Source organism: Perca fluviatilis, chromosome 11, assembly GCF_010015445.1.
Source record: "Perca fluviatilis chromosome 11, GENO_Pfluv_1.0, whole genome shotgun sequence".
NCBI classification, from domain to species: domain Eukaryota; kingdom Metazoa; phylum Chordata; class Actinopteri; order Perciformes; family Percidae; genus Perca; species Perca fluviatilis.
Window position 1 is genome coordinate 16,657,208 of NC_053122.1, and position 72,089 is coordinate 16,729,296.

The 72,089-nt window shown below is 39.3% G+C and overlaps 2 protein-coding genes across 2 annotated transcripts in view; one reads left to right on the forward strand and one right to left on the reverse strand.

Moving 5' to 3' along the window:
• vapal (VAMP (vesicle-associated membrane protein)-associated protein A, like) overlaps positions 1-22,165 on the forward strand; it is a 28,206-nt gene extending 6,041 nt beyond the window's left edge. Inside the window, exons 2-6 of the mRNA XM_039815517.1 lie at positions 9,534-9,686; positions 14,157-14,260; positions 15,608-15,688; positions 18,847-19,026; positions 21,173-22,165. Coding sequence (XP_039671451.1) covers positions 9,534-9,686; positions 14,157-14,260; positions 15,608-15,688; positions 18,847-19,026; positions 21,173-21,334 — 680 coding nt within the window. The 3' untranslated portion in view covers positions 21,335-22,165. The remainder of the gene's footprint in view (positions 1-9,533; positions 9,687-14,156; positions 14,261-15,607; positions 15,689-18,846; positions 19,027-21,172) is intronic.
• Positions 22,166-28,272: 6,107 nt separating this feature from the next.
• On the reverse strand, positions 28,273-55,057 carry LOC120568912 (protein APCDD1-like). The gene is made up of 5 exons (XM_039816659.1): positions 54,645-55,057; positions 45,726-45,912; positions 43,322-43,847; positions 32,253-32,574; positions 28,273-30,713 (listed from the first exon to the last, which is right to left on the reverse strand). Exons 1-5 carry the CDS (start codon positions 54,682-54,684, stop codon positions 30,250-30,252), a joined length of 1,539 nt encoding a protein of 512 aa, XP_039672593.1. The 5' UTR covers positions 54,685-55,057; the 3' UTR covers positions 28,273-30,249.
• Positions 55,058-72,089: the final 17,032 nt, after the last annotated feature.

A 72,089-nucleotide genomic window follows, 5' to 3' on the forward strand; every position in this document is an offset into this window, starting at 1 on the left:
TACATACTTGTTGTTTTAGTTAATAGTTGTGTAAAGGTAAGTAACCCAAAGAACACACACACACACACACACACACACACACACACACACACACACACACACACACACACACACACACACATTCACTTGAAGCTTTTTCATTAAATTATTACCATCATTGTAGTAAGTGCAAGTTAAGTTCATTTAAACACAGCTTAAGATGACCAAGTGCTATAAAAGAACTTTAAAATGAACACACATATTTGTCAACAATAACTGATACGGGGCAAAGCACAGAATATATACATGATAACAGATTGAAAAATTAATGGGCCACAAAATGCGAGTGAATAAAAATGTGTCTTTAGTCTTGCAAACTATACCACCTCTGCTTTACTACTGTTATTAACGAGCTAACGCTAGCTTGTGAAGCTGGATAACGAGTAAACTGCACACCAGCACCAGAAGAGCTACTGGAGGGACGTTACGTTCCTCACTTCAAAACGGAACAGAAGTAGGATAGTGTAGTGACTTTACCCTGCTGTTGAACTCCCTTCCTCCTCATCAAGGACTCCAACATGTTTACGTTTTAGGTGCTGAATCGTCACCGTGGTGTGCACGTGCCATTCCATGTCGCTTTTCTTGCAGTTAACACGTTATCAATTTATTTAGTTTGAAATGCTCCCACACCTTGGATGACTTAGGTTGTACAGATTTCTCTGCCTCCGCCATGTGTGTCAGAACAACGTTACGGGTCTCTCCGGTCTCTCTCCATATTTCCTCTACCCCCGCTCTGCTCTTTTTTTCTTTTCTTTCGCACTGCGCTGCTCTGCTCTGCGCTCGACCCAATTTTTTATTTATTTCTGCGACTGAGTGGTGTAATAGTTGCGCGACACATCGAATCGATTATGAAATTCGTTGACAACTTTTTATATATATATATATATATATATATATATATAAATATATATATATATATATATATATATATATAAAAGTTGTCAACGAATTTCATAATCGATATATATATATATAAATATAAAATCGAATTTTATCGATTCGTTGTTGCAGCCCTAATTGCAATGATTTTATTCTTCTTCTTCCACACGTAAAATACACTTAGCACTGCAGTTACCAAATGTAATTGTTACCTGGTGAGTAGAATAATTGCGTTAATGTATTGCGTGATGTGGTCAACAGAAAGCGTTTGCTCCCAGGCTCATCCCCCTCTCTGTCAATACCCAAAAACTCAGGTGCACAGGTGAAGCAAACCAATAGATTATCACTTCTGCGAAAACGCCCACCACCCACAATATCAGTGCACAACACAATAAACACACAACATGAATGAGACCATAAACAACATCCAATATGTGGCTCCTACAGCAGGTATAGTTTGACTTAAAACGGTTGGATACTTAGTAGGGGTGGGATGGATACACTGATGCCAAGTATCAATTTTTTATTATATAAATTGCAGATGGGAATTTAACTTTTTGGTACTAGAATAATAAATCAATTGACAATCCCATTTTGCAGCAATACAATTTAAAGTGAGATGAATAGAGAAATTTCTTTTTTTTAGATAAAAAAAAAAAAAGTTAAAGTTTTCCTTTTGTGGGCATAATTTGAAGTTGGATAAAAGGTAATAAATTACAATATATCGCAATCACAATAATATCATATTGTGACATAAGCATTGTGATAATATTGTATCGTTGGGCATCTGGTGATTTCCACTCCTAATACTTGGTACTGGGTTATTTAGGTTGATGCTTTAAGGTGTACCAATACCCAGCCCTACTGCTAATCATTGATTGATAATCATTAATCAACCAACGATCCGTTCTATTCCATTGCACTGAGAACAGACGTGTAATCTAAGGCATGAGAAAGAAAATACCAATGGCTGGCTCTTAATATGAAATGTAAATCCAAATGCAAAACAGTTGCAAATATATTGGCATTTCTGCTTAGTAGGAAGATAACTAGCAAACTGACTTAAAGCCAGGCCTACACCAGGGCCGTATCTGCCCTAGTACAACTTTTGAATAGTCCGGATTTTTAACCTCTTATATGCAAGCTTGAGACTGAATACAATGTGTTATGCAAACTGTTTTTTTTTTAACCTTGACACGGACTAATTGTTTACCCCTGGTATGAACCATCGTGAACTTAAATGTTAGATTGATCAAATCTAACCCAAACCACTACATTGAAAGATAATTGATCACTCAGTTATGGAACATTTTCTGTTTTTTATGAGGCAGTGATCCTCCTCCAGGAAAATGAAATGGTTCCTGTTCTGTCTTTAAGAAGCAATATGAAGAGAAGGAAGATGACCACGGCTCCTTTGGTGCCACAGAGGCCAAGCTAAATTGGTCTGCATGTATCTGAGAGCTGGTCTGTTTTGGAGCCTCTGCTGGGATTCCTCCAGCAAGCTAGATGGGGCAGCCCTCCTTTCCTTGGCTGGTATTTTTAGAATAGGACTGGCACTGGCCTGGGGGACCCTAACTAAGCATACATGCAACGAGATGAGAGAGACGGTGCAATGCTGCTTGAGCAAAGGTGGGATCTCCCGAGTTTGGCAGTGGATGCAGGCTACTGTATGTGGGTGTATATCTGAGCACACAACTGCTTTCCAGTGTTTTTATCGGTTTCAGTCCTGGTTTTAGTAATGCTCACAGTACCACATAGTGTACACATATATCTGTCAATTCTTTTTTGCAGAAGCAATTACTCAGTTGTTTTTGGTCTGCATGTTTTTTTTTTTGTCTCTGTGACAGAAAAGCATTTGATAAATGCATAAGTCAGGGTTTTAACCTGCTTTAGTGTCTCGTTTAACCCGTCTAACCCTTTCACCAGCAGGTACATGATATCAGAAGGGCTTCAGGCTTGTGCACCGTCGGGAGGAATAGTTGACAAGCTGTACTTATAATGCCTGCCATGTAATTTTGATCTGCGCACATTTAATTACCTTTTTATTCCTCACTCATTCAAAACATCTGAAAGATCACTATTTCAACTTAAACACCGGGCTTGGACTCACATTACTGCTCAGAGTCAGTTAATAAGGGTTTGTTAACAATAACATGTTATGGCCATAGCAGGAAGCACCTCATCTGCCACTAGCTTATAAAAAGATTTACAGGAAAAACTAAGATTTTGGAAGCAGGGATTGTGCGTAGAAATATCAGATGTTGCAGACGAGGTTTTCAGGTTTGTAGGAATGCCTTTGTGACGCACCTGTGTTAAAAACAACGCCCCAGTTATCACCATAACTCTACATGTTAGCTTTAGCTAGGTGGAGCTACTGCAATCTGCTCATGCATCGCTTCTTATCTCTCTGAACACTGGGTGTGAGGGAAGGCTGAATGTAGCCTTTGTGAACTTCAGAGCTACGACCAAGCTGTAAAAAAGTATTGACTAGGAAGAATATTTGAATGCTTTTATTTCCTGGATGTTTTTATGAATGAAAACAATGCAAAGGAGTCCAAACTCCTCATCATATTGTGAATCAGTTGATCCTGAAGAAACCTATGTATTAAGACTATTTTATAATGAGTCCTGTAGGCCAGGGCACAAGAGACTAGAGCTGGGCGATATGGAGATTATAACATATAATAGTATAACCTCATATCTCTATCCAAAAAAAAATTAAAAAAATCATTAAGCCCAATCAATCTTTTCTGATTGTCCCTGACCTGATTTGCGCTGTTTGCCATCAAACACCTGACAATATGTAAATACCACTTCAGACAAGTTCTATGTAAGCCAAGTTTATATTAGAATTTGTGACATCAAAATAAACACTTGTTTGGCTAATGCCAAATGGTGTAGCAACTGAAATCGGTACACCTCACCTATAGCGCCCATGCTATGATGTCATCTAACAGTGCTTCATGGAACATATTTTTTTTCTGATCAAATTATTTTTACTTGGCATCCAGTTGTGTTTTTGACATGGTCTGGCATAGCTGGATGGTGCTGACTAAGGCTGTGACATAAAGTTGGGTCAATTTCCAGTTTTACTGGTCCGGTGTTACAAGGCATAAACTGGTTTGATTTTATGCTAACTGCTTGAACAACATTTGTCACTATGACGCCTTCTGGCAAATTGAAATGTAGCTTGCATTAGCAACATGTGCCAACAATGTTAAGTAGAGATGGTCCGATACCATTTTTTGCTTCCCAATTCCGATACCTGAAATTGCGTATCGGCCGATACAGAGTACCGATCCGATACCAGTGTGTCATATATTTTATTATGTTTTAACAACTGTATACTACTATCCCTGCATGGATGTGATATGATTTCTATCTTTGTCGGTCTGGCTCAGGTTAAACTCTTTGTGAAACATGAACAAACAAACAATAAATGCCACAGAACCTTCTTTTACTATCCAGTCTGACAGTCAGTTATAACAGAAAAAAGATCATAAATAAACTACTTTAACGTAGATTTTCTTTAGGGCTTTATTACGTGGTATCGGATCGGTGCATAAACTCCAGTACTTCCCGATACCAGCGTTTTAGGCAGTATCGGAGCCGATACCGATACTGGTATCTGTATCGGAACATCTCTAGCATTAAGGCACTGAATCCACCTTGTATTGCAAGCAGTGTTGGGCAGTAGCGTAACTTGTTGAAGTACTTCTCAATAGTATTGCTGTTTTCTGAATCAAATAGCTTTTTAGTAGCTTAGCTCTTTTTTTAGTAGTGCAGTAGCATCATCACAAGCTACATTTCCTCAACCATTTGTGAACCTCAAGTGCAGCCCTCCTCTCTTCCCCCGTCTTTGTTTACTGTCTCAACCCCACCTGTGAGCACTTTCAGTCGGTGGAGCTGTGTTGATAGCCCCCGTCAGTGTTTTAGTATGTGGGCTCGTCATGAAATCGGCCACATTTCTACTTTGTTGCCTTGGTCTCAGACAAAGAGTACTCTGGATTAATTACTGTACATCACTGGTTGAACATGTGTAATGTTAAACTTACAATATGTAACTTTCTGCCGCTAGGGGTCTCTCAACCAAAACAATGGACAATAAAACTGGACTTTGATGACGTTGGGAAGTTGCGTGGAATTATCATATTTCAATGGGAATTATGGGAGTTTTTAGTGTTAAACTCCTTCGCTGCCAGTTAGAATGCATCAGTTCACGGACGAGTTTACCCATTCAAGTTTATTCACGTTACGTTTAGTAACGTTTATTCATGTTATTGTAATAAAATAGCTGCAACATAATTACGTTTTTCTTGATTAGATTTTTATTTGTAGCTGACCAGTTAGCTAGTGAGCCAGCAAGCTAACAGTAGCCAGCAGCTAAAACACAAAATATTTCACATATCAATGTCACCTTATGGATGGTTTCAACACCGGGGCGGACGGGGTTTGTTGTAACGCTAGCTAGCTACTAAACGAGGCTGAGAGACAGGTGTGGGTGGGGATTGTCGGGGAAATCTCCGCGACAGCGAGCCAGGACGTTCGATGCCGGTTGTGCAGCAGCAGAACATCTCCCAGCTGCCCGGAATTATCTCCCCTTCACTTTTCAGTAATCTTAACTTTTCGTTTTGGTGCTTAACCCACCTTTTGTCTGGTTAATTTAGCTAACCGTAAAGACAGCTAAACGTGAAGGGGGGAGAAATTCGGCACATACACCGGTAGCGCTACGGAGATGTAGCTACCGCTATGGATGGCCGCTGTTGTGACTCGGTGCTGGGTCTGATATAGTCTGTTTCCCGACGTTTAATTAAACTGCCGTTAGCGTCGTAAGCACCAGGCACTGGAGATAAGTTCTGGCCGGGGGGTTGCTGTAATGAAAGTAGCTGACTGGGGGCTAACGGTAACTAGCTAGCTATATGTCCCGGGGCTGTTGTCAGCTGTCATCCCGACTGAGTCTCTTTGCGCCGGGGGAGTGAGGCAGACAGACCGGGGTGTGCTACTTTGGCTAAATTAGCATTAGATTAATCTATCTATACAGCTAACGTTACTAGTGAAGTTATTCGTGGGTTAGCCTAGCTCAGTCCTGTTAGCTGTGGTCGAAACAGTCATACTAAAAATTACTTTATTAGCGTGTTGAACGATGTTGTAACCTCATAATGTTGCCCACAAAGCATTAGCATCAACGTTAGCACATTGTAGTAATGTTAAGCTGGTATCGATATTGAACTTTCAAAATAGATAAGGTCTCTGTTATATTACTGTGATTAAAAAGTGGGATGTAATTAATCACAAAATGATGCTGTATGGCAAAAAAAAGCAGTATTACAGTTACAAGTATTTTTTTTTCTGTGACATTGTATGATTTACAATTACTCCTGAAGTATCATCTTGGTGCCAGTATTCTGACAGAAGTTAGAGTAACTACACAGTGAAAGGTTATATGACGCCACTGACGGGCGACTAAAGGAAACGTGCTGTGTCTGAAAATAAAATAACAGATTTCTCTGGGTTTGACATTTGGTGGAAACATTTGGGATAGTGTAAGAACACAACTAAAAATATAACATAGGTATGGTCGTTTTTAGACATTTTAAAGCAGAAATGTTACATATTGTACCTTTTTAAGTAACTGCGAATGATACAGAGATTAGCAACGGCCCCTGGCGCAGATGACAACCAACATTACGCTTGTTACTGTAAGTGCAATAAACATTTGAGTAAAAAGCCAATAGTTTATGAATACACCTGTTTAAACGGCATTAGCATGTAGAAAAGCGCTATTTCAATCTGCTCTGTCTGCAAGTAGTCTCTGATCCACCTCCGCTCTTTTACAAAACCCCAGTGCTACTCTGCAAATAGCGAATTTTTACAAACATGCTAAAATTAAAGCTCTCTGTATATACTCTCATTGTTTACTGTATCTTAGTCTGCCATGAATCTTGAAATTTGGCAAATTCTTGTAAATTTAGCTGCTGGCGGAAACAAACCAGCCACACACTCTACCAGCAGCACCTGTACGTGTCTAATTATTACGCATTTCAATCAGACGTGGTGTCGGGATTAAGGTAGGAGCCGAGGCAAACTCTGCTAGCCGTTAGGCTAATTTATGCACAGTAAGCAGGTAACATCTTGGTAGGTAGCATCACGCCACCGTATTGCGGTGATGCGGTTATCGTCCCAGCCCTAGTGCTGACCATGGTTAAGGACCTAATTTGAAGCAAGCTCTGTCACAAGATAGAGAGCTAACTATTGATCTCCTGATGTATGACCTGAGTAGGACAGGACCTTAATTTCCAATATGAACCAGAGTAGGGAGAGCTATATGAAATTATCTATCTGGGAAAACACTTAATTGATTCAGGTGGTTTGGCACGTTGCTTCTAGAAGCATATGAAGGGAGTGTGGGTAGTTTTGGAGATCCTGATTTTCATGAATGTCTCATGCTAAGCTTGGCATTTGTAGATGTTAATACTCCTCCATCAGGACTGCATAGTTGATTGATTATTTTAAGATGCACTTTAATATTATATCTCCTGAAACAAGGTGCTCTTAAACATGTTTTACAAATTATTTAAAAGTAGCTAAAAAGTCTTCAGTAATACTCCAACCAAGCAAATCATAGGCATTAGCATACTTTTTTTATACACTAAAAAGTATCAAGTCTTTGATATAGAAGCAACACTGGTAATATGTCAGTGTAGTTCTGCCTAGTGTTTTTCATCTATCCCCTGTTTTCAGAATATTCACGGTAAAATTATTCTGCAATCCAGCTTCCAGTCAAGGAAGGCCCTATTCAATTAGTCTCTAACTCATTTAGGCCCAATTGAGTTGCAGTCTCACGGTGTTTTTCCAACTAATCTTTTTGAAGTTATTTTTTAACCTTGGCACCAAAACACTGCAGGCCTTAACTGTCTTTCAGGGAGGGGCTGTAACTTTAAATATTGAATTTCCTCTATTTCTGCAGTTTTACTGTAAACCTGCAACATATTTACCTTCCATTGTCCGTCCGATATTCTAAATTTACTGGGAAATTGTCTCCATTGCAATTTAATGCAGCAGCAAATAGAAAAAAAGTTTTGCTATAAGGGTGAATAAAAGTCAACAGTAACGTTACCTAAGTGAAAACAACTTGTAGTTCCTTTTTACAGTTTGCTTTTTTTGCAATCGTTTCTCAAAAGCATCCTATCTTATGTCTTATAATTACATTCCAGGATATAATGTTGGTATCCCTTCTCTGTCCTTTCTCACAGAGTTTTTGGATCAGAATAAAATCAGTTTTAGCCTAATGTTACTAAACATTGTGCCAAAATATATAACCATAGCGTCACCTTATTTGCTAACATCAGCTAACGTTGCCTCCGAAAAATCCAGCAAATACACGGGACCCTAGGATACCGTTACCTTAAACAGGTCATGTAATGTCACTGTTGACAAAAAAAATGCTGAGGGAACATTACTACGTTTTCATTTTGAATTGGAGCGGTATGCATCCCCACTAACCTGGAAAAGTTTTAAACCGTAACGTTACAGCATGTCGGGTGAATACTCTCTCCTGCAGTGGGAAGTCAGAGGGACTGCAGCCTTCGCTAACTTGACCTTTTTGTCTCATCTGGGGTCAGATAAACAGTAAATTAATCAAATTCAGTGTTCATAACGCTATTTTCCAATATACCGGAGCTGTCATATTTCACAGGAGCCGCGTGAGTGCGGTTTCCATGTTGAGGCTTTCGGCGCCGTTTGTCACTCTGCCTGAGAAACTGCTGTACTTGCGCTGCTTATTTGTTTGCCATGACTTTGCAAGTGATGACGTCCTGTCACTGTTGCAGTTGCTCACCTCTCAAAGGGGAGAGAGCGCGGATGACTGTCCGCTTGAGGTCAGAGTGGACGGCTCTGCAGAGTCGTGTAATTATGACTTTTCATAAATGGCTGAAGGAGCGGCGTTGTGCCGCTGCTAAAATAATATAGCGGAAACCCTGTATTATCCTTGGATTGTAACACTACTTTTAATCAAGTTAAAATCTTTGTCAATCCATTGTGCTGTGAGGCTAGCATACTCCCACAAGCCAGTAGGTCATTGTGCGGTGCCACGACGTTGTAGATTTCGGAAAGACATACAGTACGTCAGCAAAGTTACGACGACTGGGCTGTGTATAGGCTTTGAAACGGCAGGTCATCTAATGTGATAAAATCTATCACCTTGTTAGTAATCCCTTTAGCTTTGTCACTGTCCGTAAGAAATGTTTTCCCTTTCTCTACTGCTGTTATCAAGGACTTGTCTTGCTGGTGGTGGTTTATGTCACAGATCTTTCTCCGACACGCTGCGGCTGACGTTTTCTTTTACTTTAAACAAGCCACACGTGTGCACATCACCTATTGACGTCATATGTTATGCTAGCGTCATGTCCATTCTGTGGCTTCTTCTCCGAATCAGCAGATGCAGTAGCAGCATATGCTAGCGGACTGTTGTCGGAGTCCGAATCTGGCGAATATCGGCCGATACTGATGCTCTGCCGATAAATCGGTGCATCCCCAATATTTTTGTCACTTTATTTTACAGTTCTTCAAAATACAAAAATTATAACTGCACTTGTTTGTCATTCTTTGTCCTTCAGGTCCTTTCACAGATGTAGTCACCACCAACCTCAAACTGAAGAACCCTTCTGACAAAAAAGTATGTTTCAAAGTGAAGACAACTGCGCCGCGCAGATACTGTGTACGGCCAAACAGTGGTGTCATCGAAGCCGGAGCAACTGTCATTATCTCTGGTAAGTTTTTAAGGAGTTTTTATTCTTTAACTGTATTCTTCCCTTTTTTAAGTTCAGTGACCAGACTTCTCTTTAGCCCCCACAAATTAGTTGTTAATTGAGACAGTGGGGAAACCTGAGAGGAAAACTAGGTCACATAGGACAATTTAGTCACAGATCAACAGGGTTATATGGTGAGGTGTTAAACCCCAATCAACTGGTTTAGAGCGAATAAACTAGACTACGCAAAGCGTAGTTTCGTCTCAATTTGAAATTACGCATGGTTGTAGATTGCAAACCGGCGTGCTAAATCAAAGAGTTTAGAAGCTAAGTTCTTTGGCTAAATGGACAGAGGTAGCATTGTACAAGTTGGCCACCTGTGCGGAATACAGAATACTCTTTTTCGAAAAAGGCAAAAACCACCTGAAGTGAGCGTAAAAACGTTTTTGCGAATTTGAGGACGTTTTTTAGAATTTTGCCGTTTCCATCAATTAAAAATGTGCATAGAAATACGTTGATGGAAACATGACTGACTGTATATCTCGTTCCCCCCTCACTAGAGCCAGTACAGACATGCAGGGTCCGAAATTAACACTTGCCAAATGCGGGTACATTTTCCACTTGGCGAGTAAATCTCAGAGGGCTATTTGCACATGGCGAGGAAATATTTGTACCAAAATAGTTCTGTTTTTCAGTCTTCACTTTGGTGAAGCTACAGCTACTTTCTTCTGTTCCTCTGCTGTCTGCATGTTGGAGCTTCGGGGGCCGGGCCGACACACACACACACACAACACACACACACACACACACACAAACACTGGCACACACACACACAAACACTGGCACACGCAAACACTGGCGCACACACCAGACGCCAGCCACCACGTCACTTCTGTTTACTGATCGCTAGTGTTTACCTAAGGTAAGTTAGCTAGTAAGTGGCGATTTTTGGCAGCCACCCCTCCAAAAGAAAGCACAATGAAATGAAATGTTAACTGATCATTAACCGTTGACTGGCAAGCAGGAAACAGAGTCTCAGTTCACCCGTCTGGGAGGTTCTGACACACTTTCTGCACTCCGTGTCTGCGGACAGCTGTAGGCTTGTACCGGTGTTGATGTTCTGTACATTGTCATGGACACACACAGCCACTTTCCTAAAACTGCTTGCAGTACTGACACAAGTCCACAGCGGCCTGTGGCGGTAATGTCTGAGCCCGCCTCCACCTGCAGGTTGTCATCTGTGTGTCTGTCTGGTAAACTCTCGGACAGCCGATTTAACTCGCCGGTCCTCATCAATATAGTTTCATGTGTTAGGTAGCTCTCTCTCAGAACGACGCACGTGCCGGGAGCCCTGAACACAGGGACGGACCTGCTGTACAGGGGTGCTCGGGTATAGGGGGAATGGACTTTGCACCTGGAGATCGTGGAACAGATTTGGCTGCGCTACAGCCGTGCCACAGTGGATCTGTTTGTGTCCAGATAAAACGCGCAATGCGTGATGTTTTTCTGCCTGCGCAGTCTGGGAGCTCCCCTCGGCATAGACGCATGACTGGCCGCGCAAGCTGCTTTACGCATTCCCTCCCCTGGCCTTAATTCCTCCGACTGTCCAGAGTGAGAGAACAATGTCACACACTGATTCTGATAGCGCCACACGGCCCGCTATGCATTGGCTGCCAGAGATTTATCAGCTGCTGCGTGTCCAGCCCTGGCAGCTCATGCTCCACAGGGACCTGCTGTCGCAGGGAGAGGGGATGGTGTTTCACCCACACCCAGAGCGCCTGGCGCTGTGGGCTTGTCCCGTGAGTGGCTCGACCTGACCACTGTGGGACTCCCACAGAGGGTTGTCGCCACTATCCAAAATGCTAGGTTGTCCTCCACTAGGTCTCTGTACAGCTGTAAGTGGAGGGTGTTTGAGGAATGGTGTCACAAAGGACACGTTCCTTATCAGTGTTCAGTGGGGTGATTTTTATCATTCTTGCAGGACCTGATAAAGAAAAAGCCTTTTCCATGGTTCAGGTGTACTTTCTGTCATGTGGGATTTGTAGGTAAAACAGCGAGCCAGCATTTGCAGGTGTGTCGTTTTATGAAAGGAGCGTGCAGGCTTCTCCCTGTCTCCAGATCACTGGTGGCCCCGTGGAATTTGTTGGTGGTTTTGGGAGGGGCTTAAGGGTCCTCCCTTTTGAACCACTGGAGGGAGCAGACTTGAAACCTCTGTCTTTAAAGACCGTGTTGTTAGGTCTGGCCTCGGCTAAACAGGTTGCGCTCTCTGTGCACCTTTCGTGCACTCAGTTTTCCCCGGGTGATGGGCGGATGATATTGAAGTCCAATCCAGCCTTTGTGCCTAAGGTGATTGGTTCGTGCTTGGTGAGCAGCGGGGGCGTCCAGTTCGTGCTGTACGCACTTACATGAATAAGACTGGGAGGGGGTTTCAGATGGAGTGATCAGCTGTTTGTTTCCTGGACTAATCCTCACAAGGGGAAACCTCACAAAGCAAAGCCTGTCCAGCTGGGTGGTGGAGGCTATTGCCTTTGCTTATATGGGTCAGGGGCTTCAGCCTCCCGCGCTTCTGCGTGCGCACTTGACTCGTGGCTTGGCCGCATCCTGGGCCCTACTCAGGGCTGTTTCTGTTCAGTACGTTTTTGCTGCAGTGAGCTGGTCCTCGCTTCTTACTTTTGTCTGCCTTAAAATGCTGGACGTCTCAGCCCCCATGCGTATGGTGTTGGATTCCTTACTGAAACAGGGTGACCCTCCTGCGGGTTGGTGGACACTAGATAAACTTGCCTGGCAATTCGGGAACTACCATATCCCATAGTGAGACATTAAAACAAATATTATGAAAAAGAACTTTGAATTTGAGTAATATGAGTGAGATGTCTCACCAGACAACCCTTCTTGCTGGGCTGGTGAGAAGAGGTTGCTTATTTTGAATGAAGCTGTGCCATCGGCACTCTATTTATGGTATGGAACACTACCTCTTGCGGACAGTTACACGTTCATCATCCAATCAGTAATGCATGTGAACATTGCATTAAAACAGGAATATTAATCTAACGCACTGAAAGCAAGCCATGTAAACATCTTAAATGGAGCTGCTGGCAAAATATGTTTCAATTCTGCTTTTTAGGGTGAAGTGAGCCTCAATATGGCAACAGTAACTCAGGTGGTTGGTTCATTATGGAGTCTTATTAAGGACAGTTGCGTTGCCCCAATTGTCTAGAGCAATGTTTTGTAGCCAGCTTGAATTCATGTTGGTTGCAATGTACTTTTAATGATAACATTACAGCGGGGGAAAAAGTAAGTAACAAATCCCTCCTTCATCATGATCCACTATTTCTCTGTCTGAATGCTCGGTATGTTCCAAATACATGTATTATATCCAGAATTATGGCTAAATACACTGCTTCCATTTGGTGCTTGTGCAAGTGTCCACTGCCTATCCAACTCATTGGCCGCTGCCTTGGTTCAAGTTCAAGTTCAAGACCTTTATTTGTCCCCGAGGGGCAATTAGTTTTGCTGCAGTAGCAAAGTAGTACCCAACAATACATGACAACAAAAATATTCAACATCATTAAAATTTACAATACACATCCGACAAATTTGGTTGAACAAAAACACAAAGGCTTTGTGGCTCCCCAATGTAGATATCCCTTCCTCCGTGCGTTACCGTGGTAACAAACAGCTTGGATACGTTGCTGCTACTGTGAACATTTTACACTACTGAAATAATATATTATAACAAAAACTGATACCAATGCAAAACATACAATGGCAATGGGTGGCAGCAACAACAATATTCACCATGTATTGAGGAAGTTATTCAGCTGATCGATAGGCGATAGCAGAGGTAAAAGCCTGTGTCATGCAATGTCCAATGGGCCAAAAACCTCAGCGAAAAAGTTTTTCATAGATTTGATAACGCTGGCCCTCGCCTTGTGGGTCAGGTCCAGCCAAAAAAGGGAAAACTCTGTTGTGTAGTGATTAAGCAGCAGATTTGAAAACATATTACTATTGTACATTACATGTATAAGTGACATTTCAACAAGGAGGAGCCTTCCATCAAGGCTACACAGGAGAGATTGTTTGTTTGATTTTTAAATTTGGCATGGAGGATGACTTTAAGTGGACAATGACATTGAAGATTTATATCCACTGAAATACATTTGGAAAATAAACATCCTCTTACAGTTGGTTAGGAGATGATATAATTAACTTATTTAAAGAAAAAAGACAACAACATGAGGTTGATCAGAAGCCTTTAACCTTCAGTGTGGGACAAATGTACTAATTTGAGATACTACATTACATAAAGAACATTTGTTAATTTTTGGCTTGCTGAAGTGTACATCTATTTAATTTAGGCAAATTAGATTTTTAACATGGCAGTGTGTTGTTGCTTAGAATAGATTTATTATGCTGAATATTTAGCTATCATTTTCTGTGCAGAGAATTCTTTGCTCAAATGTTTTAACATTGTTCATCTTTCATTTACAGTCATGCTACAGCCCTTTGACTATGACCCCAATGAGAAAAGTAAACACAAATTCATGGTGCAGACGATTTTTGCCCCATCAAATGTTTCTGACATGGATTCATTGGTGAGTGATTTGTATTTACTTTTTAAGACTTTTATCAAAGATGTTTTTAAAAGTGTGTATAGCAAAACACCTACATTTGTATCACAAGCCATTTTAACTTTTGGAAATCCACACACCATCAGAAATAAGGATGCATTGAAGTTGGAGCTCAGCACAAATGTTTGCTTCCATACTGGTGATAAACATACATACATGTATAAAACAAACTCCTACTCCTGTAAGAAACCAGTTTTCTTTGGATTATTTGTGTTGGTTCTCACAATATTGCTGTATTACTTTGCAAAACAAACAACCTAAACTAGTCGCAATTTAAACACAATTGTCCAAACAAAAGACTCTACATTTTAATTTGAATGATTTGTATCAGATTATTTAAGAGTAGATAAAAAAAAAAAGATTTCTGCCTGAATTTGAGACTTCCCATGTATCCAAAAGATATTTTGTGTCCTGCTGCAAGAAGTCACTGTTCAACACAGTTTACCGTAAACCAGGTCCTCTTGTAGCTAGGACAGCTCAGAATATTCTTTACATTACAGAAAGTAAACTGCAAAATGGGGTAGGACATAAATAAGCTCTTAACTATGCTGGGGTCTCTTAAAACAATAACAAAGACAACAAGTTATAATAAATTGTTTACACTGAAAATCCCACGAAAACCTCATAAATTCTTTATTAATTGAGTTACTTGCCATGTAAAGCGCTCTGCTTTTGGAAAGGGCCACATTAAACAAATTGAGCAGTGATGCATTCTCAGTTGTCCACCAGAGGACAGCAAAGACTTAGTCAGTCAGTATAACATTCACGTACCCTGAAGTCATGTTCATGAGCTGGCTTGTCTTGAATGAGAAGCAAAATCCATGCTCCAAGTGTAGAGAAACAAATGTTTGACTGGTCCTGATATGTAAACTGGAATCTTATAAAGTTTCTGTTTAATCATGGCATTACTCAACTGTGTTACCTTTCACTTGTGACAGATTTTTTTTTTTTTTTACTCAACCACTAAGCAAATCTGTGCTTTATGAGCACTTTCTATTACAAGCACCTTGTTGTTGAGTCTATAAAAATCACAAAACAAATTTGAGTTCAGGAGTTGACTTGATAGAAATTTGTCATTCTAAAAATGCATTTTTTTTTTTAAATGAAGCTGTGCATGTTTTATTAAATGTCCATACATTCTGTGTGTGTGTGTGTGTGTGTGTGTGTGTGTGTGTGTGTGTGTGTGTGTGTGTGTGTGTGTGTGTGTGTGTGTGTGTGTGTGTGTGTGTGTGTGTGTGTGTGTGTGTGTGTGAATCCAGCTGCTAGCAGTTTGAGTTGATGAATAACAGGCCCATTTTTCATCTTCAACAGTGGAAAGATGCAAAACCCGATGATCTCATGGATTCCAAACTGAGATGTGTCTTCGAGCTGCCTTCTGAAAACGATAAAGTGGTAAGAAGTGCTGCCGCACATTAAAACCAGCTTATTTCCACATAATTTAAATCATAACCTGGATTTTGTCACTGAAGACTTTTGTTAAATGCTTAACTTTGAAAATTTCCAGAATACCATAGCTTTCTTTAGAGGTATAATTCACAGCTATAATGTCAAATAAGTAGAGCATGCTGTTCTATACAAAAAGAAAAAAACCTTAGCTTCTGATCTTCTTCTCCCCTCCTCTGTGCTTTTATCTTGCTTACTCTTTACACGTAAATGATAATAAGGTGACCTTGGGTGTTTTGAAAGGCACCTCCAAAAAAAAAGTATTATTTATTCTTTACACTCAATAAATTATCAGCTGTTTACTTCCCAAACCTCACCTGAAATACTTAATTGTGTCATGCTATGTCGTGTAAATTTTTCAAATGGTGAAAATGTTATTTTGCTGGACAGATCGGAGGGATTACCATCGTGAAACTCAATGCTGTTAGAAGAGCAACTCATTTGGCAACTCCAGGTGTGTCAGAGGTGGCACAGAGCAGTCTAGACGCTTCTCCGGTCGATAAAGGGAGTTGCTAGCAACTGGGATTGTGACAAATATCAGATGCTGAAGCTTGACACTTTATTAAAAACCGACTGTTAACTCGCTCCAAGCTGGCCGAAAAAGAAATTGATGCTTCAAAAGATAAAATAAAAACATGCTACAATGATGGGAAGACGGCTCTTCAGAGAAAGATACACTAATATGTTATGGTTACACCACACACAGCTGCTCAAGTATAAATTATTTTGAAATTTACAAGCAACATTGTCATTCTTCATCAAATTTCACACCGTATAGTATATAAATGTTTCGTTGTGGGAATCATGAATTCTTTGCATGCGTCGGATTGTTGTGGAGCACAAGAACCGAAGCCAGTGGGTGCCTTTTGCAAAGCATTTTGCATTTTAGTGGCTAACGTCCCCTATGATACATCAGGCCCAAGTGCACCGATGTGAATACCAAGTGCAGCTGCTGTGAAAGCATTTCAAGGTGAGAGAAGAGCTTTGAAAGATGAACCGTTTTAAGGTGTTTACTTAGTTGGTTGCTCCAACCACTAGTTAACAGTTGGGTATCAAACATTGTAGAAAGATAGCTAGTTTAGACTTATATCTGGAACTGCATTACACTAAATGTATTTCTAATGTTTTTTCAATCCATATAGTTATACATGATGACAGCTGTCAGGACTTTTATGCTAATGTAACTGAACATCTTAGAACATAGAAACCTCAATATAAACTTAACACACCCAAATGCATGTCTCTATATATTTATACCGGTCTACTTCCATGTTTATGAACGCGTGCGTGGATGGATGACTGACGGACTACAGCTAGTACAATTTACAATATCCATGATGTTGTCCTCTCACTGCTAACTCCAAAAACGTAACCTCGCACTCGGCACATTTTTTCAGCAAACCCAAACGAAGGCAATGATTGGCTGATTCCTGCCACCCCGAACATGAATGACAAAGTCCTTAATCACACAAATGGTGAGGCTTGTGTCCCCCTCATACATTAACACACAGCCGTCTCTTTTTACCAGCATTGCGCACACCACAGCAGCTTCGGTCAACCGATTCGTAACGTTAGAACTGGGCCATCGGAGGAATTTTGGTCCATTTAGGTCGATCCAGGGGTCCATGTATCGTGTAGTCGTATCTGTGATAATACAACCGGATTCCAATTCATATCGGTGAATCTTTACACCCCTACAAATAATACATACATGTGCCGAATTGTGACAAGCTGACCAAACTGTTCAGATTTTTTACTTGAACCGTTCCATCCCTAATTGTAATGGATCGCCTTAGTTTGTCCTTATTAAACTGGTGACTGTGAACACTGGGAGCCTGTACTAATGAGCTCTCAGTGTAATCAGGATTTAGATAAGCAGTGCTGCTGGACAGCTCAGCACATCTTCACAGTTCAGGTAAAAATGCCACCAGGGCCAGTCAGATTTAGCTCATGTTAAGAAGCTCTAGAGTGTGGATATGTGGACTGCTGAGTAAACATGGTATCTGCTCTGCTTTGGCATGTGTATCATGTATGTTCTGTGCATTGTGTAAAGAATGTAACTTTGTAGGATTTAAGATGTAGTGTAAGGTGTAATGTTAAGTGGAAATTCATGTTTAGGAGCAACATTTTTGTAGTAGGTAAGAAGGGCTGTTTCAGTACCAACAAAATGTTTCTTGCTGTATCAAAAACTGTCAAGATTATTATTTTTTTTTTTTTTAAATAAAAAAAGTTTCAGGCTCAGGAATTTCTTTCAATTTAAGCTAGATAGATAGATAGATAGATAGATAGATAGATAGATAGATAGATAGATAGATGCAAGTTAACTCAATAATTAATGCTGACAATTATTTTATCGCGCATTAACGCAGCTTTTATTTCTTTTATTAGTCTTTTCTAATCGGCACTAGTATAACAACATTTTGAAAGATACCCCTATTGTATGTACAAATAGTGTTGCTAGTATGCAGTTAATAGAGGTGCAGTGTGGTTAGGCCGAGGAATGAATTTAGGCACCTCAACAGACATTCCTCCTTTGGTATGCTTGAATATACTTTTGAGGTGCCTGAATAATAAAAAAACAACAACTTATGAACAGAGGTTCCCACTTGATATTCCCAGTTACAGGCCCACACCAACTCTACTGTATGACACAAAAAGGTCAATGATTTATGATTGGACATCCTGATATTTGCTGTAGCACTTATTTAGTATAATTTGGTCCACAAATGACCTGGGCCTTGATGGACTTTTTTTTTATAAATATTTGCTTTGGATTTTGGCACAAGGGATATTAACATCATGTCCTGTCTGTGTATTGATTGTCAAACCTCGGCTACAATACAGTTGTATTTCCATTACAAAGCCCCTCATTTCTCCATGCTGTCATGTTGTCTGTCCCACAAAACAAAGCCACATCAAACATGACGTCTAGAGGGACGCATTTCCTCCTTGGTCTCTTTGATCTGGCACTGTGAGCTTCTGGGCCTCGGACATGGCTGCATTTCTTTGGCACAGGCTCCCGTCTAGAGGCTAACCTCCCCACTTAGCTCAGGGCATGCTGGATTTTACTTCAGTGGTTCTCTCCCTTTTTTTTTCTTGTTGGGTAGAATGACGTGGAGGCGACCAAAGCAGCCCCAGTGATGAACTCTGCAAAGGCCGACTCATCAGCCGCCACGGTGCCTCTCACTGCCTCAATGGACGATACAGAGATGAAGAAAGTGCTGGAGAAGTGCAAGAGGCTGCAAACTGAGATGAACAAGCTGGCTGATGAGAACCGGCAATTAAAGGTTAGATGTGTTGATAAATTATTATATTCGTAACATGGTAAAATATTTTGGTTTTATAGGCCTTTCTCACAGCAGACATCTTGACTTGTCACAGTAGGAAAAACACAGGTGTTCCTAAGAACCCCGTGACAGTGAGCCAGCATGCACCAGGAACCTGAAATCAAAGCGGCTAAATGGAATTCATCCATCATTAGTGTTAATTTTGTCACCTATTTTTAATTTAGTCTTAGTCTTGTGGCAAAAATTTTTGTCAAGTTTTAGTCGACTAAAAGTCAAGTAATTTTAGTCTAGTTTTAGTCAAAAGAGAACTCAAGGTATCTTAGTCAAGTTTTAGTCGACTACATTTTAAAAACATTTTAGTCTTTTTTTAAATTTATTTCTGATAACCATTTCAGTCAAATAGTTATAAAAATAAATAAATTATATAAAGTTATATAAATATTGAGCCTCTTCCTTATTTCACCAGTAAACGACAAAAACAACCACTGCATGAGGAAAGGATATTTTACAATAAAATAAATGCAGCACGAAACTGTATTTCAAGTGAACGCAACATTTGTTGTTTTTCAGACAACGGCAGCTACAGACTGTCGTACGTCTCGTGTTGGAATCCTACACAGTGAAATAGAGACAAACCTTTACACCGTTTAGCTGTCAGCATTGTAACCCTTTTATATATGTCAATGATTGTAACTGTGTTTACTCCAACTGCTAGCTAACTGTATGCTAACGTTACCTGCTGCCAAGTGTAGTGTTAACTAGCGCCCCGTGCAGCGATGTTTCAGAGAGAAGCGCAGGCATTTAGGTGGCACCAAAATCTGCGTTTCTATTCGGTCCGGTAGATAACGGTCGTTAGGGCACCTGTCGGTGCCGTAGCACCGGGTCTCGGTAACAGCTGAATATTCTATCTCATGATGAAAAAGTAGAGACGATTGTAGACGAAAATGAAGAGAGATTTTATCTTAGTTTTTATTTTATGCAAAACATTTTAGTCTCGTCGTTTTTCGTCAACAATAATGCATGTTAATTTAGTCTTAATCAGCGTTTTTGGACATTGGCGCAGTCTCGTCATTGTCTCGTCTTAGTCATGGAAAAAAAGGTCGTTGACGAACATATTTAGTCTCGTCTCGTCTGACGAAATTAACACTATCCATCATTCATTTCATTATTTACACCTGTGCTTTTTCAAGTCAAAATGTCTTCTATTAGAAAGGCCTATTGTGGTTTTCAATCTAATGTATTTTACAAAGATTAAAACTAAAACCAAATGTGAATCAATGGATCATGTTGTATAGCAAACTTGGAGTGAATCCCAATGGTCAGAAAACTAGGTTTAGCCTGTTGTTGAAGATTTTTAGACTTTAGACTTTAGAATATGGCCAAATTGTACAGATTGCATTACTACCTGTTTGAGATCCAATCACAATGCATGCTAGACCAGTTCCAGGTGTCTGGTCTGGCCGATCCTAAATAGATTGCTATGGCAGTGCTTTCTGTGGGTATTTATACCTAGCATTAACATGCATTTTTGCAATCAAAGAGAGACAATTTTACATAGGTCTGGCTCTCACTATATTTGTCAAACAATGGAACCAGATATTTCAAGAGAAAAAAACTATTACTATGGCAACAGCACAAACTACACATGCACCAGAGCAGCCTTTGTCCAACTGCCTCGCATGTAAGGAGTAATGCACACAAATTTACAGAAAGCCCTGCAATAAGCAATTCCCCTAAAAAGCCAACTCAACAGTCTACAGTGTTAAACAACAAGGTAACACACAGTACAAATGGCTATCTAACACAAGTTACCCAAAACATCAAGAACAATAGATTTTACTGACTTTTACGCATACTTCTTGTGATCTATATATCTTTGTTGACTTGAGCCCCCCAAAAATGGCTCTCAATTTCATAATTCAAACATAATCAAAGTATCAGATGAAAAGCAAAGTACAAAAGTGAAGAAGGGAATAATATTTACTTTAATGTTGTATGTGCATTAATGGTTTTGGGTCATTGGGACACATTCAATTCCAACCAGTGGATTCCAAGAAAAAGTGGCTTAATTAATGCTTGTTAACATACCGTGTATTGTACAGATCTGTTGACAGTTTTCTGCTCTGCTCCTCTTCCTCCGCTACAGGATGATGGTATGAGAATGAGAAAGGTACCTCGCTCCGACCACATGACATCAAACTCAACTAGCCTCCTCGGCCGAGAAGCCAGCACCGCCTCCCTGCCCTCCCTCCTCGTCGTCATAGCAGCCATCTTCATTGGATTCTTCCTAGGGAAGTTCATCTTGTAGACTGGGAGATGCATGCCTGCCGTATCCCCTCCCCCCTCCCCCCGCCCCGGCTCCGGAATAAAACAGGCCTGGAAAAAACCGAGAAGTCTTTGTGTTGACTTTGCCATATCATTGGTAGTGTGGCCTACAGTGAGCACATCTGTACAGCATCATTCAAAGGCGTCGCCTTTTTACAATCTTACATGGTTAGTTCACACAGAGAGTTGAGAAAAGGAAGGCGACAAAAAAGTGATTGCTCCCTTTTTTGTTTTCTGTTTTTTGATGGCGGGATTATACAGGTAATGTGGTGGAACAATGAATGTTGTATACGATCAGTCAACATGGAAAGATGCACCTAGAGTGAACCATGGGCAAGAGGCAGTCAGATTAAATTTCTTTCGCTCGCTCTCTTTTTCTTTCTTTCTCTCTGTTGTTTTTAATAGGAATTGAAATGGAATGTTGCGTGTCTTGTAAATGTTTTAAATCCTTTTAAACAAAAAAGGAAAGAACTTCCATCAAAAAGACATTGCTACCTGTTGCTGGATTGCCTCTGAAGTAAATTCGTTCGATTTGTAAGTTCTACTTCTTGTCTTGGAATGTTCAGGTCCAGCTGGGGATAATATAGGTGCCTCCTTCTTGTACATTTCTGTCCTTTCCTTTTTCTCACAACACCAATGCAGACTTTATATATTATTATTATTATTATTATTATTATTATTATTATTATTATTGTTATACAAATCATATATTCCTTCTGAGGCAAATATTGACTGAAATAAGGTCTCCATTCTTAAAATCCTGTTCCATGGTATTAAGCATTGAAGAAATAAAAATGAAAAAATGTCGTTTTGATAGCCGTCTCTTCCTATGTCTCCCCCTTTAATGATACGCCCTTAAATATTCATTATTTGATGCCATAAAATGAGCGTACTGCATGCATGTGCCAGGTTTTCCGTCAGTATTGCCGCCAACATTTTGTATTGAATACATTTTTTTTTTTCTTCTTTTTTCTTGGTACAAGGACAAAGTACAGTGTGTGAGCTAACCATGTGTTTTAATTACACTTCAGCTAATATTTGGCTTTCAGTTATTAGATGCCAAGAGTCACGGAACTAGAAACCTCAGGCATCTGCTTGGTTATGAGCTTGAATTGAAGAACACTTTATAAACTGTTCAACTATGCTTTGTTTACTGACCGGAATAATCGAGGTGGAAGTTTGGATCTCTTGAACTTCTACTACTATTGAATTTAGTTATGAAGGGAGGGGACTCTTATACATTTTAATGGTTTCATCATGCACAAAATAGGGGTTGTTTCTCAGTATTTGAGGTTGTTCTGCCAAGGTAATTTGGTACATTATAGCATTCTGGATGGCAAAATCTGGAGCGGTCATTTGGCCCCAAACTTAACTCATTTCAGCATGAGGGCTAAAATACAGAACAGTCTTTACAGATGCTTATTTTTGCCAAAAGTGTAACCTGCAATCTTTTAATTAAAGCGTAAAATATTATGATTCATACTGACTCCTGGAGGACAGGGTAGCGTGGGAAAAGACCACTGTTTTTTATTCTGGTTATTTTCCGTCTTGGCAGTAGAGAGAGGGAGAATACCGGGTCATGCTTTACTGTGACTATATGAGGCGACAGTGGCGCTGTGATTAGATGAACAGCTCTTGGATCAGGATTGTTTAATTTATTGTTTTCACCTTCATTCATTCATGGGGGAGTTGCACTGAAAGCAGTGCCCTTTTTTTTTCTTTTTTTTTTCTTTTTTTTTTTTTCTTTTTTTTTTTTTTTTTTTTTTTTTTTGTTCTTCTCAGGAAAGCCCTGATCTATTTACAGTTTGACATTCACAACTGGCCCGTTTCAGAAAGCAGGTTTAGTGAAAAATCTGAGTTTGTTAAGCATGAGATGAGGGGAACTCTGGGAGAGAGAGCGACTCCAGGCCGTTTCAGAAAGAGAGGTAACTTAACCTCAGAGTCAGTTACTATGGTAACTGAACCTGTGAACCTAACCTGGTCGGGAGCATGTTTTCTTCAATAAACCTCAAATTTCTCCTCCCTGTGACACAGGGCTCTTTCATTTCCTCATTCATTCATTCATTCATTCATTCATTCATTCATTCAGTCTGTATCAGGCGCAGTTTATCTGCATGAATAAAAAAACAGGGTTTGTTCATTAACTGTGTTGGGCAGATTATAAAACTTTTTTTCTCAACATGGCATTTCCTTTTGTCGTTGATCCCGTTGATGAAGAAGCTGTAATTACTTTGCAGGGAGTTAAACATACTGTATGTCGGGAGATGATATTGAGGTCCCGAGTATAGATGCATTTTAATTTCCAGATACTAGCCTACCTTTTTTGAGCGGTATCGTTTTTCTTCCCGGTCTATCACTGATGTAGTCTACATAACCTTATCCGTCCTCGTATCCCTAACGTCACCCATCTTGGACATGCTCTTACATCCCACTAGATTCTTTGTCACATGACGTTTTTTTGCAAATGGCTGTTTTCTTTAAAACATTGGTGATGTGGAGCAGCAACTATGACTTTTTAAGTAAAATTTTTGAGTCCCTATACTGACTTTTTTAAAATTTGACATAATACTATGACTTTTTTGACATTTTTGTGGCATACTGTACTATGATTTTTATTTACATTTTTATGACACTATACTCTTACTTTGTTTCATGTACTATACTTTGACTTTTTTCAACATACTATACTTTTTTTTAGACATACTATACTATGACTTTTTTTCTATGACTTTTTTCCACTTTATTCGACATACTATACTATGACTTTTTTTTCGACATACTATTACTTTTTTGACATACTATGACTTTTTTATCAAATCTTTTGATGTACTATGCTATGACTTTTGGACATGTTATAATTTTTTTTCAACATACTATACTATGACTTTTTTCGACATACTATACTGACTTTTTTTCCCACTTTTTTTGACATACTGACTTTTCAACATACTATACTATGACTTTTCAACGTACTATACTATGACTTTTTTCTCCACTTTTTTTGACATACTATACTATGACTTTTTTCTCCACTTTTTTTGACATACTATAGGATGACTTTTTTCGACATACTATACTATGACTTTTTTCGACATACTATAGGATGACTTTTTTCGACATACTATACTATGACTTTTTTCGACATACTATAGGATGACTTTTTTCGACATACTATAGGATGACTTTTTTCGACATACTATAGGATGACTTTTTTCCACATACTATACTATGACTTTTTTCCACTTTTTTCGACATACTATAGGATGACTTTTTTTGACATACTATACTATTACTTTTTTCCACTTTTTTTCTATTACTTTTTTCGACATGCTATACTTTGACTTTTTTTAAAAACAATTTTATGAAATACCATACTATGACTTTTTAAGTACAATTTTTGAGTCTCTATACTGACTTTTTTTAAATTTGACATACAATACTATGACTTTTTTGACATTTTTATGGCATACTGTACTATGATTTTTTTGACAAACTATACTATGATTTTTATTTACATTTTTATGACACTATACTCTTACTTTGTTTCATGTACTATACTTTGACTTTTTTCAACATACTATACTTTTTTTTCCACTTTTTTCAACATACTATACTAGCACATTTTCTCCTTATCAACATACTATAGAATTACTTTTTTTCGACATACTATACTATGACTTTTTTCTATGACTTTTTTCCACTTTATTCGACATACTATACTATGACTTTTTTTCTATTACTTTTTTTCCACTTTATTCAACATACTATACTATGACTTTTTTCGACATATTACTTTTTTTGACATACTATGACTTTTTTATCAAATCTTTTGATGTACTATGCTATGACTTTTTTTCTATTACTTTTTTTCCACTTTATTCGACATACTATACTATGACTTTTTTTCTATTACTTTTTTTCCACTTTATTCAACATACTATACTATGACTTTTTTCGACATATTACTTTTTTTTGACATACTATGACTTTTTTATCAAATCTTTTGATGTACTATGCTATGACTTTTGGACATGTTATAAATTTTTTTCGACATACTATACTATGACTTTTTTCGACATACTATACTGACTTTTTTTGACATACTATACTGACTTTTTTTCCCACTTTTTTCGACGTACTATACTATGACTTTTTTCATCTTTTTTTGACATACTTTACTATGACTTTTTTCATCTTTTTCTCACATACTATGCTTTTCCTTTTTCGACATATTACACTCACCTTAAAGATTATTAGGAACACCTGTAAGATTTCTCGTTAATGCAATTATCTAATCAACCAATCACATGACAGCAATGCATTTAAGGGTGTGGTCCTGGTCTAGACAATCTCCTGAACTCCAAACTGAATGTCAGAATGGGAACAAAAGGTGATCTAAGCAACTTTGAGCGTGGCATGGTTGTTGGTGCCAGATGGACTGGTCTGAGTATTTCCCAATCTGCTCAGTTACTGGAATTTTCACGCACAACCATTTCTAGGGTTTACAAAGAATGGTCTGAAAAAGGAAAAACATCCAGTATGTGGCAGTCCTCGGGGCGAAAATGCCTTGTTGATGCTAGAGGTCAGAGGAGAATGGGACGACTTATTCCAGCTGATAGAAGATCAACTTTGACTCATATAACCACTCGTTACAACCGAGGTATGCAGCAAAGCTTTTGTGAAGCAACAACACGAACAGCCTTGAGGCAGATGGGCTACACCAGCAGAAGACCCCACCGGGTACCACTCATCTCCACTAAAAATAGGAAAATGAGGCTACAATTTGCACAAGCTCTCCAAAATTGGACAGTTGAAGACTGGAAAAATGTTGCCTGGTCTGATGAGTCTCGATTTCTGTTGGGACGTTCAGATGGTAGAGTCAGAATTTGGTGTAAACAGAACGAGAACATGGATCCGTCATGCCTTGTTACCACCGTGCAGGCTGGTGGTGGTGGTGGTGTAATGGTGTGGGGAATGTTTTCTTGGCACACTTTAGGCCCCTTACTACCAATTGGGCATCGTTTAAATGCCACAGCCTACCTGAGCATTGTTTCTGACCATGTCCATCCTTTTATGACCACCATGTACCCATCCTCTGATGGCTACTTCCAGCAGGATAATGCACCATGTCACAAAGCTCGAATCATTTCAAATTGGTTTCTTAAACATGACAATGAATTCACTGTACTGAAATGGCCCCCACAGTCACCAGATCTCAACCCAATAGAACATCTTTGGGATGTGGCTTCATACCCTGGATGTGCATCCCACAAATCTCCATCAACTGCAAGATGCTATCCTATCAATATGGGCCAACATTTCTAAAGAATGCTTCCAGCACCTTGTTGAATCAATGCCACAAAGAATTAAGGCAGTTCTGAAGGCAAAAGGGGGTCAAACAAGGTCTTAGTAGGGTGTTCCTAAAAATCCTTTAGGTGAGTGTATACTATGACTTTTTTTTCACTTTTTCCAACATACTATACTATGACCTTTTTTGACATACTATACTATAACTTTTTTCGACATACTATGACTTTTTTTATCACGTTTTTTGACATGCGTGCAATGACTATTTTGGACATGTTATATAATTACTTTTTTTATCACCGACATGCTATACTATTACTTTTTTCCACTTTTTTCTACATACTATAACTTTTTTTGACATACTATACTATGACTTTTTTCCACTTTTCTTGACATAGTATAGTATGACTTTTTTCGACATACTACACTGACTTTTTTCGACATACTATACTATGACTTTTTTTGACATACTATACTATAACTTTTTTCGACATACTATGACTTTTTTTATCACGTTTTTTGACATGCGTGCAATGACTATTTTGGACATGTTATATAATTACTTTTTTTGATAGCAACATACTATGACAGTTTTATCACTTTTTTCGTCAATACTATACTATGACTTTTTTTATCATTTTTTTTGACATGCTATACTATGACTTTGGTTACATTTTACTTTAAGGTATATACATAAAAGTGACATGACACTGTCATAAACATAAACAAGTCATAAATGTTTATGACATAACGCTTCTGTCATTAAGTGTCATTTGGTTTTTGTCATGACAAGTTAGGGTTAGGGTTCATGTGTCATGACACTGTCATGTGTTCATGACAGTGTCATGTCACTCTTATGTAGATACTTTCAAGTAAAGTTACCATGACTTCATTACTTTTTTCGACGTACTATACTATGACATTTTTCCACTTTTGTCGACATACTATACTATGACTTTTTTTGGGGGAGAGGGGGCTTTTTTTGCCTTTATTTTGATAGGACAGCTAGGTGAGAAAGGGGAGAGAGAGGGGCAAGACATGCAGGAAATTGTCACAGGTCGGATTCGAACCCTGGACCTTTGCCTCGAAGCGTAAACCTCTCAGTACATGTGTGCCTGCTCTACCATTGAGCCAATCCGGCCACTATGACTTTTTTTTTATTTATTTTTTTTAAACATACTATAATATGACTTTTTTCAACTTTTGTAGACATACTTTACTATGACATTTTTCCACTTTTTTTGACATGCTATACTATGACTTACACTTTACTTGAAGGTATCTACATAAGAGTGACATGACACTGTCATGAACATGTCATAAATATAAACCAAACGTTTATGACAACGCTTCTGTCATTAAATGTCATTCAGTTCATGTGTCATGATAGTCATGTAATGATGACTGTGTCATGTCACTCTTATGTAGATACCTTCAAGTAAAGTGTTACCATGACTTCATTACTTCTCCACTGTTTTCATGTGTGCCTGCTCTACCACTGAGCCCATCCAGCCACTATGACTTTTTTTTTTTTCATACTATACTATCACTTTTTTCGACATACTGGTTAAGAATACAAAAACATATTTTAAAAATGTACACAGAAGATCAACATTCAAGAGTATCAAACCTTTAATCTTATACATGTATCCAGTTACAAAAAGACATTTCTTGGAGTTTAACACAGGTTCTTCAGTCTGAAAAAAAAACTGGCTGTTTAAGTTTTCTATTCCAGAAATGGAGTATGCTGTGATGCATTTGTCCTTCAACAATCTGAAAGTTATTGGGTGTAGGAGCAAACGGGTACTAGTCTCCCATCCAGAGGGTGACGATTGCGGTGACCTTCATTAATATTAAAAACGAGATCCCAGTGGACCACTAAAGGGTTGCTGATACAGTGCCACACCTGATGACCTTAATCCTATTTAAAAGGTATTCTGAAATTGTTTGACTCACAAAATTAGAAACAACCTTGAGGAGCAAAGAGCACTAATCTAGTTTTCTGTCATTTCAAAGATTCCTTACTGGAAGACTTTTCAAGGAGCTTCACAATCTGGACAGGTAAGACATGAATTACTATTCAGGGCTTCGTAACCAGAAACTATTCTTGTTACAATTACAGACATGCCCAGTTATTTATGTTAGACCACAGTTTTAGAAAGTGGAGGGAATATTTACCCCAAAAACCTCGGTCTTCTACATTTGTTGTTACAACAAACTTTACTTACAAGCACGATCTTGAATAGTTTAGATATTTTTATGTAAGGTCTTGACAGATAATCAACAGTTTACAAAAACAAGGGCCTATATATGCTTAGGAAAAAAGTGATAAAAAGGGCAGATGGTAATGCAGTAATTATTTTTTAAATTGAGGAACAAAATATCTTACTATTTCCAGTTTGAAACTGGTAGTAAATCCAAAGTTGCAGTTTGATATGTCCGAAGGTGCAATCCAAGCTACACTTCCTGTCAGCACAAATACCTACAGTATTTTCATATAGTAAATTCTTGCACGGACTGCCAACATAGTTAACTATGAAAATGAATGATAGTATCTGCATTTTAATTGTAGAGTTAAGCTACAACTCTCCCCGAAAAAGGACCCAGACATATTTTATAAAATAAACAGTTACAGCTGTAAATTGACTGGGCAACAATTAAATATTTTCATTTACAGTATAGGTATTGGAATCATATTGCGAGGAGATCATACTGTAGTAATTTTTGCAAAACTGTTTGATTCCAAACAAATTGAACACACAAATTACTACACACGTGAGGCATTTTGTGCATGTAAGCACAACAATGGAACACCGTTCAATGCATTAATTTGATTGTGATTTTCATACATTTACAACAAACAATTCTATTGAATTTAGTCAGTCTTATTTCAAATTTTACAGTGTTTCTGAAGTATTCAGTTATTGAGACAGAGTTTATATGCCAAGTTTCCAGGTGCAATTTCCCAATCTGAGTATGATTATAATTTCAAAATAGCCCCAAAGGAAATTGAGTTCTCTGACCAGTTAGTGAATAAAAAAATGTCTCTTTAGAATGCATGGAATTTACTTTATTCTAACATGATGTATATCCTCCTGGTTTGACCTCTTATGAGTTTCTCCTAATGTCAGCAATTGATTTTTAACATGTAAAGAAACTGCTGTAATATAAGTAGTGTCGTTCCCTTTTACTGCAAACGGAGACTATCCCCAAGTACATCTTCTCGAGACAGGGAGCGTACGGTCAAAAGTTTCCACACATCAAATAGTCTTTCTGCAGTTGAAAATGACTTGATAGGTGTAGGTACTTACTGTAAATACACTGTATAAAACATACTCTTAGGTCTGTGTGGCTATATAGACATCTTTGTATACTTGTGGAAACACAGACAGGTTGGTCTTTGGTTCCACTCTAAAGTGCTAAAGTTTCTGTGGTGCAGCAGTGTCGAGTCTTTGGGAGCTGGGTGGGAGTTCAGAGGATCAGGGACACCAGTTTTCATCTTTTCTCATCAGACAAGTAGAAAGTTTACTTTGCTGTCTGTTCTTTTAATCCACACTTTTGTCTTTTTGTAAAAACAAAGAAAACTGCTCTCTAGCTTTGCCATCTGAGAAGCAGAGACGTGATGAATGCAATGAGAGCCACTGTGACGTGTTGCTGGCTGCCTCTGTGCCATCCTGTGCAGTCGTTGTGGTGCAGTAGAGGCCTGTCGATGTCGTCCGTTCTGCTGTACTCGGACGGCTGGCTGCTTGCCGAGCACTGCACCAGGGGCATCTGGTAGGAGGTGGCCCGCTTCTCCGGCCGGTCTGGGCTGGAGCCGTCGCTGGGACGCTGGCCGTTGTAGAGCAGGTAGCGGCCGTGGGCGTCCTGCTCCATGCGGAAAAGCTCGTACTCTGTGTGGGGGAGACGGATGCCCAATGCCACGCAGCCGTTGGTTAAGGTGACGTCCTGCTCCACCCCGACCTGCCAGGACCCCTGCACTCCACACTCGTTACCATTGAAGACGTTGAGTAGGGAGGTGGTGGCAAAGTCCATGGGAGTTACTCTCATGTGGTTCACTAGACGAGGACGACACAAGAAGACCCGTTACATCCTGAACATCCTGTTTTGGATGACCTACAGAGTAGTGATGTAGGGCACAGGTGCAACAGACTCTAAACTTTCAACTGGATGAGTCAGTGAAACAATGTTTTGCTGCTTATTACATCTTGGGTCCTAGTTTTGTAATTTTGGTAGTGTTTCTCTTGGTTACAACTCACCAAGATAACTGCAGAGATCAGGGAACGTTGATGACATCAGGGCAAGAAACGAGCAGTTTACACGTCTTTCTTGCCCCGTCGGACTTCTTTTTAGTAATGTCACCATGTTATCACAGCAGATAGAATCAAATGCAAAAATGAGAAAACAGCTAGTATGGCTCTGTCTGAGGGTCACAAATCCACCTACCAGCACCTCTGAAGTCATACGTTAAATTGCATTTGTTTAAACCAAAGTGTAAAAGTGACTAGTTATGTGTGGGATTGTTGTTGGAGTCTCCGCTGGTTGTCTGGCATTCTAAGGGTGACTCTGCACATTCCCTGTCCTCCAAAGTGTTGTTTTTACACTCAAGAGTTTTGTATCTAAAACAAGCAAGATATTACATGTCAACTAGCGAGCTTTAGAGGTGCTGACTCCAGCTACATATTTACTGTACAGACTTCTCATGTAACTCAGCAACAAGGTGAATAAACAGATTTCCCAAAATGGCGAATCATCAACTTATCTGTCACAAAAAGTTAAACAGAAATAGTTGCATCAACAACAAAAAAGACAAAGTTAAGGAAACAAGGTGTCCTGTGCTGCACTATAATGGAGAGAATGGTTGCCATGATTACCAGAAGAATTTGAAAAATGTCTATAGTTTGGCTTCTGAATGCATACATGTGTCAATCTATGTAATTGTAAGTTGGACTAATTTATATACTGTGTTAAATATATTATACTATATTTATTAAATTACCCAATAATATGATATACATTAGTCTGGTTTAACATACACTAGACTTGCAGACTCTGCTGCTATCAATCACACCACTGTCACTTTACCTCCTACTTTTGTCTTTAATTGCTCTTGTATGGTTTCTATTTTTTACTTCTATTCTTATTTTAGTTTTATATACCTCCGATGATTTTTTGTAACTGCTCTGTTTATCTGTACTTATTTCTGTGCTGCTGCAACAGTCAAATTTCCTGTCTGGGGATCAATAAAAGCTTATTTTATCTTATAATGTAATCCTATACTTGCTTGAGTTGACTTTGTATGGGTACTGTTCTGGAAATGCTGAAGACCCTGGGAACATGCAAATTCACAAAAGTTGTTTTTTAAACAGCAACAAGCTAAAAAAAATAAAAAAGTGTGAACACAGTCTGAAGTCTGTCACACTGACAGTAGAGGGTACAAGTATTTGCATCTATTGAATGAAGGTAAAAGGCAGAAAAATTAGGAAGAAGATTTGGTTTTCTAGTCACTTGAAATATAGTCTCTCCTGAGAATTGTTGGTATTTAACTATTAAAAGAAAACCATTAGCTGTAAGACAAGAAAATATCAACCGGTTACCCTTGAAGACAAAGTCTGTCCCACCCATGACGCGGGTGGAGTGTAGCCCTCTGCTGTAGCGTCCGCGGGCGTAGATGGTGAAGGTGGGGTGTTTACAGACGGGGTCAGAGTAGTGGTAGTAGTTGCCCTCCCAGGTGTGGTTGTTGTCGTGGAAGGTGAAGTGACGGGTGAGGAAGAGGACCTCAGGACGAACTTCGCAGCGCTGGCTCACCCACTGACCGTACAGGCCGACGGTCAGGTCAGCCCGCGGCGGCAGGATGGGAGGGTGGAACTCATCTGAGCGGTAGATGATACGACAGGCGATGCAGCCGTGGTCATGGTTCTGGAAAAAAAAGGGAAGGGAAAAGTACATATACATATACAACTAAAAATATAAAGTACAACCTATAATAATAATAATAATAATAATAATAATAAGATACAAAAATAATTATGAGTTAGTTGAAACAAAGATTAAATTAAAAAGTAACTCATTTATTTCATTAGCAAATGTATTACCTTATTAGAAAATTGTTACATTTACCAGGTTCTGTTAAATTTGTACTAAAAATAGTAAGATGTCATTATGAAATTACTGCAAGCAGTAGATTAAAGACATGGTACAAATTGAAATTTTCAAACTTTTGCACCTCCCAGGGGTGGTATCAAAGATGCCATCGTTACACATTTGAGGCTTTAAAGGCATAATATGTTGTATCGCTCAACAGCCAGCCAGCCAGCCAGCCAGCCAGCCAGCGAGAGAGAGAGAGAGAGAAAGAGAGAGAGAGACGGTGGCCGAGCAAGCTAGAGAGTGAATGAAGAGAGAGAGCGCCGATCAAAGGACTACTAAATCAGAGGAATTAAACTATATTTTCTTAATCACAAATAAAAACACAGTGGTTTCTGTGTCATTTGTATCTTGTGAGTCTTATAAGATGCCCCCCCCCACGCCATTTTTTACTGCAATTTCTTAGTACATCGGCCAAGAAATACACTTATTAACATACAATATATGCAATGAGCTCATATCTGCTAAATATAATTGGTTTGGGCTCCAACCGACACAGTAGTGTAAAAGTAAGTTTTTACAGGTACAAAAAAAATGTAGCGGTGAACCTTTCATACAATAAAATAATTCTGCTGTTGAGGCTATTTACAAACTCTAAACTGAACATCATTGTATGAAAATTCAGTCATAATTCATCCGGCATAATCCATCATTAGAATATTGTATCATGAAATCCACAATAAAAGAAAACCTCTGGCGTCTGTTCAGAGGTGCAGGCGGAAAAACAATTTCCTTCAAGCCGACTCTCTTGAGTGTTGGAAGCCAGACAAGGTTCCAGCATTTTCTCATGGTGATCACATCATTAAACTGTAAAAGACAGATGTCTGGTCGAACATAAGGCATGACAACAGGAAGTCACACAGCGAACAGGGAGCTAGCTGAACTTTCATGCTATTTACAAACAGTTGTGTGTCCTTTCTTCACCCTCATATTGACAAAAAAAAGTCTATAAAGGACCGTTGATAATGTTAAATTTATATCCTGTCTGGTTTTCGTGGAGCCCCCAAGCATGTGATCATAGTATCCACAGACAGGACAGCTGTGTGGCTGCAAAAAAGACTTAAGGTCTGACGGATTCAAAGCTGGAAGCCTTCATCATACCGTATTCCACAAAATCTTATCCAAAAGACTAAACTCCAGGGAGGCGGTGGAGTTTTTGTTATTTGAGGGTGGTCAAAATGTAATACCGAACCTCCACAACCCAATCACTCTTTTCCCAGACAACATTGCGTCTACATGAGATTTATGGGAAGGCAAAAAAAGGAACAGGTACAGCTGAAAGGAGGAGGAAAAAACGGGAGTATCACTACATCCTACAGATGAGATAATCCCATTGCAGCTCCATAACCGCCTCAGAGTAAGAGGTTAATGTGTATGTAATGTATTTTTACTGCACTTTTGCATCTGTGTTTGTGTGTATGAGTAAGAAATGTATATGTAGCAGGGGAAAAAAAAACATACAGTATATGTACGTATATTTTAACATATATGCATCTATATATTTATATATATGTGGTACAAGAAAAAGAGCAGACGGTGGGAGAGTTTCTGCTGCAGGTGTGGAAAACATGTTCCAGATCTGCAGGAACTTTGAGCCCATAAAACACAGCCTGTCTGAGCTGGGCCCGCGGCCGACTATGACCCACATCTTCCTTCTATGGGTACTCATCTCCCACCTTTTTCATGGTGCCACTGCTCATCTAAGCCAATGAATAGAAGCGACAATAAAGTTAATAAAAAAGGAAATGTATATTACATTGTATATGTATTACAAAAAAATACTACATAAACCTTTGTGTTGAAACCCTTTTAAAATCATTTAAAATCATTGTTAGTTTCCTCTACAGCTACCTAATACTTTCTGATAGATAATGTATGTGATTCACTATCCTCTCTTTGACTGATGTTCAATTGCAGTGTCTTTTATGAGAATATAAACTGTAAATGCAAACAGATTAAATGATTTCAAATCATTAAAACATGTTTAATTAAACATGCCCAATGGAAATTACACCCTTGAGTGCTGCATATAAAAAAGCTTAATTTGTTATATATGTTTGTAATCAAGCAGTAATCACCACAGCTGACTCAGTGTTAAAGCCTTAGGCGAGCTTTACACAACTCCGTATTTGTACAACTATTCCCAGGTTGCTCATAAAAAAAAAAAAGTGTTACTGTTGTTGTGACACTGTACTTATCTCAAACATTCAAAAGAACGCTTCAAATACAAATTACGTTTTTTTTTAACTGAATGGTTCTTCAACTGAGACATTTTTCACAGACCTGGACTCAAACCATGTGGAACTAAACTAAGGCTAAAAGGAAAGACTACTGACTTCACACAAGAAATATAGATTTAACCAATTTTCTCTACAGCTTTTGAGTCTAAATATCATGTATATATTGAGAGAGCTAGATGAGACGTTTGATATTACTCCCATGTCTGTACAATAACATTTAGGGCTACAGCCAGCAGCTGTTAGCTTAGCTTAGCATAAAGACTGGAAACCGGGGGAATCATCCTACCAGCACCTCTAAAGCTTATTAATTAACACGTTATTTCTTCTTTGTTTAAACTGTGCAAAAATGGATGTGTAAAATGACAATTTGCCACCAGGAATTGAGAAACGGAAGAATGTTTTAGGCATTTTGAGGAAAAAGTATTTAAACTATATACAAAATAGTTAGATTAGCTTTTATTAACTAACCGATTAACCGTCTAAATGTTTCAGCTCTAAAAGCGATCGACTAAAACTGAAACTGACCTCACATCCAATAAAAGAAAGTGATGCCACAACAAACTATTCTTAATCTGAGTGGTGAGAGCATGGACAAGATGCTCTCCGTAAACTTTTGTAACTTTACATTTAAAACAGCAAAATACATGTGTCTTTGCCATAGCACACAATGTCCAACCTGTTCAAGCTTTTATTGCAATGAATTGCTGGCTCTTCATGCTGGAAGCAAAGCTTTTATATCCTTACTGGAATTGAAGAAAAAAATAGGAAATGAGGAAGGATATACAGTAACTGCACTTGCTTCATATAAATTACATTTATTAATTTCATTTTTCACCACTACATTTGGCAGTCATGTTTGTCTGACAAACGTACAAATGAGGTACAATACAAGCCACAGTAGACCAAGGAGAATTAAAAACTGAATTGCACTTTGTTTGGCACCCTTCTTTCATTTGGGAATTTTGGGGATTACCGACATAGTTCAGGGAAAGATGATGCCCAGAAGCAAACATTTTACGAGGAACAGAAAGGTTTTAAAACAGGTTTTAAAACACATCTTGGTTATATCATCGACCCTACACCCAGTGGTGGAACGTAACTTCATTTACTCAAGTACTGTACTTAAGTACAAATTTAAGGTACTTGTACTTTACTTGAAAATTTCAATTTTATGCAACTTTATGCTAAATAAATATTGTACTTTTATTTAGTTACTTTACAGATTAAAATTTTTCATCCCCGTCCTGTCCAGTGGCTCGCGGGGCGAAAGTTGCAAGGGTGGTTTTTCCGCTCACAGGTGATAGGGGGGAGCGAGATGACCACCATTCAACCCGAAAAAAAGTCATATAACCATTCCAATGACTCCGAAGCAGTTTAGTTAAGGTAAATTAAGCTAAAAAAACGGCATAGTTCCACTTTAAGTAAGGTTTCGAATGCAGGACTTTTACTTGTAGTGAAGTATTTTCACAATGTAGTATTAGTACTTTTACTTAAGTAACTTTCACCACCGACTACACCCACGTGTTTCTATGTTGGGATCCTTAGAGCCAGACCAGCATCACTCCTGTAAGATGACTTCCCAGGAATTCATAATAAGAGTCTTATCTGGTTTATTGCACAAGTTTTAAAATGTACTTCAAAAGGCTTAAATGCTCACAAAGAAGTATCAAAAGACAACAAATCATAAACCAAACTCAGGAAAGCATAACAAATGAGTCTTTGCATGAGGGATACGTATAAAACACGATAACAAGCAACAATAATAATCTGAAAACACAGAACCCTGCCTAACGAGCATCATAATCGATTGTTAGTTACTCTGCTTTTGGTGACGCAGCAGTGAACCTGGCGATAGAAAATGGAGAAAAACTGATTAGAAAGAAAAAACAAATGTCTGCTGCCTTGCTCTTGCATCACTATTGAGATCCACATGCTGGCACCAGCAAATGTTCTGGACTGGGACCAGCTCTGGGCTACACCGTTTAAGATTAATGGATTGGATAGTCACCATGGCAATAAAAGTCCCTGAAAAGAAACCATTACAACCTCAAGAGATGGTTGGATTTAGTGCTTTTTGTGTAGGAAGGAGTGAGGCATTTCACCAAAAAAAGTATAGAATTTAACACCTAATTTACTGTATGCGCACAGTTGGGGACCAATGGGGCTCAGAATTCAAGCTATAAAAAAGTTATGATGTTCAAAAATGCTTAGAATCCAGGATTGTATTATAGAAGCATATTACCAAACTTAAATGGTTTACCCATATTACAAAATATGTTTTCTCACTTACCTCTACAAGGATCTAACCGAGCAGATCATTTTGGATCTATGTGCTGAGGCTTTGATTAAACTGATTTCTGCCTCCACCCATATACAATGGAGCTGAATGAACTTCCATTTTAGTTGCTTATTTATGCTAATTTGAAGCTCAAGTTAGCAAACAGTTGCCTATTTGCACTTTCAGCAGACATGAAACAATATAAGTATTCATTTGGAGTCTTGTTTGTGGCCATTTCATGAATTTAAAGGGGAACTCCTTTACAGAGCCTTTACAGGTCTTGGGGAGTTCTACTGCATATGTGGAAAAACATTGTTGTAAAGCCTTTTCACCAATACACACCCTCCCATTAGCCGTTTTGCTCTACTCCAACTCCTGAGGAAAATATCTGTCTCTTTAGCTGCTAAATGCTCCACTATATCCACCAGCTAGTCTCTGCCGTTTGCGGCAAGGCACTTAATGTACAGCAGGTTGATCAGAACTTTATGATGAGGTTAATGAGAGCGCTGAGAGTTAATTAAAACAGTAAAGTTGCTGGCTGTAAAAACCATAACTAGGGCTGCACGATTATGGCCAAAATGATAATCATGATTATTTTGATCAATATTGAGATCACAATTAATTTCACGATTATTTGTTGATTTTAACCAAAACAAATTTTATTGTCAATAGGCTAATTATAACTGCTTTTACATCCATATTGTGCTACATTCCTCCTTTATTGAAGGATACTGTGAAGGAGTATGCCATTTCAGCTGTTTGTGTGACCGCTTTCCACACATGCACGTTTGCCATGAAAGATACAGGCAACGCAATTTTCTGTTCACGTTAACGGCGCATGTGGTGCCTGGTATCTACCGGACGAAATAGCAACGCGGATTTTGGTGGCTCATTACACTGCCACTTACATGTCTGCGTTGCGCTCTGATGCTCCGAAACCCACGTTAGAGGCAACATAAACATCACTGCATGTCACGCTTGTAAACACTAATAACACGTTATACAGCAGGTAACGTTAGCCTACCGTTAGCTACAGTAGTAACTGGATTAAACACGGCTAAAATGCTGACAGCTAAACAGTGTAGTGTGTCTGTATTTCACTGTAGAGGATTCCAACAGCGGGACGTCCAACCAGGGCCGGTTCTAGCCCTTTGGTTGCCCTAGGCGAGATTGAGTTTTGCGCCCCCCTCCCCCCCAGTCTTGCATTACCAGATCTCCACAGCGCTGTGTCAGCAATAGAGTAGCAATGTATGTTCATTTTAGTTTCTAGCTTCCATGTAAGTTAGATGGCACCAACATTTGGTCTAATCATAACTGGTCTGGCAACCCAAAGGCCAGTTTTTTGTTTCCAGATTTGTCTGCATGGTGACTCATGATGGGGAGGTCTGGGGGTCCACACCCTGAACATTTTGAGCATGAAATACTTCATTTCCTGCATTCTGGTGAATAATTATGCACTTTTTTTTTTTTCTTTTTTTTTTTTTTTACCTTTTTCTGAATCAATTTGTGCTGGAAATATCTTTATCTAAAAGGGAAACATAGATTACAATCCAAATATAAAAACATAATGGAATATTTTGCAGTAAGGCTCTCAGGCATTCTGTATTGCTTTCACCTATTAATTCTCCTTTAGATCGATGTTTCTAATTATATCGGAATCAGCACACATGTAGCCTAGGCATCATTTACTCTTCCCACTTTTGCTTCTTTTGTTGAGGAAGTAAACACCTTAAACGTGCATATTAAAATGATTCACCTGAATGATACATTAATTCATTTTAATGAATTAATAAACCCCTGGACTGTAATATTTCAGATGTGTTTGAGCAAGATTTCTGCTCATGTTCAAAACTTTGTGCACATTCAAAATACAGTATATCTCATCTGTGTTCTCTGAGGTTTGGAGGAGTTGTGATATTGTGAGAAAAATAAAGTGATAATGCAATAGGCTACTACAAGAATAAAGCCACTATATTTCAGAAAATAATTCACCTGCACCATAGTCTGCTGTGCATTACGTGATTGCTCTGTTGATACGGTAGATCTCAGACCTCCTTACAGACACAGAGCCCCGTTTGAGACGCTGGTCTCTGAATGAGACAGTTTAGGGAAGAGGCTGTAGGCTACGCTGCTCTACATCGGAGGTGGAAACACAAAACTACGCAGAAATAGGGACACATCTGCCGCAGCATGCCCACAGCAGAGCGCGTCCATTATAACCTGAAGCTGCACAGACCAGGGAAGGCGCGCTGCAGCAGCTCCGTGTCTGTGCCGCTGCTCGTCTCTCTGTTTTACGCGGAGTGGACACTAAGCGACGCAGCGGTCTGCTTCAGAGCTCCGTGTGTTTGAGTCTGACCCGTAGACTGGAAACGTTGCGTAATGAAAGGTTGAAAAGTAAACGTGTGACTGAGGGGGGCGCCCTAGGATGATCATGTTTAATAAACACGTTTTATTTCGCTTGTCATTCATAATTCTATTATTAATGGGAAGTAGACCTAAGGGCGACACGGCGCCCCCAACACTTTTGACGCCCTAGGCAATCGCCTAGGTCGCCTATAGCAATCGCCGGCCCTGCGTCCAACAGTCTGCTGCTAAAGCTATGAGCTAAAAGACACAAACTAGCACTGGTCACTGCTGTTGTCTGAAAAACAAAACAGACGGGACAAAATGTTGTGTTACTGGTAAACTGGTAAACATTGTGACCGGCTTATGATGACGGACTGCTACCTGTTGTGGAATTTTCCTCACGTTACTCTGTCCTCTGTGACTGTCTACATCTAGAAACTAAGGTGCGCGGTGCAGGGAACAACTCTGATTGGCTCATTGAGACATGTGATCAAACAGTGGTTTATGGTAGGCCTGGCAAACTCGATTCCTTTTTAGGATTCAGGTTATTCTGAGTCACTCACTAAACTGATCCGGGTTGTGCGAGTCACTTGAGTCAGTATTGTATGCTACATCCAAGGCGAGCTTTTGATTTGGATAAAATGCCATGTTTTCATTTAGAATCTTTTAATTTTATTTGAAAAAAATATTCATAAATATAAATGGTCTGAAAGAAAACCGAATATTCATTTAAAAATGACATGGAATTATATTTTTTAACTTTAATAGGACTGACAAATAAGAAAGCCATCTGGACTCTGAACATTTACAATGACTTAAAATCTCTTTAATGTAAATTCCATGCGCCCCTTTTTCATGTATGCACTGTATGCATTTAATGTTTTAAATGTGTATGTGCATCTGTATTTGAATAATAAAGTTTTTAAAAAAAAATACATGAGTTGTCGGCGAGGTGAGCTTATAATGTTTCGGACTGTCTGCTCGACCTAATTGCATTTAACATACTACATTTATACACCAAACCTACAGTAGGCCTAGCTAGGCTACGTGCAGAACATTGTATGTTATTTCAGAAGTGAAAGAATGGCTTTTCTCGTTGATTTGCATTACCCTGAGCTCGAGGAGAAGCTGCACCCGCTCGCTGCTCGCTCGTCTGAATCAGATCCACTCATGACAACGTAGACGGCTGATTCAGCTGATTCAGTTGATTCGCGGGATTTACTGACTCCCGCGAGAACTCACGAGTCATCAACAACTCATGAATCACCAACAACTCACGAGTCATCGAGGGCTCGTGAGTTCTCGAGTGAATCCCACGGTCTGCGAGCTTCCGGCTCTGAGTCTGCTGGTCGGGACTGTCTCTCTGCTCACTCAGGCGCTTGAGTTGACTTGTGGAGTTGCTGTTAACTACGAAATTGTAAGTTATAAAGCTTTTTGCAGCTAAGATGGCTAGGAATAGTAGAAGCTAATGTTGCAAGAGGTTTGTGTGTGCCGCTGTTATGTTAGATTGAATTGTAGTAGGACTCAACTGAACCGGGTTAATGTTGCTAGAGACTCGTGATTCGTGAGTCAATTTAAAGACTCGAGTTAAAGATCCGAGTGAATCACAACTCGAACAGGTCTAGTTTATGGAGCGCTAGATTGGCTTTGCAAAAACTTTGATAAGGAGCGTTCTATGAACGGAAGGACGCATTTTAAATATCGCTCAATCACGCATATTTGATCGTGGGAAGCCAAAATCGTGATCGTGATTAAAATTTGATTAATTGTGCAGCCCTAACCATAACAATAAGCTAAAAAGACAAATGCTCAGTAGAGCCGAGGGACTCTGCAGAGTTCAGCAATAATTCTGAGTTTGTCGCTACGAGAACACCGATCACATTACACATTATTATTATTCGACCACTAAAATAATGATTAGTGCAACTTTCAACAGCATGATGTCATTAGAAACAATGTCCTGGTTACTCCAAAGAACACTGGAAAGTTTATATTGGAATAACTTCCTGCAGAGAACAATAATCTCTATGAAATCTTAACTGTGTTCTGTGGATTATGTATAGTAACCACGGACACCGTTTCTGGAAAGAGATATTGCTGTTGAATTATGTAAATGTAATTTCAATGCTGTAAGCACCACAATCAGAACTCCATTCACTTCCATTATATTTGGGTGGCAGCAGAAAAACTAATCTCTCAAAAGTCTTGGCAAGAAAAATCTAAATTATCGGCATGGCTAGATACTGCTACAGGTAAGTGAGGAAATAATGCAATTTTGGTCAGCTGCCCCTTTGAGGCAATGCTGTAATTATGTTTGACTCTTTAGAAGTGCATCTGAAAGTGAATCCCAGCTTGCGCAATTACCCTGCCTTCCTTCTTATTCACAAAAAAATGAGTAGAAAAGAGCACATGTAACACTTTGATATGAGCCTCAGGCATGCATGAAATCAGACCGGGTATGCGCTCGCTGGAATAATTCATATGGCCACATGATTCCAAATTCTAGGAATACCACATGTTGATCGCTCCCAGAGATAGGCCAGGGTTTCACATCGCGCCTCAGCAGGCCAGAGGGGCTTAAGGAGAGCAGCTCTGGTCATTACAGCACCACAGGGGAGCTCATCTGATCACAGATCCTCACTCTGTTTACATTCTGATCAGCAACACCAAGCCCCATCATCCCCGTATAAATGGATGTTTGTTTAGACAGCCGACCCGAACAGGATTTCATTGTAATCTCTGTAGAGGGTGACAGTGAAAACATAACTCTAGGGTTTCACCCAGTGGGGAAACTGCTGTTCAGCAGTGTAAATAGAGAAATTACATCCGATAGGCACAGCAGAGGAAAGAAAGGGCTCTTTCTTGAGGCTAGATTCTGGAGATGAAGTCAGTATGAACATAGTTTCTGGTCTCTACCAGTGCAAATGTTTAGTGTGAAAGGGCAAGATTGTTGACATGCACACTGATCCTAAATCAGATTTGTCTTAGAGGGTGGTTTGTTGATGCAGACAAAGGAGTTTAAAGTTTAATGTCGCATAACAACTCAGATTGTATGTCAAGTTGTCAATCACAAAAAAAAAAATTACAAATTGACTTTCCAGCTTCTACCACTCTGATACCTTATAAACAAAAAAGTAAAGACCTACTTTCATATTGTATTTTAGGTTTCTTTACAGCATTGCATAGGCTACGCTTAACATAAACCCTCGTCAAAGAACAATGTTCTTAAGGTCAGTTCGTGCTCTTTCTGGTGTGTGTGGCCTTTGCGGTGCGGAGGGTCGACACAGTGGGAGTTAAGTTCGGCAGAGGTTCTCCACGGAGCTGCATGCACAGGACAGAAAACAAAACTCTACCTCCGGCTTGGTCGTGCATTCCAGCAAAGACAAAATGCAGTGGATAGGAAAAGTTCTCATCCTGGTTGCTGTACTAGTGGTTACTGGTAAATCTGCAGTTGCAGAATTCAGTTGTTTCTTGTTTTCTACTTTGTCACCTCAAGACTCCTTACAATTATGTTGTGATCCCTTGACAGGGGACTAGTAATCTACAGAATTTTAGCAAGTCTAGACAAACCAATATTTTTGTTCTACGAAGACTCCGCAGCCACATTTCCACCTCATCCCTCTAAACTCTAATTGGGAGATGATCATTAGGGACCTACCTTGGCGTTTTGCAGGGCGGTTTGGTAGCTGGACGGCTTGTAGTACAGCCTCTGGGATGGCTCCGTGTGGATGTCTCCTAGAAACAGCTCCTCCACCAGGTGATCCAGGTTGTGATGCAGGTACTGCTTCTCCACCCTCAGCAGCTGCAGCTCATGCATGGCAAAGTTAAGCTCCCTGGAGCAGTCGTAGCCGCCCTCCTCACTCCACAGCGAGTAGATCACACTGGGCTCCCAGGGGCCCTTAACGGCCCCTCTGCAGCTGCGGTTGAGCCTCTGGCTGAGCTCTTTGGCCACAGTGGCTGTGTGACAAACCATCTGGACCCGGTGGAGGTGGTACTCCGCCTCTGTACCGCCGCGGATGATCCAGGAGGCCTGGCGTAAGCGCAGACGACCCCGGATCACCAGAGTGTAGGTGGGTTTGGTGCAGTGGTTGTCCTCGTAGTAGAACTGGTGAGCTTCAAAGCTGTTGTTGGAGTAGAAACTGTAGGAGCGTGTCAGGAACTCCGGGCCTGGTCTCACCTCACAGCTGTAACAGAAAACAGAGGTTTCAGATAAACACCATGCAAATCCGCGTGCAGAAAAGGTTTTAGTAAATACCATGAATCCTTAAGTTGGTCCAGAGCCAAGTGTTTTAGTGTGCAGCAAGCCCTTTCTTTGTTTCTTTTGCGTTGTCTGCCTTTCCACAATATATTTCAATCAAGTTGCTGTTTAAAAAGGACCTTCTAACTTTATCACAAGTGAATGTTCTTCCGCAACATGTATTTGTACAACTCTCATATGTAAGAGACTGTTGAAATTGAAAATAAGGTCTTCTACAAGTTTTTATTTGGCATGAAATTGTGAATTGAATTATGGTGCAGAGAACATGTATTGTTTGAGGGACATTTCCATAGACCAAAGTATACAGTTATCTTGTTTACCATGTTTTTGTTTCTACCTTCTGAGCAGCCATGGGTTATAGTTCATTCCATTATATTAACATTAGCTAAATCAATTTGCAGAGACTTGAAATGTTAAGGTCACTGCAATCCACTACTGTAAACTTTTAATCCACTTTTTTGGGGGCTCAAAGTTCAATTTGTGTGGTAATGCAGATGCCAGCAGGGAATTAACTGAAAAATGTAGTCCTTGTTGTGTTATTAAGTTGTGTAGCCCTGAGGCCTCTGTGGCTGAGTTATGTTAGCATAATAAGCACATGTGGGTATAACGTTAGCATGCTAACATTAACCTACTAACATAAGTAATATCTGGTCATTTCAGTATGCATACAGTAATCATTCAGATTCTTCATTAAAATAACCACCAAATTGATTAATAGATTCTATTGAAATTCATTTATTGGTTAGGTTACTTCAACTGACAAAATGTTTGTTGCATGAGGTCCCATCCATATTACTATACCTACTGGTCCTGGGTCCAAACTGCCAAACACAAAATGAGAGTTTCCAATGGGCTTTATAGTAGGGGGAACTTAGACTGTACCATTAAGTAGAGTACAGAGTTTTTTTTTTCATTGTTTCAGGTAATAGTCTTGTAAGTACCCTAAACAATCTAGACTTTTTATATTTCTGTGTTAGGACAATTAGAATAATTATTTAGAAATTGTTTTTACATAGAAATGTTATTTTATTGTCTTTATTGATTATGGACTAACTTTGCTGGTAGGAGGTGCTTCCTATTTAAAAGCAAGGCTCCTGAAGGGGAGTTCATTGTTGAGTTCAGTTCAGTTGCACACCTGCTTGAAGCTTGCTCTTCCGACAATCGTGGGCCTAACCTTACTTTTCTTTAGGTGACTTATGGATCTCCTTATGTTCTTCAGAAAAGTTAGTTTTTTCATTTTGTTTTCACAACCTCACCAAAACCTGAACTGCTTGTTGGAGTTATGAAACGTATAATAAAATATACATCAGGGAAAGATTCTCTTTCCACCACTGCCAATCCGTACACTCAGAAATCCAGGGTTTATGATTTAGCAGATGCAAAGCATTTCTTTTACAAGTTCAAGATTTTTAGGGTAGGATAATCTGAATTTGGTCATTAAAAAAAAAAAAAAAAAAAAAGCTCAGATGACCATAAAGTGCAACAAATACACCAACAAAGGATTTTCCTGTTCACAGAAATATTATAAACCTGTGACAAAAAAAATAAAAGACTAACAGGACAAAAAGCCTTGCAAGTTTATTTTCTTACTGTACAGGCATGAAGTAACAGTAATCACTACTTGAAAAATAAGAAAGCAGTCTTTAAAATAAAAAAAGGGGCTGTATTCGATATTCAGAAAAAAGCGGTCATGTTTTAATGCCCTTGTTTAAACATTTGGGATAGTTGCATTGCATGTGAAAATTCCTGCCTTCCTATTCAAAATGCACAGAAAACATACGGCCATAAGTCTATAGTTGTTTACCTGGTGGACACCCAGTGACCCTCTACGTTGGGAGGCATCTGCACAGCGATTCGGGCTCCATTGTGAAGGTGCTTCAACATGTGTTGGCACTGGGAGTCTTTGAGCGACCGGCCAAAGGTTTTCTCCAGAGAGAGACGGCTGGATCGACCATCTGAGTAGTGAAGAGATGAACCACCTTCAGCCCAGCCTGCAGGAACAATAAGGACACCAAAAGCTCAGGTGAGATTTACCTTTATTCATTTACTTGCCATCTCTTAGGCACGATTGTGTGGGGGCAAAAAAAGAAAAGTGCCCTTCAGCGCAAGGTTTGAACCTCAGACATTTGCCTCGTTGAGGTTAATGTTGGATAAACCACTAAAGAATGAGTTTAGTGCCAGAGCTGCTTTCTTTCAGATCTTTGCATCCTAATAAATGACAACTGCTTTTAAGACAACTGATAAAGTGAACTACACTTAGCTCAAACTAACAAGCTGTCTTTTTCTATTTGAAGTTTCTCTTGTGTTTTCACTCTGTTTATTCAATCAGCCGGGCCTCTTTGAAGTGTTTAGAGGCTTTTATGTAGTCATTTTAATTCATGTCATCACACGGGGATTACAGGGCTTTATCAGCTGCAACACCTGGTATGAGTGCAGTCTTATGGGTTAATATTAGCTGAAATGTGAGGAAAAGGCAAAGCTTAGATGTCCAAGTTGAAGAACTGCTACCACAGCAGACTTGAACAAACTAAAACAGACTCTGAAATCAAGCTACAAACAAAACTTAAAAAGACAAGTGCAGTGGCTGGGTTAGCACAGTTGGTAGAGCAGGCGCACATATGTAGATGTGTGTGCCTCGACACAGAAGGTCCAGGGTTCGAGTCCAACCTGTGTGTTTATTTCCTGCATGTCTTCCCCCTCTTTCTCTCCTTTCATATCTAGCTGTCCTTTCCATTAAAGGCTGAAATGCCCAAAAGAAAATCTTGAAAAAAAAAAAAAAGTGTAGCATTGAGATGTGAACCCACCCCGTCCACATACCCTCGATGCACCACATGAAAAAGCAATACCTTCAACAATGGGTTGAATTTAAGGGGATAAAATATCGGAAATTAAAACATTTTCAAAGCCTGAAGCCAAAGAAAAGCCTTGAAGCTCACAGTCCAGCAAGGATTGAGTCCATGTAATACTCTACTATCACCTAAATCTACCTTGAAATATGAAGACTTGCCTTTTGATTCTTTCTATTTGGACCCAACTTGCCTGGCAATATCATTTAATGCCATGGAATGCAGCTGTGGTTGCCTCTGTGCTTTTAATTTGAAACTATTAACACTCAGGGAGAAACAAAAAAAACTCCATGAAGAACAAAGCTCCATCCAATTGTTTTACACCCAGCGAGGCAGCTCCTATGTGTGTTAGCTGAGGCGTGTGTGTAAATCACCATATCACAGCGCTGCTCAGTGGAAACACTGGACAGTGGTGAGACTTGATCTCCCAACTCAGCTGGTGGCATTACTAACACTGCTGGCTAAAGCTGTGTTAAAAATCAAAGAAAAGGCTTTAAAGTTTGCTCTGTGTGTGTGTTTATGTGTGAGGCCTTTTTTGTGCAAAAAAACCCGCTGCAAACAGTTTGTTTTTACAATGAGGAGAGCAGAAGCTACCAGTTTATGTGTGTGTGAATTTAAAAAGGAAACCTAGTGAGATGTGTAATGCAAACACACTTTAACTTCACTGAAGTTTCTGTGCCTCAGGTCAATTTCAGGCAAGGACACACACACACACACACACACACACACACACACACACACACACACACACACACACACACACACACACACACACACACACACACACACACACACACACACACACACACACACACACACACACACACACACACACACACACACACACACACACACACACACACACACACACACACACACACACACACACACACACACACACACACACACATAGTAAGTTCTCTAACGTCAAAATAATGCATTGATTAATGAATTAGAATATCAAAAGAAAATTAAGTAAACATACCAGCTTAATCAATACTCAGCTCAAATGTGGATATATGGCAAACACAGAAAGACGATGAATTCTCTCCTGAGGTTCTGTTGCAGCTTTCTAGGGATTCTGGGTAATGTATGCCCTCGTCAGAGATACTGAAAGAATATCTTGCATCACTGTCTTTAATATCTATTTAGTTTCCTTCCCAGCTTCCAAACAAATTCTAACTTTCTCTTCACTTAAAAAGACGTAATGTTTAAAAGGAAAGCTCATTCATACTTAATCTGAGAATAACTTTGACTAAGAAGTCGAACATGCATGTTATTTTGCTGTTTTTGATAACGGATGTGGAAAAAGTTTCTGTATCTGATGCTAAGCTGTTTGATTTGATGTGAAAACAGACCTGACCCAGAGTAAGCTGCATCAGACTTGTTTAGCATTAATTTGTGGCTTTGTGAGCATATCATAATTATAACAAAAGCTTTATTAGAGTAAATAAAGCTTTACAGGAGCCAGAAAATATAGAGTGGCTTAGGTCTGAGCTAAAAGATTACTTGGCGATCAATTGGTCCTCAGTGTCGTCTTCAGAGGTGGTATGGGAGGCCTTAAAGGCTGTGATCAGGGGGCGCATTATACAACATGCTTAATTTCATAAGAGTAATCATAAAGCACCTTTACAACTAGAAAGTAAAATCAAACATGCTGAAACAGAGATTAAAAGAAGAATATCACAGGATGGCCTGAGAAACCTGACTCAATTAAAATACCAATGTAACAATAGTCTATCTCAGAAGGTTGAATTCAATTTATTCAGGGCAAGACAACATTATTTTGAATCAGGAGACAAAGCAGGAAAACTACTCGCTAGATACATAAAACAGAGAGAATCAGCTTCCACTATTTCTGCAGTTAGATCCAATTCTGGAGATGTTTTTACAGCAACTGTAGATATTAACAAGATTTTTTAAAGAATTTTACACTGATCTCTATAAGTTATTATCTACCTCTACTGATGAAGAAATGTGTTCCTTCATAGAGCCACTAGGGCTTCCCAAACTGACAGAAGAGCAAAGAGAACTCCTTGATGTGGATTTGACTATAGAGGAAATTAAAGAGGTAATGGGGGCCCTGCCTGTAGGTAAGGCCCCAGGGCCTAATGGCTTCATAGCAGAATTCTTTAAGAGTTTTGCAACTGAACTGGCTCCACTTCTGTTAGAGGTATATAAAGAGGCCCTGGAGAAGGGCACACTGCCACCAACATTTAGGCAGGCTTTGATAACTTTGGTTCCTAAAAAGATAAAGACCGAGGAGACTGTAAGAATTACGGCACAAGCTCCCTAATGCAGTTAGACATTAAGATTATTTAAAAAAAATTGGCAAATAAATTAAACAAGGTTAATACTTCTCCAATTCATCCTGATCAGGTGTGGTTTATTCGGGGCGTAGCTTGTCATATGCTTGTTGATATGGTTGAATGGGGCTATATGTTAAAAACATATTGGTTTAGCAGCATTTATATAAAGTTGATTAGAGAGGCTGCGGTGCAAACTAACCGGTTCATTTCTAAATATTTCGCTCTTGGAAGGGGTACAAGACAGGGCTCATCTCTTTCTCCTTTGTTGTTTTGTTTAGGTGTAAGGGGGGAGACTAACTTCCCAAGTGTTTTGGTAGAAGGTGTAGTGCACAAACGTATGCTTTACGCGGACGATAGAATACTTTTTGTGTCCAAACCTAGCTGATCAATACCCTGTCTACTCGGGATCATTGACTCTCTCGAAATTTTCAGGTTAAAGGCTAAATTGGTCTAAGTCAGAAGCGTTACCTTTACCAGCTCAGTGCCCTATAACAGCCTTCCAATCAGGTGCATTTCAGTGGCCAAAGCGAGGTATCGTATATCGAGGTATCGTATATCTGGGTATCTTATTCCCTCCCCAGTTAAAAGGGGATCCATTATTTAATAAAATATATTGTGATGTTAATAGCAGGGAAGGTCAAGGTTATAAAAATGTTTTTTGTTTTTCCCCCCCCATTCTGAACAACCTTATCCAATCTCTTCCTTTGGAGGTTCCCCTGTCATATTTTATCCCTTGTGTGGTCCTTCGGGTCCCGGTGACCCGAAGGACAAAACAAAGGTTAATGCAGCACCTTGGTGCTCGTTTGTACAGCATTTTGGTCAGCTTAAACGGTGTTTAAATGTGCTAGGAAACAAACTTTACTTACTTACTTACTTTACAAGAGATAGGGTTTAGAGAGCAATTCTCAACAAAATAAACGGAAGTACATCATCCTTGTGTGGTCCTTCGGGTCCCGGAGACCCAAAGGACCACACAAGGGTTAAATGGTTTGATAGGATAACAAAACACATTTATATGGAATGGTAAAAAAACAAAAACGGCTACATTTTAATAAATGACAAAGACCGATTGATAGAGGAGGTTTGGGTCACCCAAAGATGTTGTATTACTACTATGCTTTTAACTTAAGGTATCTGGCCCACTGGTCACTTCCTCCTGAGAGAGCCCTCTGTAGGAATATTAAAACTATGTCACACGATGTGACGGTGCGCCTCATTCAGTTCAGGATTATGCATCGCTTTTATTGTACTTGTACTCTATTGTATTTGTCTGAAAGACACACCAAATTGTTGGAAATGTAAGACAGAGGACAGCCAGTTACTTCCTTTCCTATTTTCCTCTAATTAAAAAGGTCCAGGAATTTTGGACCGGGATACATGATAACCTACTGTATTTCGGATTGCAGGGACCCAGGTTCCATTCAGCCCAAGATTATTTGTTCTGGGAGATGGGTCAATCCTAAACGGGATGGATATGCACATAAGAAGGTGGATCCAGACTAGTTTAATAATAGCCAGACAGATTATTTTAAGACGATGGAAGAATGAAGGGGTGCCGTCAATCCAGGAATGGGCTTGTGAGATTACTAGGGTGGCAGTGTTTGAAAAAATGTCATATATAAACGGTTTGCCAGATTGGATGTCTATACTAAAAAATGGGGAAAGTACCTGAGCATTCTGGAGGGCTCCTAAGAAGCTTTGTGCTGGGGAGAGACGTGTATAATGGGCTTATGGCGTTGTCATTTATACATGTTTATTTGGTTTATTGTCGGTTTTGTTACTATTCTGTTGAATGGTTTTGAATATTGTAGTTACTGTGTCATCTTTTCTTAATTTTTGTCTGGGTGGGTGGTGATGACGAGGGTGGGGGGGGTGGGGTCATGTTGTGAGTTGTATGTTTTGTATTTTGTTAAAAAATGAAAAATTATTAAATCACAAAAAAGAGGTTATGTGTAGCCTGTTCGTAAAATTACTTTTTAGGGGGAAGCGTCATACAACTTCTACACATTTAATGAGAATTGAATGTGTGCGTTTCTTCCAATGACTTTCTTTAAAGAAAAGAAGAAAAAAAAACTCCCCACATTTAAGGGACTAATCAGACCGGCTCGAATTGAACCCTCTCCGGTCCCTCGCTGCTGCTGCTTTCCTAAACTGCTGCTCTCTATCAAAATCAAAGCACCCACAAAACTCTCAGAACCCCAAACCACAGAGAACATTTCCAGTTGGCCTGATCCCACCAGTGAGGTAACAGCACTGGGACCCCTGACAAGTAGAGAGACTCCACATCGTTTATGGGAAGAGAAACATCCAGAAGTGCCGGAGCAGAGACCAAAGAAAGGACTGTTCTTTGTGTCATCTTGGCATTTGGCAGTGACTAATGTGAGACTTAAAGGGGGTGGAGAAACTAACATTTTAAAGAAGGTACTGACTTGAGTAGGGGTCGCTGGATTTCAGAGGGAAATGTTGTACTTTTTGTAATCCAATAGACATTCATCATTCAGATTAGAATTTTACATTCAGCTCAAAGTAACAAAATGTTGTTTTTGATGGGTAATAAGAGTCTACAGCCATGCTAACAGCTCAGTAAGACCATAGCCTTTATAGACACAATGGGAGCTTTGAAGTTATGTGGGGCTGTAGCATATGTAGTATGCTGATGCTAAATGCTAATGTCAGCATGCTAACATGCTCACAGTGACGCAAACATCTGGATGTTTAGCAGGTATAATGTTTACCCTGTTCATCATCTGAGTGCGCTGATGTAAATGTTAGTTTTTAAGGTGTTTGGTCATAAACCAAAGGGTATTGGACACATTTGCAATTTTGATCTGATGATGCCACCGCATTAAGTAAAGAGATACCAAAGTTATTACATTTCATCCTGTGGGGGACATGAATGTCTGAATAACATTTCATGGCAGTCAAGACATTTCACTAAAAGTTGAAAATGTCAACCTCATGGTGGGGTTAGAGGAAAGGTCAGGGGATCACCAAAGTCATTAGGATTCACCCTCTGTGGACCATGAATGTCTGGACAAAATTTCAATCCATCTAATAGTTGTTGAAATATTTCAGTCCGGACCAAAGTGGTGGACCAACAGTCCACACTGGCAATCGATCTTGAACCTCTAACATCTTAACTTTTCAGAAACTCTGAAAATAATTATTGTTTAAGCTTTATGACACAATTAATGTTAGACATGATCTAAAGCATGCATTGTGTGCATGTACAGGGTCCATTCAGTCTTATTTCAAAGTCCATTTAGTTTTCTTTCATTTCTTTTCTGCAGCGACTGAGCTTTCGGTTTCCAAGGTCAAGAACCAACGTGGACAAATAAAGTCCTTTGACTGGTCAGAAGTAATGGAAATGTGAACATCTACAATTCCATGACAAACTCCATCTGTTAATGAAGAGCATGTGATATTAAAAGTTCTCGAGCAGCTACTAAATGGACTTTGAGGTAAAATTGTTTTGTCAAGGTTCCGTTCTTCACTATCAACGTTTTCTTGCAGGAATGAAGAATATTCTCCCATTGTTGTGTTGCCATTGTCAAAAAGAATTTTACTTCTTCCTCCACCACTGAATGACCGCTGAAACAGAAGTGGGACATGTTGGGCTGTGTGACAATTAGCATCTTTGTATCCCCGCCATCTGTCTTTCCTCCATCTTTCCCTGTTGGTTTATTTGAACTTGTGACCCCGTTTCTTTCTTTCGGTTTCTGCAGTTTGTCTCCATTTGTCAAACTTATGCTGACATGATTTCCGAGAATGGTTTCCTTGATATAAAATTATTTTCTGTAATTACAGCACTTACTACTTGGATATCTGTTGCGAGTTGTCTCATGTTGCTTTGAAAACTCCCACATCACAGTGTTGATCGCTTGACAACTGAAACATGGTAGTAAATGGCATTCAGCCAAAACTGTAGCAGTGTTTGTAACAGAGTCCGACTGATATTAGCAGGCTATTATCATCGGCCGATATCCTCTTAACATATTGACTACCTTACCCATAATGTTGGAGTTTATTATATTTTATAAACCCTTTTTCATCTCACTAGCACAATCCTTTAAAAACATCCATTTATGTATTATATTTTGTGTTTTGTTAGTTTTAAGCATGCAACTATAACATAGCTGCATTTATGGTATGTATGCAAACAAACAAAAATACATAAAATGTATGTGCTAACAGTTACTAAATATAAGTTTAAAATATTTTGTATGATTGATGTTCATGTATGATGATTTAGTTTACTTTTCATAATTTGCTGTCATTTTATATTAACAGTTACCTTTGATAGTAAAGTTATCTCACTGTCACATATCACATATCAAAGCTCCTTCAAATGACCAAATTTCAGTGTGTATTGCTAAATGGTTTTGTTAGGTGTTGCCGATTTATAATTTTCAGACTTCCTTTTTTTTTTTTAATCAATATCGATTTCAGCCACAAAGATGAAATATCAGTTGAGTTGAAGTTTGTATTTGTGAATAAAATAAACCATTTAACGATTTTAATAAGTGTTTTTTCTATTATTGCTGTTTGCCATTTTTTTCTGCTTCCTGCACTGGCAATCACCAATATTTGAGAGATAATCACACATATCTTCACTTCTTCTCAATCCAACATCAAGATAAACATAAAAAAGTTGTTGGATAAGCGATTACATGAGCAAAGAGTTTAACAATTCTCTTGTATTTTGAAAATTGCTGAATATTTACAGGTGTAATAAAACTTAAAGACCCTATTGAGGCCCAGCAGAAGTCTCATTAGATTCATAAAAGGTGAAGTACAAGCAGCTGCTCCATGTTTCTTTGCAAGTCTTTTTTAAATACTCCAAAGTTCTTGCTGAGGTTTTCTCCAGTAAATTTACATCACAAGCTAATCTAGGCTGACAGTGCATTTTCTTTGCCACTACGAAAGGCTGCAATAACACACCACTTAATTGGACGTTAGATTCACTTAAACACACTTCAGGATAAGTGGACTCCAAAATATCGTTTTTATCTCAACCCATTCATTTGAAGTTGCAGCCAAATGTTGCCTTCAGATGTGCCAGCAGATGGATTGGGTCATCTGCAGTCCCATAATCCTCTGCTGCTCAGACAGGTTTTCATCAGGAATGGATGTTTTAAGTGGCTTTTAACTGTGCCAGTGCTTTCATCTGCCAAGCAGGCCCAGGGAAGCTTTTTATTGCCTTCTAGCCTTAAAACATGTTCATCACTGTGGCCTCAGGGATAACTTATCTAGAAAATATTATTACCATTAGTCCTGTTGGACACAAACACACAGCCACGATGGTAAACCGGTGTGCTGAAGTGAAGAGGGGCATGTGAGGTTCCTGTCTGATATAAATGCTTCGCAGAAGAAGTAGAAAACGTTTAAAATCATTACATTACATTTTTTTTAAATACATAAGTAATTTCGAAGATCTCATCCCTCTTTATGCTTTGTGCAACAGAGCTTCTTCCATAGGCTGTTTGTTTTCCATGCACACGTGGAGTCAAACATGTTTTTCAATCAAACCTCCCCAGTCCACAGTCAATTCATATAAATGTTTCTTACCCAAAAAAGCAACGATAAGCAGTGTAGATGACGGCCCCATTCCGCACTTTGGAGGATTCAAATAAGCGTCACTGGCCACACTGGTGAGATCAGGTTTTCCTTTACGCAGCGTCCTTGTTTAATCCGTCACAAATCCTTGCATTATGTATCCAAAGCGGGGAGCATACACTTCTGAGATATCCGAGCATCATAAGGAAACACGCCTCCGGATCGCTACAGCGAATAAAACCCCCGCTGTACCTGCTGAACAGCACCTAGAAAACAAAGAAAAGTCCAAACATTACTACTGGACACGCTAACGGAATTCAACGCTGTCGTTCACGTTTGAAATAAAGCAGCTCGGTAGCTTTTACGCGCGTCCTCCATCCGTGCGTCCTGGAGGATGTTTGTACTTGTGTTCAGAGACTGGGGACCCCCCCCCGCCGCCTCTGTAGAGATTTTAGGGGCGTGGAGTGTGTAGAAGTTTTCTCCCGTTAGGTGCACACTGCAAAAAATCGCTCATGTATACAAGGTGTCTTGGTCAACTGTTGAACCCGAAGATGTTTTAAAGTCATCAATGTCTTAAAATTAATTAAAATAACTTCAGATAATTTCTCTATTAGGCTAACTAATGCAAACTTGCAAAACACTATCAACATCATATCATCGTGGTGCCAAATCTACATCGTTTTAACATTATTTTTCAATAACAATAACCCCCCTGAAATGAGACTAAACAAGCAAAATCTCCAAATTTGAAAACTAAATTTAAATTTTTTTTATTTTCCCATGAAAATTGTTTTTACTGGGTTTTTACAAGAAAACAAGATTTTAACATTAGACTGACATTTTTTGCAGTAAAGACGTTTTACCTATTTACACCTTTCATGCTGTTTTTTTTTTTTTTTAAGAAATATCAAATTCCCTCTAATAACAGAAATGGCTTGTAAAATCATGTTCTCATACCAAAAGAGTACATTAGCCTTCCATAATACAGTAGTAGCAGTAGGACTATAACCACTAATGATGCATTGAGTACCACAATTATGTCCCAATCAGAACAGCCTAGAAGCAGAATATCTGAGGCATATTTTGTTTCGGTTGGTTACAACGAAGCAAATGAAATGAAAATAAAATGGAAGGCTGAACGGTAACTTGGTGCGCACAGTCAGATTAGTCCAGCTGAAACTGAACCAAATGTACATGGGCTCAAACATGGTCAAATGTAAAGTTGTTGTACTCACTCACTTGTGTTATTTGGGATTAATTAGGGGTAACAATGTTCTGGGACCACTCTGAGCCTTTACTGTTGAGTTTTCATTTGTGTCCAACATCCTGCTTGTTGTCATTCATGGTGAATGCTTCACATTTCTGGCCCTCAAATTATACACCTTCTCATTATTAGCCTGCCTGGAGGGAGGGATACCTCCCTCCCTGACACCTGTGTGCGTGTGTGTGTGTGTGTGCGTGAGAGAGAGAGAGCGAGAGCGAGAGCGAGAGAGACACTCATCCACAGGGAGACTTTGGCCTTGAGTTTCCAACGCTGTCTCTTTTCAACTTGTGGTTCTCTGCTGTTGTGTTGTCTGATCTTTTGACCCTGAGGCGAGTCTCCACCTCCTCTTCATTCATCCAGTCAGCCACTCTGACACTGAGCCAAATGTGTTTTACACACGGATTGCATCTGCACAAAAGCAAAAACCTATTTTTTTTTCCATTCATGATACTGTCAATTTCAACTCACGACAGCTTCAGTATCAGCTTTACAACTTATTGCTTTTATGACTTAATCAGTTTTAATCAGTTCAACTTAAAATTGGGATTTCAAAGTCTTGGAACACAACACAACAAGCAGAAATGAATTACTACAGTAGAACTAGATGCCCTTAAATGAGTACTCCACAAATTTAGTATTGCACTCCATTGTGGGACTTGTAACGGACAGTTAAAAGAAAATCAATACAGAACCAGAGATATCGTCTTTTTTATTCGTCATTGTCAAAACCTGGCGACTTACAATGCAACATGACTGCCAACGGTTTGGTCAGAGATTTGGGTGAGTTATGCTAGTAGTGGCTAATGTAGCCTTGAGTCGCTATCCTCCAGCGGAGATGTGAAGCAGTTTACAGGTGTCTGGTAACCTCACTCCTCTCTAACTCTACATCTGCACTTTTTTTTTTCTTTCAAACTTGTAGTCTTCAGCCCCAACCAACACTGACTCAGGTGACATTATTTGAGGTCATTTATCAGACTTCACACAGCTCCCTCTGGAGCCACAAACAGGTTTATACAACTTTCTTCCACATTTGCAGTAGTATGCCCCCAAGACCTGAAAACATACTTTGATGTGTAAAATCAGTGGAGTTCCCCTTTAAAATTCATTAACCTGCAGGTAGGTCAGTCAGCACAAACTCAAACATTATTAAAATTCACAGCACTTTATGTTAAACTGTAGCACATAACCAAACATTTCCAATAATACCAAATATTTCAGGCTGAGTTTTGGGGAAATGCTCACAAAATGATGCACAAGGCATCTAAAATATTTCTATTCTATGTAAGAGTGGCATCATAAACAACATGAGGTCTCAGGTTTGACTTAGTGTAAACATCATATAGCTTTAATGGAGACCTAGAACAAGCTGATACAGAATTAGGACTGCAACTAATGAACATTTTTAATATTGATTAATATATTGATCACATTTGAGAAAAATCTTTTAATCTTTTAGTCTATAAAATGTCAAACAGTGAGAAAATAATCTAAGGTGACAAATTGCTTGTTTTCTGCAATTTACAGTTAAATAAAATGTCAAGAGAAAAGCGTCAAATCCTTACATTTGAGAAGCTTGAACTGGTCAATATGTGTTTTTTCTTGATAATTAAGTTGAATGTAACTAAAAGTTGATTAATTTCCTTGATTAATCTTGCCCGCTCAGAATTTTGTATGCTACTGTAAGACATTGTGGAATACAATCATTTTTGCAACATAAAAGGTACTTTAGGGAAATCAAAAGAGGAAAATTGGGTTTCAAGGGGTTAATAAACTTTGACTTATGTATTGAGGTCTGTTTCAGTCAACCTAGAAAATGTTATGGCACCAAGCAAACTTGTGTCTCAAAGTGCCAAAATATCTTTTGCAGTGTAGAGTTTACATCCATGCTTTCACATGAGAAATGATAGTGAAGGAGGCCCGCCGTTCACAAAAACAGTATTTCACATGCTTATCCAATAATCCTCCAATCCTTAATCAGTAGAGCCATGCTCCACTGAGGGAGTTCTAATTAATTTCTATTGTTTGGCGTCTTAAGCCTCACGGCTGCCTCCCTCTATACGCTCCATGGTATTTGCTCTTTTTCCTATAATCCAGGATCCACGCTCTGGGAGAGTGACTTCAGCCATCTCTCTCTTTTTTTTTTTTTTTTTTTTTTTTTTTTTTTTTTTTTTTTTCTTCTCTCTCTCTCTCTCTCTCTCTCTCTCTCTCTCTCTCTCTCTCTCTCTCTCTCTCAATTCCTTCTTTTCTCAAGATCCGGAAAAGCCGCAGAGCGAGATCCGGACAAACAGACTGATAGGATTTGCAAGAAGCCCGGAAGGGGTATTAATAAGAAGAGCTGTATAGAAGGAGAGGCAGGAGGCAGGGAGGTGAAACTGGGAGGCTTGTTCTGGTGTGCTGACCCCTGCGTTGTCCTGTGTGGCTAATCAAAGCATCACTGCACCCTCTTTGTGTTGCTGCAGGAATGTGATCTAGAGGTGGAAATAAGACTGCTTTGATTGTCAAAAGGCTCAATGGGACAGTAAAACCAGTGAAAAACACATTTGAGTGTTGATATTATCATGATTTTGCCTGTAAATGCTCAAACTGGCTATTTTCTCTTCAAACCATCAAGGATCTTCTTTCTTTTTTTACATGTTTTTTGCATTAAGCCTCTATCTTCAGTGTCCCTAAACATGTCAGAGCAGATGAATGTGAGTGGGGACATTTCAAAGTTGCTGTCTCTCTGTTTCTAATTAAAGCAGTGTTCTGAAGAACTGGATGACTGCGCTGTTTTCTGTTTGCCTGTTTCTTCATGTCTCCCCGTAGACGTTTGTGTCATTGCTGGAGGGTGCTGTAAAAGCCGGAATGAGAAGGGAGTGGCGCACAATGAACATAAAACTCACACTGAGTTATGGGATGTTAATTGTTTAACTGTTGATTGTTTGTTACTGTAGATCAGGCTAGGGGAGTTATTGACAGCCATAGCAATGTATTTTCAGTCACATATAGCTATCATCTTGAGTTTAACCTCTTCAACCAACCTACTGGTGGCTCAGTTAAAGTCATGCTGTGCAGCCAACCTGGACAGAGGATTTTATCTTAATACTAGCAGACATCCCAAAGGTTTTAAATATACCAGGCTGACTTTTAGAGAAATGTATATAAACTTTATACTTTTAGAATGTATTACTGTATTATATTACTTATCTTTCTTTATCTTATTTGTACATATTACTTATCTTTTTTATTAAACTTGTACGTGTCCTTATTGCACAGTGGGTCGGAGAGAAACGTATTTTCAATTGCTCTGTATGTCTGGCACATATTGCAGAATTGACAATAAAGTTGACTTGACTTGATGATGCATTTAGTGGAATTGTGCAGCCATTTTAAACATGGAGTCTTAGGTTTAAATATTTAGGTTCAATGTCAGGAAGCATATACATGATTTTAACATCCTTAAAGGTACACTTGTAGGAATTTCTCCCATCTAGCGGTGAAATTGTATTTTGCATTCAAACAAATAGCGCATTGCTTTTTCAAATGCGTGTTGCAACTACAGTAGCCGTTATGTACCAAGAAGCTATGACAACATGTCTTTCAATTTTTGCTTTTTTGGCGACGAGGATTCCTTCTCCTGTGGCTCGGCATAAGTATGATCCTCCATTATGAACTAAAGTGCAGTGCAGGCTTTCAAATTTGCCGGGGCAGTGACAAGCGCCTCTCACTGATCTCCTTCTCCGTTTCAGCTGATTTCAGTCACGTGATGCTGGCTCCGAACGAAAACGCGTTGTGGATTAGCTAGACAGGTAGGCTAGTGCTTTATGTCCCTCTCAGTGATTACAGTTTTTCAAATTCGCGGAACGAAATGGAAGCCTCCTTGGACTTGCCCGTCCAATGTAAATACATTTAAGAAATTCTTCTCTTACGAGGATAAGTCAGATCATTCGCAAAGGTAATTTTACACCAACGAGGACATATTTATCAATGAAGACATTGATTTTAGCTAATAAAATACTTAAAACACCACACAGTGTACCTTAACCTGTATTAACACATACTTTGGCCTCTTGGGGCCAGCAGAAAAAAAATTGTAAGCACAACACTGACATCTTTTACAGTCAGTTGACATGACAAACTTACGAGTTATGTACTCACTCTTGTTTTAGCTCCTGAGGGAAATCTGGATCTTGTGTGCTGCTAAATGGCTACCTATATGCTAACTTTGTCTGTCAGCTGATTAGTGACGGGCAGGTAGCTAACAGTGGGTTTTTAGAGCTTTGAGAGATTCTGATGGGAGTGAACCAGAACAGTAAAGTTGCAACTAAACTCTAAAATCAAAATAATGAGCTGAAAGACGCTAAAAAGCACTGTACTGCTGAGGGGAACTGAAGAGTTGTGTAATGATTCCCTATGGGATTAATCCCATTAAAGTTAGGAAGTTCCTGTTGTGCCATTCTATTGATTTATTTGTACAAAATATTAGATATGGCTGTTCATTTATTCTCCTTTGGGTATCATATAAGAGGGCTTCACCCAGCAAGAACAACTCGAATAGCGTGCGACTTGTTGTCCTTTAAATACAAAGTATACCTGATTTTCTGACCCGTCTTTTTTTGAACCGGCTGCCATCCATCATGCAGTTAAAGGCTTACCCCTGTGATTTAGTATTTCACTTCCATAAAGGTTGGGGGAAATGTGAGACAGATTAAAAAAGGAATGGTCAAAATCTGTCCAACAGAAGCAGAGATATTCTAACATCAAGCTTGAAAACACTTATTAGGATTCAATGTTTTGTCGGAGCCTCCCAGCCTGGTACACAACCCCAGTTTGTAAATCTTTAGGTAAACAATTTGACGTGTGCAAGTCCACACCAAGATAACCCTGATGCCACCACAAAGAGTTATTTTATCCAGAGTCACAGGCGACATCACACAACTGTTTTCACAGGCTGACTACTTTTCATCAGTGAACTGATCTTCATGTGTCAAATAATTGGAGTGTCCCTTTAAGTGTGATAAAGCATGTGAAATATATCTGCAAAACACTACTGTACTTGACCCACGTTTGCTCCAACTGCAGGACAACTGTAACAATTGGAAAAACTCAGCAGTCAAACAACCTCTCTGAACCCAGTCGAGAAAGAATGGCTCCATGTCCACTTTCAATATGGCTGACATCTGCTGCTGCAGAGACAATTGAAACAGTACAGTTAAAATCAATCCAGACTGGGAGCGGGAAACAGAGAGACAGAGAGAGAGGAGGAAGCAGAGAGGAGGTGTAGGAGAGGAGGGAAGGGAGGTCTTTTCATCTGTGTTGCATTGGTAAATACTCCCATGTGCAATAAGAGATCCCATTGTGTAGAGCTGCAGGGTGAAGGAGAAATTACCCTGAAAAAAAAAGAAAAAAATCACAGAAGGTGACAATAAAGGGAGAACATAGAAAGGCTGAAGAAACACACTTCCTGCTGTCTTCAGCTTGTTTTCTTTTCCCTCAATCATTTAGCATTTTGTAATATCATTTATAAACTCAAGCTTTCATGTCCAACTTATAAGTAGCATGACAAAAAACTGCTGTTCCACAGGAACCCCACAAATATTACAATAATGTTAGTAAGGCAACAAGCTTTTGAGTGATTACTTCCTCCAGGTTTTCATGCGGGTGTTTGGAGATTGACAGTAAGCAGAAATTAACGTAATGCAGCGCTGATATAAAAACAATCGGCTCGGCCCAGAGGAATAAAGATACAACTGAAACCCTGACAGAACCCATAAGCTGTCATGTTTTTTTTATGATGGATTGTTTACCTAAGGGGATTTCCAAGACCACTGAGGTTGTTTTTCTTACTGGACAAGAACGAGCTGCAACACATGGCTTCCTCTGAGGGAAGAAAAATGACAAAATGATAAAAAATGAAAAGGAGGGGAGAACCTTAATTACTGGCAAAAGCCAAAAGAAGATAAAATCCTTGAAATTCAGAGAAATCCATGATGCAGCATGACTCTTTCCCTTCTAAACCAACCTAAACGAGGGCTAAAGCTGTTGCTCAGCTATGCCAGAGTAAGGATTCTTGTGGTTTTTGTGGCCTCTGGCCCATCCAGCGGCCTCTGGCCTTCTCTGACAGGCCCGTTTGTCCTCAGTGGTGCCAGCTGCTTGGTGAACACACAGGCTGACTCATCATCGTCCTGCTCTGCATGAAGATGAGGAAGCAGAGGCCTTCAGCCGACTGAAGCAGCAGTGATTTATGCTAAAAGTACAACCATAACCATACATGATGGATTCTTCTAGTGGCCAGAAAACCAACTTTATAAGTACTAAGTGTTTGAAAGGAAGGGATAAAAGGATAAAAAAAAAAAACGTAAAAAGAATCTAGTCAAGCTCAAGGCTCATGACGTATATTAGCCAAAAACTCAAAATCGGTGCCTCTTGAGGACTGAGGCCAGAATTACATGGGAACCTGTGTACCAACTTTGTCTGTAGCATTTATTGTTTCAGAGATTTTAGACAAGAAAAGGTCCTGGTGTTCATGATTCTTATTGAAAAGTATAGCTTTTTGCAGTGTGTGCAGACTACTAAAAGTTGTAGCACGCTGATCCCAACGGAGGCCACGGCTTTAATGTGAGTTTTGTGTTCAAGAATTTGATGAACACACTGTTAAAACATCTGTCCAACAAGTCCTTCTTAAGCCCTGTGCTCCATTGACAAATGTCCTCCACCTCACTCGGTTGTTGTCGGTTCTTTCGAGATCTCCTGAGTTGATCCCACTCCAGACATTTCTGCCTGGACACCTCTTCTCCAGTTGTTCCTGGGGCGACCTCTTTTCCTTGTTCTTTGGGGGTTCCATCTCATGGCTTGTTCCAACAAGTCCTAATTTTCCCAAAAGATAGCAGATGTTGCCCAGCTTTAATTTCGGTGCTTTATAATAACACGTGTTAATAGCATTTGTTCAACATAATAATGTTTGCAGGCCAGCATCCACCACAAAACATGAAAAAGGAATCAACAATAAATTCAAGTTCTGTTAAAGGGTTGCCACGAAGTCAGATATAGAGATTTCATTTTATTTCTGTCCAAGTGGTTTCCCCCTGGGTGTGACAGGCAGCTGCATGCTTCAAAGGCTTTGGCATGAGTCTGAGGAGGAGGAACAGAAAGCTGTGAAATGCTTCCTGACCATCTAGAACGTTCTGCTCACAGGTGGCAGGAAGATGAGAGGAGAGCAGCCTCGCAAATCTGATGTCTGAGTGTCGATTCTGATGACGCTGGGAAATGAAGTACTCAGAGAGAGAGAGAGAGAGAGAGAGACAAAAATGCATCCATCACCTCCTTTTAAAGGCATGTCATTACTTTTAAATTAGTCAAACTTATTTTAGACTTTGTTTTCAACAAGACAAGTTGATGACATTCTTATTTAAGGTAGGGTTTAGGAAGATGGACGTTTAAAGTATAATAAAAATAAATGTTGTCAGCTGGTGCCAGCTAATAAATGTTTTATATTTGCATGCAGTAAACATCTATGAAAGGGTACATCTTATGCTGCACATAAATGATGCATTTTATGATTATGGAAGCTGTTTGTAATATGCAGATACAAGAGGCCACAGAATAAATCAAAGCAATGCATCACCAAAGTTTAGAAGCTGCTCTAGAGCTTTCGATTTTATCAAATGAACTTGTCCTGGTTGTCATTGAAATGTAGATGTTTAAATCAACACTTTAAGGACATTCTTGTCCACGTTGTCTTAAAAGCAAGAGAAAGTTAATTCTCAACCTCAAAAACAGTAGCTTAACTCTTTTTTTTAAAAACTATTGTCCAAAGTCAAGAATGAACTTTCAATCTTATATTCACCAAAGTTTTTGCTAAATTAAGACAAACATAATGTTAGGGTTTTTTTACCTTATAAATTGATTGCTGTTTGCATTGGTAGTTTGTTGACAGTGCAACGACAACCATGTTGTGTGTCATGCTATAGGCCACCTAAAGAGTAGCTGTCTTGATTGTAAAGTGTGTCTCATTTATTTTATTTGCCCGTGTTTTCCCAAAAACAGCTCTAATGTATCTTATTATTATGCACAATGTAACTTATTAATCTAAATTTAGGCCCTTGCCACACCATTGTTACAAATGGTTTTCAGGCATCCACATTTATGCAAAATATTTATATATAATAACCAACTGACAGCTGTTTCTGCATTATAGTTTCTTAGGGAATGTGAGTTTTTTTTCACTCTGTGGGCATTTAGACACGTTTCTGTCAGCTTCAGCCCCCTCTGTGGAGTGACAGGTGGATTTTACCTCTGCACTCACGGTTTCTCAAGCTAGACCGGAGCAGGAGGGATTTTGACCCTTTACTGCATTTTCAGATTGATGAGGTCAACAGTGTTTGGCTCTGCACTGATGTTGTGTGGCCAGCATATTTATTTCATACCACAGTGCTGCAGCTGCAAGACAGGCTTTGCTTTTATCATGTTGTGTTACTACATTATTGGTCGTGAAACTTTTATTCACAAGTTCAGGTCACTTCTCTGGAGGACACCAAAGGACAATCTGGGAGGAAAGCCCTTAATGATAGTTGACTAAGAATAATATATACTTAATTAATCCCCAAGGGTAAACTACATTTTACACTTTGGTCTGAAATCCACAAACATGCCCAGGACCTATACAAGCTCTAATTGGAGAGATGTCAGAGTGAGGGGACTACCCATGGACAGGTGCCCCGAGCAGTTGGGGGTTCAGTGCCTTGCTCAAGGGCACCTTGGCAGTGCCCAGAAGATGAACCGGCACCTCTCCAGCGACCAGACCACATTCTGTCTCCAAAAAAGACCAGGCAAGTTAAGCTTAAACACGTCATCACAATACAACTAGAAAGCACTTAATATTGCAGTTTTATGATATAAAACAGTAACAATTAGTTTGGAATTACCAAAGTCACACAGTAACAAACTAACTGATCAAGGCAATGGTTCCTGTGTTCTGCAATGTAAAAAATGCATTGATGGATATAATGGCTTCACTTCACCAATGGAAAGGGCTGCCTGATGGCAAAGTAAATCAGTGAAAATATTTGAAATACTGCATACACTCCTTTTCTTGTAGTTTATATTTGTAATTTTTTTTTGTATTGCATTGTAGTGCACTGACTATGGATAAGCACCTCATACAACCTTACTTCAAAATAACCAAGCTATTCCTTTAAGCTGGACAAACTGTAAATTGTTTAGAAGCACAAAACCTCACAATATCAAAAACCAACATCACTGCAACTATAGTTTACTAATGGTAAAATAAAGAAGTGAGGAAAAAGATTCACATTTTTAACATGTTTGTTGCTTTGTAAATTTGATTTAGTATCACTTCGACTAATTCTGACCTTTTTTTTTTAAATTCCAAGTTACCTGTCAGAAGAGACCAGGAGCCATTTAATATGTCATTTTCAGGCTTGTGCTCAACAAGGGGAGTGCTTGTTAAGGGGTTGAAATGCCAATCTATAAAAGGTATGTGTAAAACATGGAGGTGTCCTTGCCTCAAAGTACTTTCATCTGTTGCTAATTTAGATGCTTTAGAGCACAGACACCAGGTTATTTAATGGTAATTCATTATCGTTCACATCAATTGTCAAACACATGTCTGTGCAGAGCGAAAATTGCTCTTTGAGTTATCAGCTGTCGAACACAAAGAGCAGCAGGAAGCAACAGGTACACTCATGTTTGTGCTTTGGTGCCTTTGAGTGATGGGAAAATTGCTATAGGGTCACATTTCAAAACCGTACCATCACACCCCTCAACATTTGATCTTCTGTGTGTGTGTGTGTGTGTGTGTGTGTGTGTGTGTGTGTGTGTGTGTGTACGTGCCCAGGCCTGAAGACAGGAAAGGCATTGAAAGGATTTTTGATCACTGCTGATCTTTTTAACAGTGCGGATTTGTTTGTTCAAGGATTTCTAAGCACACACAAGACAGAGGTTAAGGTTAAGTTTCATTGACATAATTGTATAAAAATTATGTAACACTAATATAATAGAAACTGACAACAAACTTAAGAGCCTAAAAACATCTTGCTAAAGCCTGTAAAGCAGTAAAAAGATGAGCGTGGGAGCCAAAGTCAGACTATCTGTTCGAGTGAAGTGGTCAGAGCGCGGAGATTGATGGATTTTGCGCAGCAAGTTTTCCATGAGCAAAGACAGATTTGTGGTGCGTGTGTGAAACAGAATGTGTCCCAGATTTTCTCTCTTCTTCTTCCTCCCTTTTCGCTCTCCTCTCTTCTCTGTGGGCTGGATGAAGGGAGCTTTGATGTGGCACTCTCTCAGTGTTGTGACCGCACGCCCAAGAGGAACCAGATGCTCTTTGGACTGACTTGTGGTGGAGAGGCACATGTATAAATAAAAAAGAGGAGAGAGAGAAGATGGAGGCAGGACTACGGGGGTTGCCTCCATGCCAGTTGAGTTTACTGTAAAGTTTCCTGCACCAAAGCAGACAGACCAGGGTGTTTTGGTTGGGTAACAGTCTACAGAAATGAACTAAATATGTTCTCTCACTCAGTACGTTTACATGCACGCCAATTTTCCATTATTTTTCCGAATATGACAATTTTTCCGAATTTGATACAGGTCATGTAAACAGCATATTCTGGTTGGATATTCCGATAAGAAGGAGAAACACAGCTACTTTTAAACATTATCAAAGACTTGGATATCAACAGGTTTTTGGATATGCGCACACATCGCTATGCCGACCTTTTCAAGAAGCTGGTTGAAGGAATGAAAGAGGGATGCTATGTTCGCACGGTCCAACAAGTCTGCCACCGCTGGCAAACTTTGAAAAAAACGGGAATATTAGTGGAATATTCACTTTCATTAGCCATGTAAACAGCTTAGTCGGAATATCGTCTTTTTCGGGAATAAGGACAAAACCTGGAATATTATGTGCATGAGGGCAACTATTATTTAAGGGGTTCATAGCAGGAAAATATCAAGTCATCAGCATACATGGATGTTGTATTTGGGTTCAAGACCCCAAGCAGCAGGCTGAGAGCATCCTGGCCACTGTTGTAATTGCATGTCACATGATGCACTTGGGCCCAGAAATACTTTCTTTCTATACTGAGCCTGAGCCATCGCAACACACTTTTAAAAAGCAGCTCAAGACCCACTGTGTCTTGAATTTGTAAAACTTGTTTTTATTTTACTCTTATTCTCATTTTTGTAGTGTTTCATTCTTCTTCTTCTTGTATTTAAATTTTTTTTTAAATGTTGGTAGCCTTTTTCATTTGTCAATATCCATTTTAACACAGACATTTCCAGCGCTATTGTCTCAGTGTTAAGCGAGTTATGTGTTTGCACAGAGTCACAGTTACAAAGGCGTTTAGGGGTGCGTCCCTACTCATCATACGCAGTAAGTAGGGGTACTCATGTAGAGAAAAAATTAAGTGCCAGTATTCAGTACCGGTGAGGCCCATTTCCGGCACTGCTTGTGGCAACACCCAAAGAACATGCCTAAACTTGCTCCTTTCAGCTGTGGGTTTTCTGTGTAGGTGGAGGGAGTGATGGTGGCAGTAAAAGCAAGACAGCAAGAGATATTCTGGTCCCAAAGAAGGGAAAAGAAAAGCATTGCGGCTGTTAAACAAAATGCAGCATGTTTTTCTATTTGTTGTTGCTATAATGCAACAACAGACTGTTGTAGTAATGAGAATACAGTCTGTGGAGAAACTGGTCTCTCTGCCTCTTGCAATTCATTTCTAGAAAGAAGATTAAGCCTGAAGTTTATATGTTTGTGTTTAAGATCATTAATGAATATTCAAGTTTTAAACTCCATTTTGGCAGTTGCCAAAATGACAAAATAACCAGCAAAAAATAATAATAGACTCTTAAAAACCTACTGTACATCTCGGTCAAGTGTTAAAAACATTTATTTTTTTTGACTTTTCCTCTGAGGACACTTCAGGAGGCTGAATATTTGCTGACACAGCGGTTTTTGTACCCGGGTCCTGTGTTTGAAGGTCTGTCTGACCACCAGGCTACCAACAACCACACAAGCATCAGCAGCATGACAGAACACAAGCGGAATCAAATCTCGTCTCCTCCAGGACTCTCTATAACTGCTCGTACTGTACCATTACACAAACCTCATAATGGTTTTGATTTATGACCCTCATGTGACACTGTAGAGATTGGCGGGAAGCCCACACAGCTTCGTCTTTGGCTTCCACCACAAAAAACATAGAGGCGTACCTAAAAGATTTCCCTTGCGTCGCCGGTCACCGGGGACGTTAATGTTGTTGAAAAGACATAAAAAGCAATGAAAGCAGACAAAGAGATTAATCTGACCTCTTTATAATGATGCTTTCCCACTCTGTCTGTTTGGAGAGGAAGGAAGGATTATGGCAGAAAGTCTTTCCACCACTTGCTTACTCTCTCTGTTTATTTCTTTCTTTCTCTTTGTGAGGCAGACATGACATGAAGTGTTTATCTTATATGTCAAATAACTGTTTATGCAGTAAACCGAAGCGAGGCAATACAATGGCAGGGTAATAGATGCTAGATGCTAAGTACAATGGAGCGATCCAAGTGTTTTGATTGGAGGGCAATCGAAACCTGGCAGAGAATATACAGAAACAACTAAGAGCTGATTTTGTTTATTTAAGACAAATACAGAGAGCAGTTTTGTGAGTGATAGTGTTTGAGAGTGCTGCCGGGGAATTTCAAGAGGTTTTAAATGAGATGCAGGAGCAGAATCAATTTAATCGTAGTACAATTATACATATTACACTTAGTTTGTCTTGTTGACTTTGGTGCAGAGACATATTGACAACTTAGAAATTTACATTACAACCTGACTTATTAGAACCAAGACAACATGACATCACATGGAGTCCAATAACATACTTTGAGACTATATACATTTTTTGCAGCATTTCAGCCTTTATTGACAGCAGACAGTAGAGACTAGGGATGTTCGACTAATTTCCCAGATGTTTACAAGACTAAAGTAAGAAAATGCTCAGCCAATGTGTTTTTTTTGTTTTGTTTTTCACTCACACTTTTCTTTCTTTTTTAAATCTGGCATTGTTTGTATTAGTAGCTAAGGGCTGCTTATTTTTGATAAAGAAACATTTGACATAGGAAGACATGACATTTCAGTGCAAATTCAAACAGGTCTTTCTTGAGTATTAGACCATGTCTCAGTGAGATTACCTATATAAAGAAAGGAAAAAAAAAGTCAATATGTCTAATTTAAAGTGGCTATATGTAACTTTCAGTTTGTGTTGATTCTAGCGGCCGCTTTGGACAATAGCGGTAGTGTTTTTACCACACCTGCTGTCGTAAAGGTCTTTTCTTTACGGTGCTGTATTACCCACTGTAGATAATTCAATTCAATTCAATTCAATTTTATTTATAGTATCAAATCATAACATAGGTTATCTCGAGACACTTTACAGATAGAGTAGGTCTAGACCACACTCTATATATAGATAACCGAGTTAGCGTTACATGGAGGTCATAGTCATGAACATTTTGCTCAAACAGAAAATCATTCACTTACAATAAGAGAATACGTTACAGATGCATCATTGCATTTCAAGTGTTGCATACGGTAACTTAGCCTACTTTGGATGTATCGTGAGCTAAATCCCTGTCACTGTGTCATGAGCCAAAGCATTAAGAGTTTGTTGTAGCAACCAACGAAGTAATAACTTATATATAGCTCATTTCATGAAACCCATAGACGCTTTACACAAGTACAGGGGGACAAGGGAAAAGAAAATATAGGCCAACACAAACACAGACTAAAAGGAATAACACGTCCGCGCTAAAAGGAAGGGGGACGTAATTTAATCTAGGCTGCTGGCGTACAACCACATTGTGCATTGTATAGTTATTTTATGAATGAAATAGAGATATCACATACCTGAGGGCTAATTCGGGGATGTTTTTGAATCATTTACAATTCCGTAATTGTCTCAATCTGTTGAAAACCCGACCTAGGGTAACTCGGTTTCGCCCGTTGTCTTTCACTTTCACTTTCCCTTTCACTTTTAGCTTTTAGTTGTTCTTTGTTTAATTTCCTTCTTTTCTGTGATGGCCCTGCCCCAGTATCAGCCATAACTACAGAAGATACCTTCTAAAATAAAATGAAATACAATTAGGCCTATATAAAGAAATCTCCTGCCACCCTTTGCCTGGCTGGACACACTAACGCAGGCTTTTCCAGTGTTACACCCAAATCTGTGACCCTTCAGAATGTGTGCTCTGTAGCGCCGTCTACCTGCCAATTTTGTGACTTTGCGGGAAAAATTGGACCCGGGCAAAGGCATTAATAAAAACTATAAAAAATAGCTTTCTTTTCACTGTTAGTTTCGTTTACTGTTACAGGTCATTTATGATCATCAGACGAAAAACAGTTTCAGAAACAATTAAAAGTTACATATAGTAACTTTAAATGTGCTCATTAATAAAAAAAAGAAAATCTGGCACCGACTAGCGAGGGTAGCAACAGGTTATGGTAAGTGGCATTATGACTACTGCAGTCTCGCATTGCCAGACCTTCCTCCACAGCAGTGCAAAAGAGGGTCTGGCTAGTCCACTCATCATTCCGGGATGGGAGAAAAACGTGCTCTGGTTTATTGGCATTTCTTTCAACCAATCACAATTGTCTTGGGCGGTGCTAAGCGCCCAATGGAGCCGCGGTACCGATGCAAAATAGCCTCGGGAAGGAACTTGTTTTGGTGGAACATGTGTACGTTCAAAGGATGTTTTAGTCGTGCAATAGAAAACTCAGATTGGACAGATAGTCTAGCTAGCTGTCTGGATTTATCCTGCAGAGATCTGAGGAGCAGTTAAAGTGATGATTCGGAGTAATTTCACCCTAGGGTCCTTTGCGCCATGCCCTCGAGCCAAACACCCCCCCAGAAGCTTTTTTCACCTGGGTCTAACATTGGGAGCGTAAGCGTAGAGTAGCGTTATCAGCTGAATAGCTTAGCGCAGGGGCTAATGGACCCACGTTTGTATCTAGTAAATGACCCCACTAATAATGCCCGAAATGATACCAAACGTCTACACTAGTACATATAGGTTATGTACTCATAAAATGATGGATTGGAAAGTTTGTAAGTACACCAGAAGTTTATGTAAATAACACTTGCCTGCTGGCTTCTGCTCTCTGCTGTTGCTGTTGCTGCTGTAAGACGAGTGCTTAAGGCCGTCTACAAATTACAACACCGAAGTGAGATGCAAAATAAATATTTTTTAATTTAACTTTTTTTTTAAGTAAGTGCTGTAGTATAACTAGCAGGAGACAAGTAATAATTGAGGTAAGTTTGGAGACATTACCTTATTTAATCATTAAATTAATAGTTGTATCTCTTTTCGGTGTAGTAATTTGTAGACGGACGAACCATCACTTTAACCATAGTCCTCAGAAATCCACCGGAGTTTAAAATTCCAACACAAATAAAGCAGAAGGTAAAGGACATCTGACCGAAAAGAGAGACATCTCTTTTCCAAGAGTGGAATTTTCGACGGCACGGCACCAGAGCAATCCCAGAAGTGGATATAGACTATGACAACCGTGACGAAGGACGACCTTCTCAGGCAGGTAAAACTGGCTAATTGAGAAGCAGCCAATCAGGAGTGGCAATGCGTTCCGCTGCTCGTTGAAGAAGACGGCCTAAGTTTCAGTTTTGGGAAAGGTTTAGAAGAGAGCGAAAGACGGTGCAGTTTATACATAGATAATATAATATAGCGTTGCTGTATTTGTTTCTAAGTTTCTTTCAGTGTGTGCGTGCAACTACCACTAAGTAATACTGATGTTTGTTGTTCGTTTTATTTCATAATAACATCACATTGTTATTGCACCGCAATATTGTTGGGCACGTTGCTGCTCAGTTTTATAGCTGTATAATGGCGGAGCTTCGCACTGCCCGTGTGTTTAATTGTTTAGAACGCTGCAAACTAACGAATGTGTTTCTTTGCAAGCCTTGTTGTGTATTGTTGCATTTAATGTGCAGCAAATCAATCTTTGAACTGGGATATAGTCTATAACTGCATTTTTTGTATTGGCTTAGTAATAAGCATTTATTATAAAACTGCATTTAAATCATATATAACAAAACTATAATTGAACCTCTTAATTGTGTTTATGTTTTATTATATACCTGCTAGGCATGTAATAACTATTTGACATGTATATACAGTCTAGACTTTACTGATTTATGTATGTA

Excerpts from the sequence above, each read along its gene's own strand:
- LOC120568912 (XM_039816659.1), bottom strand. The coding sequence starts at position 54,684 with ATGGGGCCGTCATCTACACTGCTTATCGTTGCTTTTTTGG. Across the intron at positions 45,913-54,644 it reads GCTTATCGTTGCTTTTTTGG|GCTGGGCTGAAGGTGGTTCA; the intron begins GTAAGAAACATT and ends TTGTTCCTGCAG. Across the intron at positions 30,714-32,252 it reads GACAGACTTTGTCTTCAAGG|TGAACCACATGAGAGTAACT; the intron begins GTAACCGGTTGA and ends GTCCTCGTCTAG.